The sequence below is a fragment of the Mya arenaria genome, chromosome 16, assembly GCF_026914265.1.
Source record: "Mya arenaria isolate MELC-2E11 chromosome 16, ASM2691426v1".
Taxonomy (NCBI): Eukaryota; Metazoa; Mollusca; class Bivalvia; order Myida; family Myidae; genus Mya; species Mya arenaria.
In genome coordinates, this window is record NC_069137.1 from 12,237,333 (window position 1) to 12,306,527 (window position 69,195).

Genomic DNA, 69,195 nt, shown 5'->3' on the forward strand with positions numbered 1-69,195 from the left:
CAATTCAATTTTTCACACAAGAACAAGAATATCACTTTATTGCGTTTTTGTTAAATTACCAACCTTTGCCTTTAAAATATACACGCAATGCAATCATATTAGTGAACGCAAATTCAATAAAGCTTACCAAAATTCCTTTGAAGGTCTATTGTTACTGAACTTTTAACTATTATTCGACCCGTACAATGTTATTTATATGAGGCCATGTTATTTAAAACTCATAAACATTACTTATTAAGAACAGTGTCTTATTTCGTGTCTTGAGACTAAAATTATTCATCAGTCTTTTGACATTTGTATAATTATTTCGTTACAAACATTGTGTGTCAGAAAATCTTTTGTACGAAATATATATATACAACGACAGTGAGAAAATGAAATGCAATAATGACATAAACAACTAGTACTGCTACTTCCACTGCTACTTCCACTTCTACTGCTACTACTACTATACTACTAGTAGTAGTAGTAGAAGTAGTAGTAGTAGTAGTACCCATTTTTTGCGATAAAAAAATAATATGCAAGTTATTTTGAGAACTTGTAATACGAGAAAATAGTAAAAAGCCGTTTAACAAGTACAGTTGTGAGATGAGCAGATTTAAATACTATTTAATAATTTAACAAAAGGTCATGATACATTTACAGACATCATACACAGTGACAAGTTGTCGAAAACAAATATAGTATAAGTACCTTTCGTTCAAGCACATTGTGAATATTAAGGTATTCATATGTGTGTTTCGTTTGAATGGTCGTTTTGTGTACTCCTGAACGAACATTTACCGAAAAGGATTGATTTATATCACTATATACCATATCGTATAAAACGCTCTTTCAAACGCACATATTGATATAGAAAATAACTTCTCTTTGATACATATAGTTTGAAAAAACAACAACATGCTTATAAACCGTATTCATCAAATACATCGAACTTTTTCAAAACGTAAATCGAAAACACTACTCGGCAGCCAGACATGTAAACACAAACGATGCAAAATCGATGTACTCTATCAGCTTATTTAGTGAATGAATAATGATTCAACAACTGAAAATTTCCATTGGTTTTCATGTCATGCAGTCTTACCAATTAAAACCACCTGAACTAAATTGTTCGATGGTATGGTCTTGTATAATTGGGATTCCGGAACTCCCGTAGACCGGAAATCGAACCAGTTCGGACTTTCCGACTTTTCGATTGTTTCAAACCTTCGACTTCTGTACTTGTTTTTTTTTAGTTTTTGATATAGACATTGATGGGAAGCCAGTATACTAACCACTACGCTTACCGGGCAATCAATTCACTGACTGTACGGCCAAAATTATTGTTTTATGCTGTTTTCATAATTCTTTTATAACTTACTATAATGCACGCATTGAGGCAAACATTTAACTTCCGTTATGTTTAATTGGTTAACAAAATAATTTTCATATGAAAGAAAAAAAATAAATATTATCATGAACATGTGAGAGGTAACACCAGATATTATTATTTGTAGCCAGTGATTAGCATATGAAAGGAACAAATCACAAACTATTTTTTTAGAGATGCAAAATAATCTTTGGTCTGAAATAAAGGTATCTAAAGGATTGTCTGATCGATTGATTGATTATTTGATGAAACGATTGATTGCTTTGATGATTAACCGATCGATTTATTATCAGAACAATGTCAACACAGCTTTTGATACGTTTGGCTTTAATGCGTTTTTGTTTGGTTATTTTGCATTTGCTTTTCGACATTATTGTAAACAAGCTGGACAAACGTTCCTTTAATACAAAAGTGGGTTGGAAATGCTTATTGATAATTTGTTTGAAACAAGAAGGACACACAAAGAAATAATGCAATTAGTTGATTATATTTATTTCCTGGCAACAATAATGCAAATATCTTTCTTAAAATAACAGCAATCACCACAAAGATGCAAGACATTGTTTCGTTTGTTGTTTTTTTTACTCTTTTGACATAAAAACATATGAGATTTTATTGAAGACATTTCCGTAAAAAATAACGATTTTCGATTGGAAATCTGACAAAATCTTCTTTGGCAAATTCGTCAAAGTTGCCTAATTCTTTATTACACCTATAGATATTGAAACGGATGTGTTTATTATGCTTGCTAAATATTGAATCGTAAAACTAGATAAAAACATGTTTTAAAGATTCATGTTAAGGTCCTTCAAACTTGTTTTTGCGCAGTGAAAACTTTTTCATCATTCGTTTGCTTCGTCCCTTATAATTGTATGTCGAAGGTCAATAAGATACATATACAAATTGGTATATCAAATCGATATTGAAATCCTCGTCTTTTGTATCATACACAAGACACAATTGATCTGAAATATACCATAGTTGTTATTGCAAAACATTTCCAAAGGCCAAATTGTAGACCACGGTTAAGTTGTTTCCACCAGACATGGAGTTTCATTTGAAATAAATGCATTAATGCTATATTTTGCAAAATGCATATCTTTAAACAATGTTCATTCAACTGGCAATACAAATGTTTATCTTGAATACAATAAACATGACTCAAATGTCTTTTTATTGCAATGTAACCCTATCCCTAGGTAAAGGTAATGGATTGCTATTTTAGCTTTTTTTTAAATGACGAAACTGGGTTTCCTTATTACATTAATCAATTCGATATCTGGGCTTCGAATCAGGCTGTGTATTTGCTTCCTCATAACTCATATTGTGAAGAGGGTTTTACAAATGTTGCTAAGAATACGACTTAAGATTATATGTACACGCTTTAGAAAAGAGTGTGTTTGATTAAAACGCACTAAACAACCTTACTGTGCTTTTAAATGAAATAAAAACGTGTCGATATCTGAAATCATAAATACTGCCTATTGTGCAGAAGACATGTTTAAGTGCAATTGCTAGATAAACTAAAAGGAGCGGAAAGGCGCATGAACTCTTGATCACCATAAAAAGACATTTTATAAAACATCGCATGCACTTGACAGACAATAAATTTATAAGTGTGCACATATCTAACAAGTATTGTCATTGGCTCTTTCATGTTTTTAATAATGAGTTTTCAGAAGAAAGAGTTCGTTAACCTAATTTATCTAATACTGCTTGATCTATACATTCAAAAAGCACCTAGCATGCTATCAGAGAGGGATTTCTATTTAAAGCAAACATCATGCAGTCATTCAATAACTATAGTAGAAACCAGTTGTTTGGGTCCATGTTGTAATGTACACCTTTTGCGTCGTATTTGTGCACAGGCATTCGTGACGTTTCGTTGGTAACTGTATTTTTTCACTATTGTACATATATGTTAATTGTTATGCAATTTTTTGGCACAGCATTTCATGCAGCATTTGGGGTATGTGTCTGTGTGTTTATTTAACTGGCTTTAACTTAATTCATACGCTCATAAAAATAATAATATCCTGAGGAACCTAATATATTCGTTTGTTCTTCAACAATAAAATAATTTATGAACTTCTCATTTCTATACCATATTTTGCTAAGGATAAGATGATAGAGTAAGGGGTAAAGCTTTGTTTCTCTCAAATTACAGCAATGTACGACACCAAAATAAAACTATAAGAGGTCAAAGCATTTATTGATTTAAACATTTCTATGAATGACAGCGCATTGTGTACTGTTATGCTTATTCACACCTTTATCGTTACTTGTTTAAAAGCAGACGACATTTGTATATAATATTTAATGCGCCGCACATAATACCGGATTCAACTGTAAATATTATTTCAAACGAGCCACTTGTTATGTCAGGCTAAGCTCTGTGAATTATTTCAATCGGGGTGTTAGTTGAGATAAACGGTTTTACAAAATATGTCTGCCGCTATTAACGTGACAACTTGAATAGTTTTAGGAGTTCACGACATTTTCAACTGTTTTTAAATAGTCAATAGATAACTTTGTTTTAAATAAATTAAAAGGTTACACGAAATAGCCTCCTAATTGTTGATGATTCAATCATATAATAACATAGAACAATAACTAATCAGAAGAAATAACTGCATGAGCATCCTTATACTGTGCACTCTTTTCAGCACAGAACGTAGGGTTACAATATCGGATTAAATAGCTAAGATACTAGAAAGGCTCAGTGAATGGATAATTTATTGTTAACGTTAAACGTAATGTAAACAATATTTCTTTTGTTCGAAACACCTTGGGCAGTGTTAGGGCTAAAGTTCTTTGACTGAATCTTATCTCGATAATTTAACTCATTCATACCGCTAACAGCCATATATTCATATCGGATGGGTTATTTTAATTCAAAACTGACTTATCGCCAGATATGTTTTGAAATAGGTTTTACTTTTAATCAGATGATAGCACTCTTTATAAGTTGCGCATTCATCTCTAGCTGTGATTGAGGAAATTTAAGAAAACGATACATTCAATTGTTTTAATGAAAAACGCAGCCAGGTGATAGCTTAAACTGTTTCATAAAAATATTGCGAACCATTCGTTAACGGATACGTGTGTGCTACTGGTTGTGCATTAAGTGATCAAGGTATGTGTATATTGTACTTGCTTAGAACACCTTGTACGAAGGCACTAGCGAAGGATTTATGCGAGCATAAGTGAGCCTGTAAGTTCACGTTTAAATGTTAATATTGTAGAAGACGTTTATGCAGCGAATGCAACTTTAACGTATTTGTGTTGCTACACGTACATGAACGCTTAATCTTGTTTAACTACCATCTATTGGGCAGACTACATCTTTTGCGCTTAGATTCAGTACATCTTACTGTACTTAAGCTAATGAAAAAAGCCGCTTTACAAATCGACGGCGACGATGTCGGTGTTGGTGTCGGTGTTGGTGTCGGTGTTGGTGTCGGTGTCGGTGTTGGTGTTGGTGTCGGTGTCGGTGTTGGTGTCGGTGTCGGTGTCGGCGACGGTGTCGGCGTTGGTGTCCACGTTAGTTTAAACATATTTATTATACAACGATTGTGAAACAAGTTATTACAACATTATATTAATCACTCTCGTTGGCACGATTTTACGCGAGAGGGTGTTCTTGTGTTGTGGGGGAAACCGGAGAACCCGGAGAAAACCCACTTGTCCGGCTTGGTGACCACAAACCAAACTCACATGGTGTCGGTGTTGGTTTTGGTGTTGGTGTTGGTGTCGGTGTTGGTGTCGGTGTTGTTGTCGGTGTTGATGTCGGTGTTGATGTCGGTGATGGTGTTTGTGTCGGCGACTGTGTCGGTGTATTTTAAAATTTAGAGCAATTTTGCGTTTTCACTTATAACTCCAAATACCTTCATTTATATTTCACACAAATGTTCAGGACAATAAATTAAGGTTACATAACTCCATAGTATCCTAAATCTAAATTATTGTGCTTGATTGACATATGTCTTTTGGTTTAGAACATAACAGAACACAGCATGTATTGATTTAAATTATACAATGTTTCTTTTCAGTTCAAACATATCATATAAATTAAAAATATAAATGTACATATTGAAACATTTCCTGTCTTGGGTGAACATATATAGCAACGAAGTTGGAAGAATAATTAGGATGAATTTACATAATTATATTTACAGGCAAATAGTTCATAAATTATTATATTTATAGTAAATATGAAACAAAAAAGTGTTTATCGATTACTATTTGGCACGTTATATCTACTGATATACGCATGTTCTATTTATCGTGCAACATAAATTTTCAAGTTAGCATTTTATATGTTTAGCAATTGCAACATATTAAATACGCTTGATTCGCCCGGTAGTGTCTTTATTTAGGTTATTTTCTTATATCATAATGGTACAATCAAAATAGAAGTGAAACTTATAAAACATATTCACCTTAAGTAAAAAAACATACTCATTGTTTAATATAGAGGTACTTCTAGGCATTTGGCATATAGTTTCAACGTACCGTGATAAAAAAGCCGTAAACAATATTTGTCTTATACTAACGTTTCATTTTTGTTTCAAATATATGACCTGCCAAATAAGATTGAAAAACAGACAGCATGTTTTTAGCATAAAAAATAAGCATGAACATTTAATTCTAACCAATAATCAAGATTGCTTACTTGTAAAATTAAGCTTTGCGATAGATAATATGGTAAACGTTTTTATTAGACATCTAATAGCTCTAAACGATTTAAAACTACATTTGAATTCCAAACGACAATGCGAATCAAATGTCAAGTGATCTTTCAGAACGCTTATTATCTTATTTCAATAATTCAACGCTGCTAAATAAATATTTGTAACGCAAGACTGTGTTATGTAGCACTAGGTATGTAAACAGATAATTCAACCTTTAAGCCCGGTATGACAAGCTGACAGCTTTCTTTATCAGAAATCAATACTTATGTATTCACTCCTGGCTGTTGAAGAGATATCTTCAGAAAACGATACTTTGCATGATTAATGATAAACTCAGCTAGGCGATAGTTTAAATTGTGGTATAAGAGAGGTTGTAAACCCTCTCTGTATGGGTACGTTTGTGGGTGATAGTAGCTAGGATTACATTGTATTTAGTTTAAAACGCCTTGTAAGATTGAACGAAGACAGTTATTAAAATATCAGCGAGCCTACTAGTACAAGTTTACAGAATACTTTTAAACTTTTACGTATGTGTACTGCTACACACACAAGTACACAATTTGTCTCTCTCCCCTCAATTGGCCTTGAACATACGTTGTCATTTGCGTTTCGATTTTGTACACATCACTAGGGTATGCAGACGACAAAAAAAGCTACACTGAAAAAGAGTTGAAAACGACCTAATATTTAAGGTAATATAAGAAGATATTCAAGTGCACTTAAGATAACATTATAATCAACACAGCGATAATGATGAACAGTTTTTATCGGCTGTTAAATTTACGCTTAAGGTATTTAACCTGCACAAAAATGCCTCCACTTTTGATCATCTTTTGCACTTTTCATGGTTGATTGAGTTGGACGTTATGTTTTGTAGTTCATTGGCATCAAATAACTCTTTACTCCCATTATTTTGCATGTCATAAAGTGTTTACATATGCAACGCCCCTTTCTGGTAATAGTTATGTACTCGATCTGTTTTCCATCTGAAAACGTTTATACGTGTGGTTGAGGAAATTAATAAAACGAACACCGTGACAGCTTTCAAGTTTGATTTTTTTAAGTTTCATAGCTAAGATTATATCCTGATCGCACTCTTTCAAGTATCTACACAAATCGGCAAATAAATAACCGTTTTGACGATTGCATTCAAACCTTTTGTTACCTTTATTTAACTCCGTTTTCAATTACCGCTTTCCGCCCTAAATGTTATGCATTGAATATTTACGTCAACTTGCATTGCCAATTGTACTTACCTTTTAATTTTGATTCATACCAGTATGCCGTGTATTTCATAAATACTTTTTATATTTATCTCTTCCATTTATGTTTGTAGGACAGTTACTATGCATGTTGCTGTTTTCTCCCACCTCAGATAAGTAGATCCAAGAATTTAACCATGCTAGAAATTGGCGAAGATAAAATGCCTGTGTGAAACTCATTTTTAATGGTCACCACATTGTAATTACCTCCCTTTCATGTCCTCTATTGATGTAGGTGTTCCATTTTGTGTTTTTGTGTGACTCAATGTGGAAATCGATTTTCTTGAGGTAGAGGAAGAGACGGAGGTGTTCCTGGAGGAATGAAGAAAATGTCATCATCTGTATATGTGCACATGTGCAATAGATGAAAGGAAATATGTGTTCACATTTCGGGTGAAAATTAACGCTAGTTGAAATTTTTCAATTTTTGAAGAATTACAAATAATTGCAATATATATATATGCGAAAGGCTACAGAAACATGCCCAGTAGCAAAAAGTTTAAACATTAGTGGCAATGAGCAACGCCAAAGACATAGAACACAAATTCACAAACAAGAAACATAGAACAGCACACAACTCTACAAACAGCACAGTGTATAAATACTATATATATATATATATATATATATATATATATATATATATATATATATATATATATATATAATTGGTATGTTTATCAAGAATTGTTAGGTACCGCCTTGGAACGGTCAGTAAAATGTAAATTTACTGTGGGTTTAAACCAGTTTACGTGCACAAACCTCACTCTTATCCCAACAATTCTTAATAAAGATAAAACGCAAAAAATAAATCTTATCAAAGTATGCATTAACTTGAGGAATAAAACAAATAATAATAAAAAACGAAAAGGTAAACCCCAAGTACTTCAATGATTAGAGATCCCAACTCTATCTGCAGACGGAGGGAAACAATTCAGAGCACCTAATGCAAATACTTTTCTAAGATACGATGCAGTCATCGTTAGAAACCAAAAGCTTCACACACAGTCTGCCTTAAAAGGTTTAAAACTGTGTGATGATAGAGTTTCATAATAAAAAGCATCATTTAACTAAAACTGGGAACAAATAAAGAAAGACATTATTAAAAATAAAAGCGACTAGTATATGCTATTCTCTCCTTGCAAATGATTTAAAAACGTAAAATATTTGAAGAAATTTAAGTCACAGCTAAAACACTCGGAGTCAGTCAACAAATCAAATACTAAAAATCAGGTACTCTTACTGAGAGCGGACGGAATTACTTCTTGGAACTAGTTTAATGTTTAGCGTAAGGATTTATATAATATACCAATTGTAGCTATTTTAAGGTTCTGCGTAAATGATGTCCCATGTTTGAATAGGTTGCAGTTAATAAATTAAGGTGGCGGATTATTATTAAAATAATAAAAACTGTAAAAACAACAACAACTACTTGCGGCGAGGAAACCTGCTTTTCCGGCTGAATAAAATATAAAAAAACACCACGTTGATCATTGCCTGTCACGCCTGTCAAAATCGAGTACAAATGCAAAACCCTACCGCCAAGTAGTTAATCGATTACAAACAACCAATTATAAGAGTTCCATAAGCTGTGACTTTTCCAATGTTTATATTTGATTTTTTTTCAAAGTTTTTGCAGAGTTTCAAATTAAGTTCTCTTCAAAATGAACATCTTCATTTTCATTCAATTTTAAATAAATATTGATACAAAATTGTTTCTGTAGTAACATCCGGATCAATCTGGGGCAGATAACTGCGGTCTTGAGCCTTGTGCGTCAATGTATGTTGTTCGGTTACCACAGTGGTTAGTGCACTCGCTTCACAACTTCGGTTCCCGGCCTGGGCGCATGTGAGTTTGGTTTGTGTTCACCAAGTCAGAGAAGTGGGTTTTCTCCGGGTACTCCTTTTTTTCCCAAATAAACAAGACCACACTCTCGCGCAACATCGTGGCAACGATGCTGATAAATATAAGTTGCAAAAGCTTGTTTCACATTCGTTGTAAAATAAATAAGTTTAAACTAAACTATTGTCTGTTTTACTGCAAACTCACATTGATCCAGTAAATTATCAAGCACAATAGGAGTTTGATGACACTTTCAGTCTTTCTGAACCTCCGTTCACTAAAAAAAACATTGCAAACCGAACAAAGACTTAACACATCATTTATATTATTCCAATCATTTGCCGACCAAATCAAATAACTCATAATTGCAATAGACATGGAAATTGGTACACAGATCAGTCAAACGTAACACAGGCGATTTTCAGGATTTTATTTTACATATTAATCTTAAATCGTCCTGACGTCCTGACGAGTAATAATTCAAAAGGAAATAAACGAAAATAACGACGATCTTGATAAGCACATACTTGATTTGTAATTGAACAACTACATTTAACGTTATCGTAAATACGCAGTTACAATCAAATTCTTATCGGTCTTGTTTAAATCTTATAGCAGGTGGAATACGGAGGACACCTATCCTGCAATACATCAGCACTTAATTTAGTTACATCGTAGCTTGTACAGAACAAGCGGTGGACAAGCCACCTGAACTGTACTCGGGACAGGATGCCTGGCGACCCAAAGCCCACAGGAAATGTGGGGGTACGTTGCTGTTTAATTCTTTTCTTGAAAAATTACTTGAAGCAAAAGTTGACAAAACTGATAGTTATAAATAATTAATATTGTTTCATTTGTAAGTTAATTATGTTTGATTTATTGTACTTCTATAACGCGTCAAGATGTGAAACAAGCAATGGAGCACTTCAACTGAATTCGAATTTGTGTAATGTGTTGTTTATAGAGTGTGTTACCTTTTCAGTGGTTCGGAATATGCGATCGCATTAATTCAAAACAAGTAGCTGTTATTTGTATAATAACAACAGTCATCCAAACGGTTGCGTTCCTAGTTCTGATAATAGCATTGGCTGCTGTCAGTACATCTTTAACAAAACCTCAAGAAACCTTAACATGCATTCCTTGCGACGAAATGAAGTCCAACGCTAACACAAACCTAGGCCCAGAAGCTGCTGGTCGTCTTGCTATCAAACAAAGATACGATGGAATGTGTTGTGGACCAGTTGAATGCATTACTCAGATATTGTTTCAAATGGTAAATCAAGTGCCCAGTTTATTTAAGCAAATCAAATACTTCTGACCAAAGCACATGTCTTTATCAGGTGTTTCTATGCTACAAAAGATAACAATAATACTTTCAAATTCAATAAAGATAATGCATTTAAACACAACAAATTTGATGTCCAACGTAACACGGACATTCTCGTCCAATACTGTTGCAAACCCTATGTTTTATCGAAAATTGTATAAAAAATTCTTGCACATCAAAACTGCTACACTGATCTTAAAATTTAATTTAAAAATAATTTTGCCAAGTTTTCAATTAAACATAGTAGGGATTTAATTAACGATCACTAGTAGTTTACTTGACTCGTCTTCAATCTCAAACTCTGACATATATACTAGTTTGTTTATATGTATCTTATCTGACAAACTTTATATTACTCTTCAGGAAATGGCAGCTCAGTATCACTACGGCAGTTCTGGTCAAAGTAAGTATAAGTCAAGTTTATTTGCCAATGAATGCAATAGGGATCCATAAAAAATAAATGCATCGCTTATAAAGTTAATAACTGGTGTATGAAAATTTCTCATATCCATCAAGTACACATATTGTAATTGTATCATAATACAGGTCTCATTGACATAGCAGAAGAATATGCTGCCTGTGAAAGAGTTACAAACGACATGCAGCCCATTGCTAAAGCAGTTGGAATTGTGGAGTTCAAACCTAGCGACATTGTAGATGGTAAGAACATTTAACAGTTTGTATTATATCGTTTGATATGTGTATCGATACAACATATTTTTTTGTAAATATTATTCTGATTCAAGGTCATCAGAAGGTCCTGTGGAGTAAAAACCGTGGAACCTTTTACGCAAAAAACTTCAACCATTTGGAACTCGAAGGCGAAATATTTATCCGGCAGCCTGGCTACTACATCGTTTCTTCTCAGCTGAATCTTCGGCAACGAAATGAGACGTGCCCACTGAAATATAAAACCAGACCAACACTTTTCATTCATCATGTTGATCTCCTTTCCAACACATACGGAACGACTGGTGTCCTAATACAAACCATGAAATCAATTGAAAGAAATTGTGGTTATTTTACAAGTTTCCTGTCAGCGGTTTTCAAGCTGAATAAATATGACAGGCTCTCTGTGTCTGTATCCAATCCTGAATTGTTAGACATTGAAAATAACAACGATCATTTCCTGGTTTATTACACGTATGATCTGCCATACTGAAATAAGATTCAATTACGTTTGATTTCAACATTGACATTGATTAGCAGTGTCTATTTTTTTATTTAAACTGCAACCTAACGCTCCCATAATAATAACATTAATACTTATACTAGCAATAGTAATAAAGCAAGTATGTACCACTAGTGAACAAAATAAAACTGAATCATTTTGTGTTTGGCTAAAGTAATACACTAGTATGTCATCATGTGTATTTTATAGCTTGAAAAGGTATTGAATGAAGTTATATCATGAATATACAGTATACAATTCAGGACATTTTTGACAAATATATTGTGTTTTTGAAGTTAATTGGGATGTACGACAGTCAATTGATTTGCATTTCGTCAATATATATACATATATATATAAACATATCCCATTGCCGCATTTTAAGTAAGAATTGTATCTGTCCAACATATATATATATATCATATTGTCTTAAGAAGATCGTGCGTTAAAAAGCAGCTAATTTCAAGGAAACATTCGTGCTACCAGCGCATGTTCTTGATTTATTTATTAAATTGCATTATTATACTGGATGTTGTTACAAGTAATAACAGCATCCGGTATAAGTTTGCAAATCCGGTTTACTTGCAAACTTAGTTTTTTTATTATCTTAGATATCAACTTCAAAAGCGACACATAGAAAGTTTGTCCATTAAATTAGAAATATTTTAAGTAAAATTAAAAAAAAAGTTTTAAGAAATATGAAAATTTTAATTCCAAAATTGATTTCTCCCGTTGGCCACCAATTGGATTTTAGGTCCCCCGCGGGGTTTTGGCAAACTCCAATTGGAGAATTTTCCATATGAGCCGAAACGGGGGAAAAAATCAGCAATTTGAAAAAAATCAAATATTACAATTTGGAACAGAAAATTACATTTCTATTTATGTTTTGAGTACTAGTTATTAACTTTATTAAAATCTAAAAAAAATTATGAAAAGGCAAAAACTAAAACAAATACGTTGTTACATGCACGTTTTAAGAATGCAAAGTTGTATTGGCGATTATTAAAAGAATCTTCTGGTGTTAACTCACCTCAAAATATTTCTTTAAATTCTTTCACGGATTATTTTAAAGCGATTAACAATCCAGATGACAGGTTTTTTCAGGCGGATGAAGATGTCATATATTTTAATGAAGCAATTTTAGATAGCGAAATGAAGATTATGTTTAATGAATTGGATGTACCTTTCACTGTCGAAGATATTAGCAGAAATATCAAAAATTTAAATCTTGGTCGTAGTGCAGGCCCAGATAAAGTAATAAATGAGTTTTTGTATTATGGAAAAGACACATTTTCACCGGTTTTATCATTATTGTTCAACAAACTTTTAAAATTAGGCCATTTTCCTGAATTATGGAGCGATGGGTATTTAGTTCCTATTCATAAAAAGGGTAGCCTATCGGATGTTAAAATTTTTAGAGGTATTACATTGTTGAGTGTATTAGGCAAAGTATTTACACGATGTATAAATGAACGTTTGGCAATGTGGGCCGAAACTAATTACATATATGTTGAAGCTCAAGCAGGTTTTCGCTCCAAAATGGGAACAACTGACAATATATTTGTCTTGCATAGTTTGATAAATCAGGTTTTAAATATGAATGAACAACTGTATTGTTTATTTGTGGATTACTCTAAAGCCTTTGACTATTTGGTTAGGCCGAATATATGGTTTAAATTATATAAATTAGGCCTAAGAGGGAAATTGTTTAGTGTTATAAAAGGCATATATAACAGTGTTAAAACACAAGTTAAACTTCATGGTGAAACTGGTGAAATGTTTGAAAGTTTTCTCGGTGTCCGGCAAGGGGAGTGTTTGAGCCCTTTTATATTTTCTATGTATCTTAATGATTTAGAAGACGAGTTGTTTTTAAATGGAGCCAAAGGTATTGATCTAAGCATGGTTAAACTCTTTTTATTGATGTATGCAGATGACATCGTAATTTTTGCAAAGACCAGTGTTGAAATGCAAACTAATCTTAACATTTTAGAAAACTACTGTAGAAGATGGAAGCTTTCTGTAAATAGAGATAAGACTAAAATTGTTGTTTTCAGAAAAGGCGGTAGATTAGCACAAAATATTCATTTTCATTATGGTGATTCAGAAATTGAAATTGTACCAAAATATTGTTATTTGGGAATTGTGTTTACGTCTGGAGGCTCGTTTATTGAATGCATGAAAACATTGTCAGGAAAAGCAAATAAGGCAATTTTTAAAATGAAGAAATACCTTCAAGGCTTTGTTAACATATCGACTGAACATGTTTTAGATTTATTTGATAAACTAGTTAAGCCTATTTTATTCTATGGATTTGAAGTTTGGGGATTTTCCCGTGCGAACAACGTAGAAAGAATACATACTATGTTTTGCAAGAATTTACTTGGTGTTAAAACTTCTACACAAAACGATTTTATATATGGAGACCTAGGCAGGAGTGATTTTTATTCGATGAGATTAACAGTTATATTGAAATATTGGTTTAAGATATTACACTGTAGTGAACGAAAATACATAAGTATTATATATAAAAGCATGTTAATTGAAATTGAAAATAATCCTGGTAAAAACAACTGGGCGGTTATGGTGAAAAACATGTTATGCACATTCGGTTTTCAAGACGTTTGGATTGCACAGGGTGTTGGTAACAATAATAATTTTCTTAGCATATTTAAACGTCGAGATAAGGATACTTTTATTCAAACTTGGTATAGCAGATTAGAAAACTCAACTAGAGCAACTTTTTATAAAGTATTCGCAAATTTTGAAATGCAGTCATATCTTAACCAAGTCAATATTCAGAAGTATAGAATAGCACTTACAAAATTACGTTCGTCTTCACACCGGCTCGGTATTGAGACTGGTCGATGGAGAAGAAGGGCAGAAGAGCAGAACGGTTATGCGCTACGTGTAATAAGTTAGAAGATGAATATCACTTCTTATTTGAATGCATATTGTATAATGATATACGATGTAAATATATCAAGCGTTACTATAGAGAAAGACCAAGTATGTTCAAAACTATTCAGTTGTTAAAATCCAACAACGCAAATGTTGTGAGGAAATTAGCTGTATTTATCTTTAATGCTTTTGAAATAAGAAAGACACACACCCTAATCCAGGACAATTAAGGGAGACCTAAATTGTTGTTGATGTTTTCTTCTTTTTCGTAATGCTGCTCGACCAAGATATTTAACCAGTTTCATCAAAATCTTTATTCACTATTAAGGTTATAAACATTATATTATTATCATATTGGTATGCTGAATACAGTGTTGTCTTATGATCTGTCCATTTGTTTAAGAATTTCATTGATTTTATTTATTTTTCTTAATTTCGATCATGGGCCATTTGCTCGTAATTAAATATGTATATACAAGCGGAAGTATTCACTATAATGGGTATACAACAGAGAAAATATTTCAAAGTTAATGTACTTAGAAAAGTATATTGAATCATACAGATACAGTTGTTAACATTGCGATATAGATAAACCTATTTATAAATAATTAAATATGCTTCGCCATACATGTATACATAAGCTATTGTATTATGTTATGTAATAATTTGATCAAGGGTCATATTGGCCTATTTCAAATATGTAGTGTGTTGTATGTTGCTTTTGAATAAACTTTCTTCTTCTTCTTCTTAAAGGTGCACTTTTTAATCATATTTAATAACAGGCAATCATTGAAGTAATGGGTCATACATTTAATGTTTTATTTATCATATTTCAATAAGATGGTTGTTCAGTTCTAAATCGATTTTATTATATTAATACCGTATCACATTTCTTATACTCAATTTTATTAAAATATGTAAAGCGAAAAAATATTATTTTTTTTTTGCATTTTGTTGCAAAATCATAATATTTCGGCAATAAGGAGCTTACACTAAAACATGTTTTAAAATCGTTCATCAAACGTCATTAACCACCAACTGTCGTTTTGAACTAAAGCCGATTAGATGATTGTTAACGACCAGATAAAAACGAACATTAACAAACCATATAAAACAAATTCTACCAAAACCAACAACATTGGACATCTACCTCGCTTAGGGGCCTCATTTATATTATGCGAAGAAACTGCTTTTTGCTGAACATAGGCTATACATTGTCACTCCTATTGTTTATCCATTTTTCTTTCGTTCATAACGTAGATGCTCTCGTATGAATATTGACAACATATAGGATAATTTAAGCGTTCGTGCGTGTGCTTGTGTGCGTGTGCTTGTGTGCGTGTGCGCGTACGTTCGCGCGCGTGTGTGCGTGTTTGCGTGTGCGTGTGTGTGTGTGTCTGTGCTTGCGTTCTTCGTTATCAACTGAAAATCGTATAAATCTTATTTACAGATCACACTAACTTTGATGAATTCGGAAGTGAATATTTGAATGTATTTGATACAGTTTAATGCCTGATAAAATAAACCGTAATATTATATATTTGTGATCTGACAAATATAAAAAAAATTGTTTTCAGTTATGCCTTGATCGTCTACAAATAAACTAAAAATCTACACATCAATGAAAATAAGGTTTTACCTCAATGTCATTTGTTAAAACAATTATTGAACATCTCCTTTGAACGAGTTTTTAAACATTTTAAACAAAACACAGCATACAGAAAGAGTCACATTTTTAACAAGACTATCTTACAGTACATGCACAGATATAGATAGCATCATGTTCATCTTAACGCCTTCCAAGCGTTGATTTTGGTCCAGTCATTGAACATAAGACAAAACAACAGCAATATAAAAATCAATCCACATCAGGCTAACGTCAACAATCGTTGAATCCTAGTCATTGTCTTTAGAATGTGAAAATACATTACTGAGACTAGACCGCTTACGGAGGTTGATTTTTATATTTTTACCCTTTTTAGAAATCAGTCTCAGGAATACTGACAGCATCAGTTGAAACGCTGGCTTAAACTTATGGATGTTTGTATTTCCATCGCTGACTGACACAATCAAATATTGTAATACATGGGATGTATATTGATATTGGTACACAGATAGGTCAAATGTATCATAGGCCATGTTTATGATTTTCTTTTACAAAAAGTAGATAACATGTCAAATCATCATTAAAAGCTAATCGAACGGCATTCACGATTCTGATTAATACATATGAATCTCTCATTGTACAATTACATGAAGCATTGACTATAGTACGCCATTATAGTTTAACTCATTATCGGATCAGTATTGTTTTACTCCTTATGCAGGTTGAACACAGAGGACTCTAATTCTGCCAGATATCAGCAAAGATTTCAGTTACATCCTAGAGCATACACACCAAGCAGGGAACCATCTGCACAAACTGAATTCAGGGCATGATTTCTAACGGTTACAAGCCAACAAAAAATAAGAGTGTAAGTTTCATTAGATATAGTTGAAATGTTGTGTTTCGGTTGTTTTTATACTAATACAAATTATCTAAAAAAATAAAAACTCGACAAAGATGATGATTAAAAGTAATTACTATTGATTCATATGTACATTAATTATGTTTAATGTATTGTTCTGCTATAACACGTCAAGATGTAATATGAAACAAACAATGGAACTCACCGACTGAATTATGTTTGTTCAATATCTTCTTTACAGAGTTTTCAGGGGTCCGGTAAATGCAACTGCAGTCGTTCGAAACAAGTCGCTGTTATTTGTATACTATGGAACGTCGTCGTAACGCTTTCGTTCCTAGTTCTGATAATAGCCTCGGTCGTTGTAAGAACATCTTTAAAACCTCAAAGCAGCTTACCATGGATTCCTTGTGACAAAATGAAGTCCAATACCAACACAAACCAAGGCCCACAACCTGCTGGTCGTTGTGTTATCAAACAAAGAGAGGATGGGATGTGTTGTGGACCTGCCGAAAGCTAATTCAGATGATGTTTCAAATAGTAAGTCAAGAAATGCATTACTTTGCATATCAAATATTTTTAACAAAAGCAATGGCACACTCAGATTTTATTTATCTACTTATAAATAACTAAGTTTCTTTAAACGGTAAAAACACGATGCATATAAAGACAACAAATATTATGTGAAAGATATCATAGTTATTTTCGTCAATGGCAATAGCAAACTCAATGCGTGGTTAATGTTTCGTCAAAAACTCTTGGAAAATCACATGAACATCTAACCTGCTTCAATATTGACAAAGGGTTTGCTTCAGCTTGTCATTTGGACTTTTAAAAACATAAAATGTCAATACTTAAGCTCAATTCAAGATAAAATTAGTAAGGATTTTATTAAGGATGAATAGTATTTTGTTTTGACTTGTGTGAAACCCTAAACACATACAAATACACTAGATTTTTCATAAGGGTGTATCTTGTTTGGCCCTTTAGGAAATGGAAGTTCAGTATCACCACAGCAGCTCAAGTCAAAGTAATTAAAAGTTAATATGTTGTACCGTTTTGTCTGTCAGAGATTCAAACGCGGTTCTCTAAACAGTGAATTGATTTGGAATTTAGTACATTATAAGTGTATGAACATTTTTTATCATGTCCACTTTACCTTTTTAATGAGATTGTTATATTATACAGGTCTAATTGACTTGGCAGAAGTTTATGCTGACTGTGAAAGAGAAACACACGACAAGCAGCCCATTGCTAAAGTTGTTGGAATTGTGGTGTTCAAACCTAGCGACATTGTAGATGGTAAGAACAGTAATCATTTTATATTATATATCATATCGTTAGATATGTATATCTACAGCTGATATTAGTTTTCATCTTATTCCGATTTCAGGTCATCACAAGATCCTGTGGAACAAAAACGGTCGAACCTTTTACACAAAACACTGCGTCCACTTGGAACTTGAAGGTGAAATATTCGTCCGACAACCTGGATATTACATGGTTTCCTCGAAGCTTAATCTTCGTCGACGAAAGGAGACCCGCCCATGGAAACATGAAACCAGAGCAACGATTTTCAGTCATCATGTTGATCTTCTTTCACACAAATATGGAACGACTGGCGTCCTGATGCAAACTGAAAAATCAATTGAAGGAAATGCTGTTTATACTACAAGTTTCCTGTCAGCGGTTTTCAAGCTGAACAAATATGACAGGCTCTCTGTATCTGTATCCAATCCTGAATTGTTAGACATTGACAATTACAATGATCATTTCCTGGTTTATTACACTTATGATCTGCCATACTGAAATAAAATTCAATTACGTTTGATTTCAACATTGACATTGATTATCAGTGTCTAATTATTTTGTATAAGCTGCAACCTAGCGATCCCATAATAATAACGTAAAAAATTATAATAGCAATAATAATAAAGCGAGTATTCACCATTCGTGATAAAAAAACTGAATCGTCTCCTGTTTCACTTAAGTAATAAACTAGTATGTCATAATGTGTATGTTAACGCTTGAAAATGTATTTAAAGAAATGTTATCATGAATGTAAAGTAGAATACAATTTCAGACAATTTTTGACAGATACATTGTGTACGAAGTTAGTTGGTGTGTACGACAGTATTCATTTGATTAGCATTTTCAATATTCATACAACTATATAAACATATGGCGTATTTTAAGTGTGAGATGTATCTGTCCCACACATCTATCTTATTGGCTCACGAAGAGTTTGCCTAATTGGGCAGTTTAGCGTTATACAGCTAATTTCAAGGAAACACCCGTGCTACCACTGCATATTCTTGATTTTTTTTTAATTATGCATTATAATGTTGTATGTTGATACAGGTTATGCTCATTACTGTTTAATGTCACTCGTTTTCGTTTAAATACTATATGTAAAAATTAAGTACAACTCTACGTTGTGTAACACAATCACGATTTGCATATTTGTGTTGCATTATGTTCGTTTACCCTCGTATCTGCTTACTTATTTAGTCACCATCTTTTATGCTTAATTGATTCATAAAGTCATAGAGCATTGGTTCTTGTTGGTTTTTGTTCTTTTTTTTTTTCTTTTATAAAATCATACTTTTAATAAATAACTTCTGGTTTATAACCATTTAACGCTTTATAATCATAAAAAATGAATATAGTATTAAACTCACAATTTTCTGACATTATTGTTTATTGTGTTTGCTTAGTGAATTGATCGCTTGTTTTTTTTTTATTATATTTATTTGATTGCTTGACTTTTTGTTTATGTCAATGTTTCTTTTTAGACGTGATAAATAAATAAAATCAGAAATCCGTACCAGGATAATTCAAATCTTCAAATCCCCTTAAGCTCTATTTCAATAAGAACAAAAGTAATTCATACGGTTGTTCCAAATTTAACTATCATAACACAACCCAGTTTGATTTTTAAATCGAAGAAAATAACCCTTACCTTTATAAAAGGCTAACGTTGCTTAAAAAAATGATTTTTGTCACCTGGTTGTCATTTGTCCTTAAGGCAAAGAGTTATACACCCTAATTTAGGTCAAATTACACTATCTGATAATACTTGTCATAATGTCCATAATAATGGTTAAAATTGCTGAGCTTCAAGAATTTGATATAATATGCCTCATAGATACGTAGTGAGATGATACTGCAAATCCTGACAATTTACACTTTGCCCTTTCATCCCATCTAGAAGAGACAGCCAAGTGGCATTCTAGTAAGTGTTCTAAATATGTACATTGGACAATATAAAGCATGTAGAGGCAGCGCCTTAAAACATATCAATATTTATGTGAAAACACAATAAAAGACTTAGTGGATATTTGGCGATGGTTTCGTTACAAAAGAGTAAACCAATTCTTGACTTACTTGTTTTGTTTCGAACGAGAACTCCGATAAGATTGTTAATCATATAAGGGTTTTCGTGCATAGTGCATGGAAATAATATATCCCTGGTTAGAGCTACCATGGTTCTCTAACGTGCACTAGTGTTTAGCACTGACATATGGAACGCCCGTCCCTCCAGAAGACGAAATGTATATTTTTAGTTGAACGGCGGGGAATCAAACCTACGATTGGCAGTGAAGCGTGTCCCCACTAGACCACGGTTCTGCCACAAAAATAGATTCAGCTCTAGATGTGCTTTAATATCACCTCAAACACATTGAGACACGTTTTTAACTAGAATAGATGGTTAGACCTGCTGATATTATTTTGGCAGTGGCATTTTATATTTTTCCTCAGCCACAGTCACACGATGACTTAAGGTTACAACGACATGATAATATTACCTATTTATGTCAGTAATGAATACAAAATCGTTACTGTAGTCCTAAAGACACTGTGGACATAGTATTGTAGCACTTAACTTTCGAACTAATCAATTTTTGTAAGTGTACGAATTCGTGACAAAGCAAATCAAAATCCGAAAAGTTGTGGTGTAATTCAATATTTACAGTGAGATACTTTTTCAATGAATACATGCAAAACATATGATACCCTGATCAGATCATAAAGGTATACGTTTTATTTACATTCATGGCTTATGGGATGATATTTTGTTTGCATAAAACCCAACAGCTTTAGGCCGTGGTGCATCAATAAGACAGCTTGAAGTGCATTGCAAGCTATTTCTACCTTAAAAGTTAAAATCAAGAGATTAATATGCGTCGAGTGCTGTGCTTTACTTGACAACTTCAATATTAGAGCAACCTATTCAATGTTTTATCAGTAATGTTCTGATGTATTATCAGCAAAAAAGTGATTGATATGTTTACGATGTATTTACAATGTTCAAGGTGACGTTTAAACTCGGCTCACAGATATCCATGTAATCCAGTATTTACCTTTTGCAATGACGTTTAAAGTGTTATTTAAAAAAGATAAAACGAATAATGCTTCATTGGAAATCAAAGTAACACACCACTTTACTTTTTAAATGTATTTCTGTTGATTGATTGTTGATAGCTCGGTAAACCTCGTTTCCGTAAAACACCCTACGGGTCGGGATGAACTTATCGTACACTCTCGGCCATGCAAGATACTTATAGTCCTCAATTGTCTGGTATTGGTACCGCAATTGTCCCCGTATCGCGTTAAATACGTAATAGTGCATTAATGATAACTTATACTTATGTTTTTCCAGTGGTCAGTTTGCTATGATTAAAAAATACATCTACTTGTCTTCCAAGCATCTTTAAAGCGCCAAAAGAGACTTACTGACAAGTTATGTTGTTGTCTTCATAGAGATCTCTTTTGTTGCCGATGTTTTCTTAATTTGTTTTTACAAAATATCTAGCATTGTTATCATACCAAATAGTTCACCTGTTGGAAAACATAGCCTATGTGAGTGTTTGTTCTACAAACCAATGCTACTCTCCTTGTCCAAGTATTGACATGCACAATTTCAATGATTGAATGCATACGCTAGCGACTGTTAACATTATTGTACTTTTCATTGATGTCAATGAGCAGTATAAAATTTTCAGAAACAACTATATTTTGGACGTAGTCTGTGCTGCTACCAGAATGTGTGATTGTTTTGAATGTGCATCAATAAATGTTGAAGTTTAATTGCCCGTGTAAGTATTTCTTTTATAACACTGTGGTTGCAAATTAGTGGCCCCTCAAAACGAAAGTAAATTGTAGATAGGCATTCATTAAGTACTAGGCTTATTCATTAATATATTTTACTTTCGCGGGGGTCATTCGATTCACACAATCTGTGTAACGTTTCACGTTGACAATGTAAAAGCTAATGCGATTGTGTTCTAAGTCAGCTATGTGATACGAAATCTTTTCATGATAAAATGCCTCCGTCACTACGCTCACTCCGCCATTATTATCATTAATAATTGGTTTTATGTCATCTTGTCATAACTTTAATCAACGTGTAAAACGTGATATATTTTAGAAAATAAGTTTCATTTTTAATGTAATATCTCATCTTCTACATTACAACAACATTTTAACACCTACAGTTATTACAGTATTATTGTCGGCATCAATTAAACTAGTGTTCTCAGTGATCAAATTAAACAATGGACCATATAAGTGTGCGAATTCATGAATCAGCGCAAAACATGTTCGCCATGCAAACGTTTCTTTAAAATTGAATATTAATACAGAGCGACAATTTACATCAAACAGGTTGAAGAATTATGTAAGACAAATCAGATAAAATATCAAATCATGTGTCTTGTAATGATATGATTTCCGCATAAGGCGATTGGATTATCGCTATTAAAATCTTATAGCGGATATAATTTAAGAGATAATAATTTTATTTTAACGTCCATTTTTTGACCTCATGACAGAAATGTAGGGTCATGTGATGGAAGTAATAACGCTGAGACTAGTTACAAAACAAATCGAGACTAGAAACTTTCAAGGGTAAATATGTTTACAAACTAATTGTGATATTACCACGGTATACTCTGCATTGCTTCCATATATGTTTCTAACATTTTTAGTCGACAGTTGTAATGAAAAACATATGATGTAGCTTTGTAAAAATAGATTTCATTTAGAACAACAAAATATGTTGCGTTTTTGTCGACGGTATCTCGCTTTGAGAGTTTAATTAATTGTTTAATCACTTAGTGATCAAACATTTTGAAATTTGGAGGCGGGAATAAGCGTACTTCTTCAGATAATTAAATATTATGGAAAATGTACGCAGAACGCCATTTCATTGCAAGTATTGCATTTTGTTTTAGCGCCTCTGTAAACACCTACCATTTAAATTTATAGTTATGATAAATAAATATGTCAACATAGCGTTTTTTTATAATGATCGCCTTAAAGTTATGTCATATTTGTGAATCGTTTTATATGGAACACCAGAACATTCTTATATTGTGACATCTTATACTATTATGTCGAAATGAAACTTGCATGTAATCATGTCTAACTGACATGGTACTATGTCTAATTGACATGTTATTATGTATAACCAACATATTATTATGTCTTACTGGCATGTACTATGTCGGACCAACATGTTATTATGTCTTATTGACATGATATTTTGTCAAATAGACATTGTAGTTTGTCTAATTAACATGGTATATAGTCTAATTGACATGGTATTTTGTCTAATTGACATTGTTTATTGTCCAATTGGCATGGCATGTTGTCCAATTGACATGGTTTTTTGTCTAATTGACATGGTATTTTGTCTAGTTAACATGACATTTTGTCTAATTGACATGGTATTTTGTCCAATTGACGTGCATTTGCATTGCAATGAAAACGATTTCGAACCTTAAAGTATAAAGCGCGGGATTAGAATGCGTCGAGTGATGCACTTCAGTTGACATTTTCGATATGAGAGCAACTTGTTAAATGTTTAGGCAGTAATGTTCTAACCTGAAGCATGATATATGATTTATATTTCCACATCGATGTTATCCCAGCAGGAAAGTTTTTGATTTATTCTCATTGTAATTAAAATGTCCAAGAGGACGTTTAAACCCGGCTGAAAAATATCCTGTTATTCAACATTAATCTTGTGAAAAAACGTGTCAGCTGAGATAGTTAAATCAGTTTCTGTTACATTCTAAATCAAGATTGCACACCACCGTATTTGTGACATGTTTGCTGTTTGTTGTGTTTTTCGTTGCAAATCGGGTAGATATCATTTCTATACTTTAAATCATCATATTGTCCGACAATACTCACCTGATCTCGACTTATGTGCAATAATAAAATCAGTTTCCGTTGGTTCTTCGTGCATTCCAGGTCATTTCGTGATGACCTATTTGATACCAGTACGAAGCACGTAGTATCCAATTATCGTCTGTAGCCAAGTGGTTATTGTACCAGACTTCAAATACGTTGTCAACATGTGACCAGTTTAAAAATCTTTTAAACAACCTTTGGTTTGTTTTGTATTCATCAATTCAATTCAATACTGTATTGCTTCATACAATCCCGATAAATAACTGATAATAATTCAATAATGGATAATGCACACATCATACGGATTTAAAAAATAAACACACATTATCTAATTATTAATCATTTAACAATAATGTGGTATACGTAAATCTGTACATGTAGATAGATCTATGTGAACAAAGTATTGTTGAATGATTAAGTATGATCCACATATACAAGGTGTCCGATGTAACACATACATCAACAAAAAGAAACCAAATTTAGTCGTTCTCTTGATAAGCAATATTCGTAATATTAGTATTACTAAAATCTCTTTTATCATAACCTCTAGAAAAAGATCGTGCCTTGGATTTAATGATATTAATATAATGGGTACGTGATTTTGGTACGTTATACAGTGATTAGAACCCCGTACCATGTCCATTGTAAGCTGCGATCGGTACACCTCGACCACTCTGCAATTACCTTTATGTGATAATTGTGGATACATTGATTTGATTATCAAATGACATCTAAAACGCTACGTACGTCTGTATTATAACGAAATGGATATCATGTTTGCCAAAATGAAAAAGCAAAACTATTATCCTAAGTGTTATTGTGTGAGTTTTAACTGAATATAAGATCTTGGCTCCACGGGCGCTGAATTAAGATCTCGTCCATCTTTAAAGAGCAAAATCACTATACAACTCTAAGTACAGCCCTATATATCAGTACCTACATGGTGCGCAAGCCAAATTCTTAAGTTCCGATGCACGATATCATTGCGTAATGTAGCCTAAATGTAAATGGAAATTAAGTTGATAAGAAGCGTTGTGTATTAAAGTTCGACATTGAAGTTTTACATCGGAACTAGACACTTTTAAAGTATTTTGTCATGTGAGTCTCTCGTTGAAAGTTTGATAACATGTGATCTGCGTGCCATTGTAAGTGCTTACTTACTGCGATTGTTCTTTTTCTATCTTGTTTTATTGGTAAGTCTTATATTTGCTGTCAAAATAGGTTTATTCTTAGTTTTGAAGAAAGCTATCAAACCAATTTGATATTTAAATCGAAGTACAAATCCCTAACCTTCATATGATAATAAATTCACATGTGACCTGCAACCACCAATGATCATCTCATCTATATTTACTTCCTTCCTCTGCTTCTGTATTTCATCATCCACGGTCCCACATGTTCAGCTTAGCCCGGAGTATTATTTACTATCGAACAATATCATGGTAGTCTAGTATTGTGTTAATTTTGTTTTGGTTGTAATTATTTGACATTAAAATGCATAATATGAATCCCTTAAAGTAAATATTACACATATTTCTAGAATGTTGTTAAAAACAGTAAATATTACACATAGTTCTAAAATTTTGTTTAAAACAGTAAATATTACACATATTTCTAGAATGTTTTTAAAAACAGTAAATATTACACATAGTTCTAAAATGTTGTTTAAAACAGTAAATATTACACATATTTCTAAAATGTTGTTTAAAACAGTAAACATCACACATATTTCTATTCAGTTGTAGCTTTCCATAATGCTTACAGTGTTGATAATATTGTCCATAACATTGATGAAAAATCAGTTCTTTAATTGTACACATTTACCGAAAAAAAAACAGAGTTGGCAACTGCTGTTGGAAAATATTCAAATATTGATAATCGGAAATGTATCTTAAACATTTAATGTGAATCAACACATATATCACAGCTTTCAGATTTACTGCTGGAGATAACTCATTTTGCACACATTGCATATGGGAGTTTTGGTTGACCCCCTTTATTTATGTTTACAATTATATTCAACAATTTTTCGAGGGATAAGTGTGACTCGGTTGAAAATGAACGTCGCCACTCACGTTTAAACTAGACCGAGCAAAGTAAACAAGTAGAAATGCAGTTTAAGACATTACCCAGTATTGCCAGGGTGAATAGTAAAAACAACAATTTGAAATATTGTATTTATTGTTAAAAGAGTGAGTATAAGTACTCTGAACTAGTAAAATCATCAATATTTCCATGATCAGTTAATGGCCGTAAAACAACATGTATTTATTATGATAGATTGGTGTATATGAAGGCTGTCTGTTTTGGTCTGTGATGTTTTTTGTAAGGTATATAAGGCTTAGCAATTTTTTGCCTCCAAACATTTTTGGTTTTTGGTTCGCCTATCGTAGAATTATTCTGTTCAATAAACATTCAAACTGACCTTCATATTGTACGTAAAACAATCGATAATGCATCCACAAACAAGAAAAAGCCTTTATAATATTCTGTTTTGGAAATCGATGTCGGCTGTTAATATTCTGACGAAGTGATACAATAAACGCTTTGATGAATTTATCAATTTGATAAGCTCGGTTGCAAACACCTTCCATATATATATATGTGTAAACTTTAGGTCATAAACAGTGAATATATAACAGTATACTTGTTTAAGGAAAATATTGAAGGCAGTGTACAGAGTGTATGTAAGACGGAAGATCTTCGCTACAGCACCTTGCACTGTTTAAGATTCTTTGTCCTGAAATGTGTCACAAATAACGAGCATGTATCGTACAAGTGCTGAACAGTTTTGTCGAAAGCCTGCTTTTAACGGCTAAACAAAATAGTTGTGTTCCCGATTTGCCGTCTGATCCTTATTTTTGCCCACTCTCACAATTTGTGTTATTGTTACCGGATATATTCTGATGACATCATCTCATTTAGGTTATATATTCTATCTTTCAAATGCTTGAAGGTTTTAGTAAATGCACCGAGTGACATGGTGCACCCGTATATTGCTTTGTAAAGTAAAAACGGAATTTACAGCTTTTGTTCAGAGGCAGACTAGAACTGATAAGCTCCATACTCTGCGCATGATATTAAAAAACGCATTAACATTTTGTATGGTCATCTTCGAGAGTGGTCTAGTGGTGAGGTTTGTGAGTAAGAACCTCTCCAGGGGGGACGTTCTCTTCGCCTCTCAGAAAGGACACCAGTAATAAAAATAACATCTATCAGAGAAACGAGCTCGATAGTGATTAACATCATCTTACCACTGCCTTCACAATCCACTATAAACTATTTAGAGTGTTCGATGACTGGTTGGCACATATCCTTTACCAGCGGTTGTTTATTTCCATGTTAATATTTTATTTGTTTTCTTTCGATGACAACAAACAATTATCCTAAATGGACTGTTAATAAGCTTAATCCGATCCGGCGAAGCATTTCAGACTTAACGATAGAAGCTTCTTTAAAACTACACAACGATCGCACTAAGTTGTTTTCATTTTTTCACAAGGGCCTATTATAAGTGTAGGAATTCACTACTTGGCTTAGTTATATCCGGCACGTTCAAGTTGAAGTTAATATTTATATTGAGCAACACTTGCAATTAATACACGTAAGATGATACTATGATATAAAAACAATATGTGTTTACAATCTTGTCTTATGTGATGACAAGTGGCTCTCATATCTAAGTTATCAACTAAATCACAGCATAAATATTATACCATATATTATTATATTATAGTATATTTAAGTATATAATGATCAAATATATAGTATTAAATGAGTCGCCCTACTCATTTCAACTTAAAAGAAAAACTGTTAAACACAGTACACAAACGCATAAGAAAAGTCTATAGCAAACAAAATATAGATACAACTTGCGACATAACAATAATGGTTATAAGGAATAATGCTACAAACAAGAGTGATTGTAATTTAACTAGAATTGAATGTATCAAGATCAATTTAAATACGATGGTAAAGCATGGCAAAAGATATTCGCAATTCCTAATAATAATAAAACAAAAGGATCCCTAACCCTAAAATATTGGATAAATAATTTATATTACACGCGTAATAAACTATATCTAGCCAGTACTTCATCTGAAAACATCACACTGAAAACAATGCATAACCTTAAACCCGTTAAAAACAGTTTTCTAAATGTTGAATTGAAGTGTTATTTATATTAAAATGGAAATACAATTACAGCTTTCATTAAGACCGAAACACCAGAAGGAGCTAAACAATTATTTCTTTAATCTTTAAACTACCTTTAATTATTTCAAATGTTAAATTGATTTGCAAATATCATGTTAATTGTTTAATTATCGAAATGAATCATTTTCAATTAATTAATATTTTACAAAGTCTTCCTAAGCTAGTTTTATACAGAATTTTGTTTTAGAAATTTATCATCGACCTATGCATGAATACAGTTAGTCCTTAAAAATTTAAATCAACTAGAATGACCCTTTTGTCTTGACTTCAAACAGAAGGTTTAGTTTGTTCACATCTGGTTAGAGAAAATGTAAGACTAAGTTCATATTAGCATTTCAAGGCTCTTGTTTTTTTAAAGTTTTTATCTTTACTTTTTCACATTTTAACCCCCAGTATAATCAAAAAGGCATTGATGACATTAACAAACATGCAGCCCAACTGAAAGTAAATTCTAAAATTTAGCAAGGAAAAAGTCAAAACCAAATTTGCATTTCATGTGACTTCCTAAAAGCCCCAGTACGTTTAAGTAGTGTCGACTTATCAACGAATATTTATATAGAAATTATTTCTCTTGACTATCTCAAAATACTTAAACCCACAGGATAATAAAATAAATGCATTTGTCTCAATTACAATTAACGTTAAACAGGACCGAAAGCAGATTCGAAATATAGTGCCAATATAGCATAGTAGTAGTCACTTCAGTGTTACTGTTGCACACGTTTATGTTTAATAGAGCATTGTGTGGACAACAGGGTTTTATTTTATCTCATATTATCTGAGATTTTATCATAGTTTTAGATGCGTTTATTTCTCCATTTTTTAACCCTTAAATATTCTAAGCCTTTAAAAAAAAAATCATGTCAAATTTCACAAGTATCAGCAGAGCTTAATACACACTAGTTTTTAGTTTTATGTGTTATCCAACGTACATAATGACTGTCACATTTCTAGCTGGTAATAAATCAACAAATACCATGTATGTTTGTAATTGGGCATTTATTGTAATGCCATAACATATATACATCAATTGTCTACAAAGATACAAAAGGTTGATTTCTTATCTGGCAGTAAAATCCGCCAAAAGGAACGCTGCCATTTACATGCATTAGGTTTTAAAGCCGTAAGTTGTTATGATAATGTAACCCGTGCATGCAAGTCGACCAAGCACCAATTTTTTCATCAAGATCATTTAAACATGTATATGTGAAAACAATTTTAAAAATAACATTTAATTTTATGCAAAAAAACTCAAAACTCCAACCTTGAGGTTTATTATGTACATATCATAATCAATGGATTTAGGTTATACACACAGTCATATTTAATATATGCTTATATAGAATAATCTGGAGTACTGTTTGCAACACATTGTTCTGTTATGTCTTTATTATGTTCAAAGCAGTCTAAAGCACCTGTATCTCTTTCATTTTCAATTTGTAATATTTAGTGTTCTCAAAATGAACGAGCTGCCGACAAAAATAGACGGTACAAATAGCAATTTGTTTTGTTGAAATTATGAAAAAGTGAATTAGTAGAATCTGGTCGATTAATTTACTTTTTGAGACGGTTCAACTGAAAATTATTGAGAAGCCTTGATATTCAATTCAAAACACAAACACTCGTTCTGTGGTATGTTGGTTAATAAATGTGCTTTTGGACGTATTAAAGTATCGTTTTTGACAAATAGGAAGAATTCCAGAAGTTGACAAAAAGCAAAAGCCCTTATGACAATGAACAAAAGTGTACACTCTACCCTCACGCACATATAAACAATACAAACAAAAAGCACGCATCGTGTTTTATTACTCGATAAATGATGGGATAATGCATTGCGCAACTCACGACCTGATTTAGAACAATCTAGGCCTTAATGTTTATGCTTGGTTTACAAAAAGATATATTGCTATGATGTTTGACATGTGATTCGTTTTTTCTTAATCTAAGTGTTCACTCTTTCGTGTTGTGTTTCAATGCGAGACAACTCTTTTTCCATGCAAAACCGTCTCAATCCGAACCATCTCTTATTCCAAGCAAACCGTCTCAATGGGAGAAACCTTTCAAATTTGGCCTATTTTTATTTCTAAACATAAAATCAACGAGTCTAGCCGCCATAATACAGCAAAATACCATATGAAAATACTATTTAAGGAATTTCGATTATTCTTCCAGCACATCAGTACCGTATTTAGGATAAACTGTAAAGGGAAACTACTATTGTTTTACGGTTTGAGGTTTCGGGTGAAGTACAGACCCTTACCTATTCAGTTAAATTCTTAGAGAAATCGTTATCTATCGGAAAAAATAAATAGAGTTAAGATTGTTTAGTTCCTAGACGATGGGTGGGGTACAAACATATTTTAGCAAGTACTTTAAGACTCCAATACAATCTTTTGAGTTGAATAACAAACGTAGAAGAACATTTCGTATTCCAGACCTAAGATAGTACATATAGATGATAACACAGAAAATGGACATGTGTTGAACAAAAGTCCCTATCTAACATTATCTACACAAATTTAACGAAAGAAGCGTATTGTACCAATTACCATCAATTTCTTAGGGAAAGAAAGGCTATTATTGGGTACAGATTTAAGTTATTTTACCTGTGAGCAGAATTTTAACAAAAGTAAAATCGCGCATGTCGCGCCCTTCAGCATTTGAACCCTTTCAGCGCTTTTTGTTGTTCGTGACGATGATAATAGTTCGTTAAGTTTTAGTTCTCCCTCTCCAACCTGTCCTTCTTTACATTTTTGGCTACTTGGGTTGTGCGTTTGTGTCCATTGTAAGGTATTATATGTACAAAATAAGCTCATAATTTATTAGGCCCTTGTAATAATATAATGTTATTAATTAGGTGATTTCATATTGGCCTAGTTATTTGTCCGAGGTTAGCTGTATTTGCCTGAGCCCGTTTTGGTTAAAAACATTTTATAACTTACCTTTAGTTCACATTGAAGCCGTATTTACCTCTTATTCATTCATGGTGTCTGGTTTTCTAGACTTGACTTTTCCGATTTTGACATGCATCCTTATAGTGACATTGCACAAACTTATAAATAAAGCACTGTACATTGTAAGGAAGCATGTCTTTTCGTCTTAATTCTGTAAATCGTTTGCCAAAACGTCAAATGTTTCACCTGCGTCGTTCACTTTGTTGGCGTACAAAATCATAATAGTCGTAAAATCCACCAACGTGTTAAATACAACTGTTATATCAAACCGTAAAAATTGGTGCAATCATTCAATAGGTTCAAGTATTCCAAATAAAGTTATACGAAGCACAAAACATTTAAAACAGTCGAAAACAGAAAACAAAATGGCTACCTATAAATTTTTTAATTTCCAGCATATTTTTCATATTAGGCGAGTTTCGACAGCCAATGAAAATGGCCCATTTCTCAAATCCTATATAAGGCGAGTTTTGTAGCCAATCAAAACGGAGGAAACTCATATTAGGCGAGTTTTGTTGATAATGGCCGAGTTTGGTAGATATTGAGCCAATTCTAGCATATATTATCTTCAATTGTCTGGTATTGATACCGCAATTGTCTCTGTATCTCGTCAAATACGTAATAGTTGATTAATAATGTTGAATATTGAGGCCGTGTGACCTTACATCATTCAAGTACCATTTAAAACGAACATTGCTTTTTGGTTACTAGAATTTGCACTACATAACCGAAAAAAATACAGAAAAGGTTATTGCATATTCAATTTTCAAGTAGCTCTTAAAATAATGATGAAGTGACACAGATTGTGGATTAATTTTATTGAGACAATAAATTGTTTTCACGACTTTATCATTTTGCTATGAATAGACTCGGCAGCTAAATAAGGAAATGCTCGATTACCGATTTACAAACGTAAGGTCACAAGGCACAATATATATCCCGCAAAAGAAAGTTTAAGTCCCGCTTTCACAAACTATAAATTATTGCACATTTTATTATTAAGATACTTTCAGGTGCTTAACAGATCTAAACAGTTTTGTCAGAAGTCTGTATTTTAAAGTGTTACACACTTATACCCAGGCTAGCTCATGCTACTATAAATGTAGTTAGAAGGGAATGGGTACAAGATCTAAACAACTGTTACATATGTCCAGGTGTGTGGTACCAGCAATATATAATAAACACAAGTCTTCTTTCACTTCACACTCTGTATTGTAGATGTTAAAGTATACAATGCGACAGGACTGCATAAACAGAAGTTCTGCAACCTGCAATTAACAAACCAAATAACATACTATTACAATACATATCAATTCAAACACAAACCTTTCTAAAACATATAAAACATATTCATATACACAATTAATCATATGTGACGCGTCATGAGACTTTTGGTCCGAAACCGATAGCCTCGATTTCGAGGAAAACTTGCGCAAAGTTGAAGCGTAAGAAATAAGAAAGTAATGAAGTTTTTATCGTAAAAACAACCATTAAACAATTTGTCGCCCTAGATTGTTCAGTCAAATATATTCTTTAAAATGTAATGTTCATAGAAATAGTGTTTTTTTAACCACTTTTTTTTGTATTGTTTATTACTTTTGGTGTTATCTCCCGTAGTTGTCATGAGCTATTTTTTAACCCAAATTTGAAGATGTAGGTCAAGCTGAACCAAAAGCATTTACATCAAATTAGGAATTTGTTGGTAAGTAGAATTATTTTCATTGTTTAAGCATATAATTTTATAAATGTGTATATCTTTAATGTAATGCAATATATTTAAAATTCGGTCAAATGAATGGAAATTGATCGCAGGAAAAGAAAGCGGAAGTGAAATTTGACAGTCTGACATTGAAAATGTAAACAGATCAAAATCCAGCAGATATTCTCTTTTTGCATACTTATGATGACTGATCATCTTACCGCGGCCAACTATCAATACAATTATTGATGGATTTTACGAATTAATTTTGAGTTGCAGTTTAACTGTCTTTTTAGCTATGTTGATGAATTTAAAGTTGTAGATGAACTTTTTTTTGCAATGTTGATTTATGTGCATACAGTAACATACAATCTCATGAAGTTCAGGCACATTGAAATAAATTTCTGTTATGATGAAGATGATCATGATGATTATGAAAATAATAGACTAATGCATATGGGGGAAAAGTAGAGCATAGAATAAGAGCACAATACTCTAAAAGCCAGGACCAATATTAATGACTGTAGCTGCAAGCTGCTTTTTGAGTATGCATGACATTCAGACTAACAGGAAATTTCTTTGGCATGCAATATTGTGTACATGTTGATCTGCCGGGGCATCACCCAAACTATAAACAGTTAAAGATTTGTATTTCTGTAAATACATATTTTTAGAACATTATGATCAAATGTGAATTTCAGGTCAAGCACCTGCTGTACATAGAACAACAATCCATTACAGCTTTGACTATGCCGAGCAGGTCTTCTACCTATACTAGGCACAGCAAGAGTGCCCTGCTTTGAAGTGTTCTGTAAATCATATGGTAAATTTTATTTATTAAATGAGTGGTTAATACAGTTTTGCCATTTGACTAAATTATTATAGGGGAAATGGAAAACCTTTATATTTTGTAAATTCACTGAAAAAACAGAGAAGCGCTCACATTTGCTCTGCGGCGCTCTTGTTTAAATATTTTATATCACCTTTATTCAAAGTTCTTGCTTGAACATAAAATGAAAGTGTAAATATATATACATCTTTTCTATTTCAAAGTGTGTGTTTTCAGGTTCACAGATATCTCAGTGATAAGGGTTTAGCTGTTATGTGGCCAATGGTGTGGTACCTCATTTTCAACATCATCCATATAGAGAAGACTCTGCATATCTGCACATTGACAACTGTGTTTGGTGGAATAAAAACAATGTAGTCATTGGGTATGATTGACAAAAGCTGTGTTGAAATACATCACTTATGCACTGCATATTGACACATGAGAACATTAGAATAACATAACAATGTAACATTTATTATTTTTTCAATACAAGTAATCAGAAATCTCAAAATATGCATTAGTCTTATAAAAATAGTTGGGCTTAAACCTGTTCTCTTTATTCTCTAAATGCCATGGATTGAAGGCAATCAGTTCAATAAATTGTATGTAATTCTATGTTTAAGGGTCTGATGTATTCTGAAGGGAGAGACACAGCATTTACTTAAATGGAAGCAGGTGACATAAAGTTCAGTCCTGTGTGAGATTTGGTCTGTGAAATGTAAGTTGTAAGAATGTTGTTGTTTTTGTTTTGTTTTTAATTTTGGTGCTTTATATGTTGATTTAAAGCCAAATTAAAGGATTTTGTGTATATAAATATTGACATTTGGTACTTTATTTAAACACTGAAGTTGGTTATAATACCTTATAATGTAAAAGAAAGCTTGTGTTAATACAATAGGTATTATATCCTAATATAAACAACATGTTTATTTATTTAGACCAAATGGAGGCAGCACACATCCTTTGTGGATTGATGACCTTGGCAAACTGGTTATATTCTTTGACTGGTTGGAGTACACCAAGTGACCCTTGAAGTGCATTCCAAACTATCATCACTTCAGGTATAACAAAAGTATTATAGACTGTATCACTGTCTGTGTATGTATATTTATGAAATAAGTCAAAATCAATTTTAGATATTGTGTCTATTTTATTCAGATGTGAGTTTTTTTTGATGTTCAAGTTAATTTGCATAATTTATTCCAAACACTAAGTAATGTACATATATGAACATTATTTTGCAGAACTTCAGCTAACAACCCAGTGAGTGAATTCATGAGAGAGCATGCCAAGGACAGTGAGATTGAAGTTAAAACTGACAAGCCCACAACAATGGTTTTTCCATGGAGAGTACCATGAACGCATCCAACTAAAAGGACTTAATGCAAAAAGGCTCTGATCCTTTAAATAAGTGAAAACACGAATATACTGATATGTGATCTTTATAAACTAAATATAAGATTTGAGAATGAGCCCATTACTGAGCTGATGAACATGTACATCAATTTTTTATTGACAATTATTAATTCAATAAAAAACATGTTCATGTGAACTGAAGCTACCAGTGATTTTGAGTGAAAAACTGTGGTTTTAGCAAATGATTGATAGAAGGGTACTACACCCTGTCTTTTGTTGGGAGAGCCCCTCTGCCATAATGGAGACCACTATATGTTTATTGTTAATACAAACTTAAAACAATCTGGCAGTTGAAGCCTATAAATGCTTGAATTGAAGACATTTATAGTATTGTTTGTCAATATTAGTAACTTCACAGCCTGATAAAATGTACCTTAGCAACCTTTCAGTTTTTCTTCAATATCTTTATTTTTTTTAAAACCTTCCTGAACCCTATAAACATTTTCAGCTTTAACTTTTACCTATGAATAATCATCGAAAATATAATTTGTCATGTAATATGTGACCAATTGCATACCTCTTAAAACTACATAATGACGTGTACATGCTAAGTAGTTAGTATGTTAAATAAATTGTATTCATTTTTGTAAAATGTAAATGTGCCCATTTATTAACTGATCTAATTTTACAATAGTGTAAATTGTGTAGGATTGTTATGTTTATTAAATCAAGAGTACATATACTACCATTTCATGTTTTATGAGCAATGAATGACTATACAAAAAGTCACATTTGAGGTAGATTGGTAAAGTTGGTGTGATTATAATTATGTTTGTGGCCAGTTGCCATGGTAACAAGGATAAAAACACACTCTTAAATACCATTCAAATAAGAAAAATTATAGTAAATTACAGGGGTAACATACTTTAACTTCTATATATACATTGGTTTGTATTAGGTGCAAGTTCCAACCTAATGTCAATTTATTGTGAAAAATTGCCAATAAACTACGGTACTTGGCGAACAGTTTTTATTTATTCGGATTTTTTTATGTCAAATACATACACCATGTACAGTAAGGTTTGAGAATATCAATTAACAGATCAATTATTATTGAATGCTTCATATGGCATTTATTGTATATTTAAATGCAAGTTTAACCCAAAAACGCCTTTTTTAATAAAGGTTGCCATGGTAACCATTTAATTTTCATTTATTTTCTCAATGATATTTTAGAATGGTTTTGAAAATATATTGTTGTCGTTATAATGTGGGAATTGTTTATATTGTAGTGATGAATATTCATTGCATCTGTGAATACAAATGTTTCAATAAATTTTTGAACTTTACCGAATTTCCAGCTGTTTCTTTGCCCTTCTAGTTTTTGTCATAGTTTCGTTAAAAATAGGAATTTTTGAATTTTCTTTTCAGAATTTTTATCCTAAAGAATAGTACAGTCAGAAATTACTCATATCTCATTTTCGCCCAAAAAGTGGTTTGGGGCCAAAAATCCCGTGATTGGTCACATATTCTGATGGTTTCTCAAGGGTATATTGTTTTGAAGCACAGGAAAGCTGCACATGGAAATTCACTGAAAAAACAGAGAAGCGCTCACATTTGCTCTGCGGCGCTCTTGTTTAAATATTTTATATCACCTTTATTCAAAGTTCTTGCTTGAACATAAAATGAAAGTGTAAATATATATACATCTTTTCTATTTCAAAGTGTGTGTTTTCAGGTTCACAGATATCTCAGTGATAAGGGTTTAGCTGTTATGTGGCCAATGGTGTGGTACCTCATTTTCAACATCATCCATATAGAGAAGACTCTGCATACCTGCACATTGACAACTGTGTTTGGTGGAATAAAAACAATGCCGTCATTGGGTATGATTGACAAAAGCAGTGTTGAAATACATCACTTATGCACTGCATATTGACACATAAGAACATTAGAATAACATAACAATGTAACATTTATTATTTTTTCAATACAAGTAATCAGAAATCTCAAAATATACATTAGTCTTATAAAAATAGTTGGGCTTAAACCTGTTCTCTTTATTCTCTAAATGCCATGGATTGAAGGCAATCAGTTCAATAAATTGTATGTAATTCTATGTTTAAGGGTCTGATGTATTCTGAAGGGAGAGACACAACATTTACTTAAATGGAAGCAGGTGACATAAAGTTCAGTCCTGTGTGAGATTTGGTCTGTGAAAGGTAAGTTGTAAGAATGTTGTTGTTTTTGTTTTGTTTTTAATTTTGGTGCTTTATATGTTGATTTAAAGCCAAATTAAAGGATTTTGTGTATATAAATATTGACATTTGGTACTTTATTTAAACACTGAAGTTGGTTATAATACCTTATAATGTAAAAGAAAGCTTGTGTTAAAACAATAGGTATTATATCCTAATATAAACAACATGTTTATTTATTTAGACCAAATGGAGGCAGCACACATCCTTTGTGGATTGATGACCTTGGCAAACTGGTTATATTCTTTGACTGGTTGGAGTACACCAAGTGACCCCTGAAGTGCATTCCAAACTATCATCACTTCAGGTATAACAAAAGTATTATAGACTGTATCACTGCCTGTGTATGTATATCTATGAAATAAGTCAAAAACAATTTGAGATATTTTGTCCATTTTATTCAGATGTGAGTTTTGATGTTCAAGTTAATTTGCATAATTTATTCCAAACACTAAGTAATGTACATATATGAACATTATTTTGCAGAACTTCAGCTAACAACCCAGTGAGTGAATTCATGAGAGAGCATGCCAAGGACAGTGAGATTGAAGTTAAAACTGACAAGCCCACAACAATGGCTTTTCCATGGAGAGTACCATGAACGCATACAACTAAAAGGACTTAATGCAAAAAGGCTCTGATCCTTTAAATAAGTGAAAACACGAATATACTGATATGTGATCTTTATAAACTACATATAAGATTTGAGAATGAGCCCGTTACTGAGCTGATGAACATGTACATCAATTTTTTATTGACAATTATTAATTCAATAAAAAACATGTTCATGTGAACTGAAGCTACCAGTGATTTTGAGTGAAAAACTGTGGTTTTAGCAAATGATTGATAGAAGGGTACTACACCCTGTCTTTTGTTGGGAGAGCCCCTCTGCCATAATGGAGACCACTATATGTTTATTGTTAATACAAACTTAAAACAATCTGGCAGTTGAAGCCTATAAATGCTTGAATTGAAGACATTTATAGTATTGTTTGTCAATATTAGTAACTTCACAGCCTGATAAAATGTACCTTAGCAACCTTTCAGTTTTTCTTCAATATCTTTATTTTTTTTAAAACCTTCCTGAACCCTATAAACATTTTCAGCTTTAACTTTTACCTATTAATAATCATCGAAAATATAATTTGTCATGTAATATGTGACTATACAAAAAATCACATTTGAGGTAGATTGGGAAAGTTGGTGTGATTATAATTATGTTTGTGGCCAGTTGCCATGGTAACAAGGATAAAAACAAACTCTTAAATACCATTCAAATAAGAAAAATTATAGTAAATTACAGGGGTAACATACTTTAACTTCTATATATACATTGGTTTGTATTAGGTGCAAGTTCCAACCTTATGTCAATTTATTGTGAAAAATTGCCAATAAACTACGGTACTTGGCGAACAGTTTTTATTTATTCGGATTTTTTTTATGTCAAATACATACACCATGTACAGTAAGGTTTGAGAATATCAATTAACAGATCAATTATTATTGAATGCTTCATATGGCATTTATTGTATATTTAAATGCAAATTTAACCCAAAAACGCCTTTTTCAATAAAGGTTGCCATCGTAACCAATTAATTTTCATTTATTTTCTCAATGATATTTTAGAATGGTTTTGAAAATATATTGTTGTCGTTATAATGTGGGAATTGTTTATATTGTAGTGATGAATATTCATTGCATCTGTGAATACAAATGTTTCAATAAATTTTTGAACTTTACTGAATTTCCAGCTGTTTCTTTGCCCTTCTAGTTTTTGTCATAGTTTCGTTAAAATTAGGAATTTTTGAATTTTCTTTTCAGAATTTTTATCCTAAAGAATAGTACAGTCAGAAATTACTCATATCTCATTTTCGCCCAAAAAGTGGTTTGGGGCCAAAAATCCCGTGACTGGTCACATATTCTGATGGTTTCTCAAGGGTATATTGTTTTGAAGCACAGGAAAGCTGCACATGGAAATTCACTGAAAAAAAACAGAGAAGCGCTCACATTTGCTCTGCGGCGCTCTTGTTTAAATATTTTATATCACCTTTATTCAAAGTTCTTGCTTGAACATAAAATGAAAGTGTAAATATATATACATCTTTTCTATTTCAAAGTGTGTGTTTTCAGGTTCACAGATATCTCAGTGATAAGGGTTTAGCTGTTATGTGGCCAATGGTGTGGTACCTCATTTTCAACATCATCCATATAGAGAAGACTCTGCATATCTGCACATTGACAACTGTGTTTGGTGGAATAAAAACAATGCAGTCATTGGGTATGATTGACAAAAGCAGTGTTGAAATACATCACTTATGCACTGCATATTGACACATGAGAACATTAGAATAACATAACAATGTAACATTTATTATTTTTTCAATACAAGTAATTAGAAATCTCAAAATATGCATTAGTCTTATAAAAATAGTTGGGCTTAAACCTGTTCTCTTTATTCTCTAAATGCCATGGATTGAAGGCAATCAGTTCAATAAATTGTATGTAATTCTATGTTTAAGGGTCTGATGTATTCTGAAGGGAGAGACACAGCATTTACTTAAATGGAAGCAGGTGACATAAAGTTCAGTCCTGTGTGAGATTTGGTCTGTGAAAGGTAAGTTGTAAGAATGTTGTTGTTTTTGTTTTGTTTTTAATTTTGGTGCTTTATATGTTGATTTAAAGCCAGATTAAAGGATTTTGTGTATATAAATATTGACATTTGGTACTTTATTTAAACACTGAAGTTGGTTATAATACCTTATAATGTAAAAGAAAGCTTGTGTTAAAACAATAGGTATTATATCCTAATATAAACAACATGTTTATTTATTTAGACCAAATGGAGGCAGCACACATCCTTTGTGGATTGATGACCTTGGCAAACTGGTTATATTCTTTGACTGGTTGGAGTACACCAAGTGACCCCTGAAGTCCATTCCAAACTATCATCACTTCAGGTATAACAAAAGTATTATAGACTGTTTCACTGCCTGTGTATGTATATCTATGAAATAAGTCAAAAACAATTTTAGATATTTTGTCCATTTTATTCAGATGTGAGTTTTGATGTTCAAGTTAATTTGCATAATTTATTCCAAACACTAAGTAATGTACATATATGAACATTATTTTGCAGAACTTCAGCTAACAACCCAGTGAGTGAATTCATGAGAGAGCATGCCAAGGACAGTGAGATTGAAGTTAAAACTGACAAGCCCACAACAATGGCTTTTCCATGGAGAGTACCATGAACGCATCCAACTAAAAGGACTTAATGCAAAAAGGCTCTAATCCTTTAAATAAGTGAAAACACGAATATACTGATATGTGATCTTTATAAACTAAATATAAGATTTGAGAATGAGCCCATTACTGAGCTGATGAACATGTACATCAATTTTTTATTGACAATTATTAATTCAATAAAAAACATGTTCATGTGAAATGAAGCTACCAGTGATTTTGAGTGAAAAACTGTGGTTTTAGCAAATGATTGATAGAAGGGTGCTACACCCTGTCTTTTGTTGGGAGAGCCCCTCTGCCATAATGGAGACCACTATATGTTTATTACTAATACAAACTTAAAACAATCTGGCAGTTGGAGCCTATAAATGCTTGAATTGAAGACATTTATAGTATTGTTTGTCAATATTAGTAACTTCACAGCCTGATAAAATGTACCTTAGCAACCTTTCAGTTTTTCTTCAATATCTTTATTTTTTTTAAAAACCTTCCTGAACCCTATAAACATTTTCAGCTTTAACTTTTACCTATGAATAATCATCGAAAATATAATTTGTCATGTACTATGTGACCAATTGCATACCTCTTGAAACTACATAATGACGTGTACATGCTAAGTAGTTAGTATGTTAAATAAATTGTATTCATTTTTGTAAAATGTAAATGTGCCCATTTATTAACTGATCTAATTTTACAATAGTGTAAATTGTGTAGGATTGTTATGTTTATTAAATTAAGAGTACATATACTACCATTTCATGTTTTATGAGCAATGAATGACTATACAAAAAATCACATTTGAGGTAAATTGGTAAAGTTGGTGTGATTATAATTATGTTTGTGGCCAGTTGCCATAGTAACCAGGATAAAAACAAACTCTTAAATATCATTCAAATAAGAAAAATTATAGTAAATTACAGGGGTAACATACTTTAACTTCTAGATATACATTGGTTTGTATTAGGTGCAAGTTCCAACCTAATGTCAATTTATTTTGAAAAATTGCCAATAAACTACGGTACTTGGCGAACAGCTTTTATTTATTCGGATTTTTTTATGTCAAATACATACACCATGTACAGTAAGGTTTGAGAATATCAATTAACAGATCAATTATTATTGAATGCTTCATATGGCATTTATTGTATATTTAAATGCAAATTTAACCCCAAAACACCTTTTTCAATAAAGGTTGCCATGGTAACCAATTAATTTTCATTTATTTTCTCAATGATATTTTGGAATGGTTTTGAAAATATATTGTTGTCGTTATAATGTGGGAATTGTTTATATTGTAGTGATGAATATTCATTGCATCTGTGAATACAAATGTTTCAATAAATTTTACCGAATTTCCAGCTGTTTCTTAACCAAGTGCCCTTCTAGTTTTTGTCATAATTTCGTTAAAAATAGGAATTTTTGAATTTTCTTTTCAGAATTTTTGTCCTAAAGAATAGTACAGTCAGAAATTACTCATATCTCATTTTCGCCCAAAAAGTGGTTTCGGGCCAAAAATCCCGTGACTGGTCACATATTCTGATGGTTTCTCAAGGGTATATTGTTTTGAAGCACAGGAAAGCTGCACATTTGTTCAAGTCGTATAGAGCGCTTAGGGAAAAGTGACCACTAGCAAAGTTGTGTGCAAATGACTTTGATCTACATAAAATAGTCGCTTCGACCTGCTGATATCATTTTGGCAGTAACAATGAGAATGAACAATTAATAATATGTGTCAATGCCTGTAAAAAGGGGTACAAAGGTGCAAAAATGACATTTGCTCTTTTTGGTAGTTATTTATAGAGTACATCATTAGAAACAATTTGGCGAAAATTTGAGGTCAAAATCTTAAGTACTTTTGTTGTTATGACGATTTAAAGAAGCACAGGAGTCGATCAATTTATCGATGAAAGTGTCAAAAAGTGGCATATTTTTTTAGATAAAGAAATGAAACAACACATGTTTTTTATGTCTTTATATAATTTGTAGTTAAATATCTTACACAAAATAACATATTATTGAACTGGTGACAAAATTCTTGTAAAATTATGATTGAAGTTTTAAATGGCAATCAAAATGTTACCATGACAACCACAATACGATGCAATTCAATATCAAACGTAAAAGGGATCACACACGCCGCTCTTAAAAAGTACTGAAATAACCTAAGCATTGGCAGACACTTTACAAATATATTAAAAAAAAAATTATTCAAAATGTTTAAGACTTTTGTTGCTATGGTGATTTAAGTCCAAGGGGGCTCAGTGTACAAAACCTATTCTATTATCGAAATATGAAGAAAATGTACATCCAGAAATAGGTAATTTAAGTATCTATGCATTTTGTAGCTATGCTTATTATACACATTATAATTTCACTATTAAAATGGACAATCCTGTAATAAAAAAAATAAATGTAACAAATATACACAGAAACATTGCCATGGCAACAAAAATACAGAGTAGTGTATTTATTGTCTCTGTACATGTGTTTGAATCATTATTTCTTAAAATATTATAAGTTTACATAACGCAATATTGTATTTATATATATATATAACATATTACTACACTAAGAAACAAGTTGTAACCATGGCAACCACAAGTATCAATTTTCAATACATTACAGTCATGTACAAATCAATTCTAGAGGAAAACTTAATGACAATAAAAATTGATGATATTAGCATAAGAAAATTATCACTGCATCATTTGTTAATTGTCAATGTTACTGTAATTTGATGAAAAAGGATATTAGGGTTCTAGCAAGAGTTATGGAAGTTTCTGCACCCTGTTCTTTTTTGGAAGCACCCGTCATGAAGAGTAAGATTGGCAACCTCCTGCCTTCATAGAATTAAAAGCTTAAGACAGTCAAATATTGATTTTGTTTTGATAACAACTTTATATTCACAAGATTATAAATACACACAGGCTTTACATATTTGGCACTTGAAACCTAATAGTACTTCAATTAAACATTATACAATATTCCTAACATTTTCTGTAACATTCAAAATGTTAAAATTCTTCACAGATAAATGAAGGGTGTCCTATTGAAACATGCAAACCTGTCTCTTTTCTGTAGCTCCCTGTCTAAGGCTAAACCTCTAAGAGGTTTGTTTATATAGTTACAGTAAATATCAGCTTCTAATTCCTACAGATTTCTTATACTGAGAAATAATGTTATTACTTATTTCTGAATGACAAACACTAGTCCAAACAAACAGCTCTAAAAAGTTAATTAACAGGTTGTACAGTTTGTTCAATGCTTTGGTTGAGACTGTCTAGGGCACACTGTCTCTTTCAATGTCGAATCTGCTGTATTCTCTGATCTTGTCATGTTAATACCACTGCCATTCAAGATCCATCCCCTTGATGAAGAATTCGGAAAGGAGTTCAGGGTACACAACTGCTCTGGTTTTCATCAGGTAAACTAAACCATCACCCATGCAGCAAACCTGCACTGCACAAAGCCAGGCCTGTTTGCTGAAAGTATGGATTGATAGAAATTATGTCTAGATCAGTCATATTGTGACATCACAAAAAAGTACAAGCTTATATAAAGATCAAGATATCATGCCAGTGTTTTGACAATGTCAGGAGTTACTTGGTTAGTTTAAACAGCGTTTATTTTTGTTTAACATTGTTGAAAATTTGAAATGTAATATAAAAATAGCATACTTATGGAAGTTCACATATACATTCTTCCTCTGGCAACAGGTATGCAAAGATGTATTTTATCAATTTCAACAGTTATTGAGTTATGGTCAAGGTTATTTTGTTTACATGTAACTGACACCAATTAAAAGGCTAACGCTGAGGTGAATACTCTTAAAAATCTAGGACTCAATTCTGTTAGGTAAGTGTTTTCAAAATTAAAGTACTCTTCTGTAGGGTTTAATGTGAACATTTTATTAACTACCTGCTAAGACCAAAGTGCCAATTTATTTCGGGTTTTTATCTCCAAGCCATGGTACTTGAAGAAGTGATCATCATGCTCACAACAGTGTCTGCTCCCTTTCAATTCAGTCTCATCGAAGAAACGAACTACTTGTTGTCCTGCAACATTTGATACACATCTTTATCTTAAACATGCTATTTTGATTATCTAAAATATTGCATAATTTCAAAATAAAATATGGAAACCAGTTAATTATAAATTCAGTATTACACAATATGTCTTCTGATTACGTATAACAAGGTTGTCATGTGTGCAACCAAAAATCTTCCTTGCTTGGAAAAAGCTGTCAATTAACAACCGTTTCTTAATTTGTGAACTTAAGTTATAAATAACTAAAATGTACCCGAGTGCTCTGCACATACTCCAAACTACGATGACACCGCATTTCCATCAAGTTTTGAACAATATTGGACCAATCGGTTGGGCATGATTGGGAAAGAAGACTGGCAGGCAATGTCCCAACTGTAATGGAGGGGGCCGGGCAGGTAACATGGATACTGTCCTGAAATAAGATAGCAATATAATGTCATGTAGTGCACTGTGATCTCTTGTCAATTCATTATTGTTGTTATCAAAACTCATAAACAGATTATAATTATCTACAATGTTATCATGGACAGGTTGAGTGTTTCTAGTAAATAAAGGTCATTCATAAGTTACACAAATCCTTATTAAAATGTCATCAGTGTCGTTGACATGTCCATCGGGAACACTTTACTCCCATGACTACAAAAACATATGACTCGGTATGATGAGAAATTTATATAATTATACAAGTTCATTCATTATTATGGACAATGTGGCATGGAAATTAAATAAAACCGCCAGTTCAAGCCATTTGTTTGGCTACCAGACAAATCGGCCCCTTACCAAATCGGCCCCTAGCTCAAACGGTTACCTTTTCGGCCCCTTACCAAATCGTCCCCATCCCGTAGACGTTTCGGCCCCTGATTACCGAGACGTTTCGGCCCTTATTTATATTTTATATTTTTTTATTTCTAAATATAAGTAAAAAACATGTAATTTCATTTTTTATTTTAATAGACAAAGCTATATACATACATACAAAGGTATAGATAAAAACAGATTTAAAGAAAATATCTGTACACTTGAAAACATGTAAAGATTTATTCACGAGATATTTTTATAAAATGAAATAGAGTTGAAGAAAAAATGTTTAAACTTCATTTTTTTTTAAATAATCTTTAAATATTAAACATAACTATGTTGCTAATATTATGTTTAATGACATGTCCATTGTCTAACATCAGTCTTGACCAAACACCTATCGCCCGCCGTAGATGGCACCAAAATTTTTCAGGAACTCCTCGCAGGTGACATCATGCGAATCGTATGAGTCCCACTCATCCATGATCCTGGCGTCTAGAGCGGATAGTTCATTTGAAGTTTCATTAAGGAACGATTCCGCAGTGGCGAACTGCGAAACATCTGAATTGATGGATAATGATTTATGAAAAGAAGAAAACAGATTTTTTATAAGAACTAGTATACAGTACATCTTCTTATTAACTACAATTTAATAATAAATAAACAAACACATGGTAAGACATAAGTTATACATTTTATGAATTTATATTTTAAATCAGGTAAGGATGAAAAAAACTATTATTAATCTTATATTGAATACGTATGCAAAACCATACTGGCTTAAAAGGTGTTTTTAGACAGACGGTCTTATGGCGAATTGTCACATTCCACAGGGGTATCAGGCGTTGGAATTATGACACTTTGTGTTTACAAGCTTACAAATACGTGTACAAGGTTTGTTCCGACTTTCCCAACCGCTAATTCTCACACTTACAGAATTACCCAATACCCAATTATCTCTTCGCGCCTCAAACAGAATATTATTATTTTATTACGGATATATTGTTTTACTCTTTTTAAAATGCATATTTGTTGTAGAATATCTGTAGAACTATCAAGTTGTCACTTGTTTGCAAGTCATATCTATAAAACAAACATTATTTCCTAATTATGTATAAACAGCATCCGGATTAAGTTTGCAAATCCAGAATTTTTGCAAATTTATTTTCTTTGTTTTTCTCCCATTTTTTTATTTTTGTATTTTTAAAATGTGTTAGGTAATACTTATAAGAGATATTTTTGGTTTCCTGAAATTTAATTCTAAAATCTTATTCAACAATAAATATTTGAGAATGCTCAATCTTAGCAGTAAACAGGGTATAAATCTTGTGAAACACATAGCAATAATGCGCTAAATAATGCACGTGAATGCAGGTAGTAGCAGAAGTCAAGAATCATCTTGGTTTATTACAACAGAAGCAGTTATATACCTTTGGCGGTACGTGCATTTTAATCTAAATTACATAAGTTATGGGAGTACTTAGCGGTAAACATAGCCATACCTTGATAGTGTTAAACATTTATATACGTTTTTTTTGTGTCTATAAAACATATTACTTGCACCTACCTGTATCGCAGACTCGATGCTGCCAACGGTCCCACAACCTTATCTCACTCAATACAAAAATCCGAATCAGACATTACAATTTTTAACAACATTCCATTACACAATAAAATAAAAGTAGAACAACAACGTGTTAATAATGTCCAATACACGAAAATTTAACAGTAGCACAGCAACACGTTTAAAACAAATGGTACCCACTTTTAGAAACGATTTAACGGTGTTTATATTACTCAAATCTTCTTTAATCAACTGTAAATATCATTAACAAATTAAAGACAATTATTCATTCACACGTCTTTGAATGTCTTTTTCACACCCACAACACTTACCGTTTGCCTTGTAAAGAACGCATGGTTCATAGGCACATTTTCTTTGAAGTCTTTAATGATCAATTAATAATTAACAGTTATAACAAATAAACTTTCTTAGATTTTCTAATATTTTATATTAAAAATCAGGGTTAATAAGTATTTAGATTTTAATTATATTTTTATATCAGTCATATCAATGTTTTTCATGCATATTTGTCTATGTAAATTTAAAGATGTTATTAACAACTTATTTACATATCTCATTTACATTTATAAGACGACCTACAATGTTTTTCTTTATACTCAAGATAAAAAATAAAAACAAATTAAGGGGCCGAAATGTCTCTGTTCAAAATCACTAAGGGGCCGAAACGTCTCGAGTCATTTTAATTAAGGGGACGAAATGGCAGGGCCGAAACGTCTTAGGGGCCGATTTGGTAGTAGGCCGATTTGGTAAGGGGCCGATTTGTCTTGCTCCGTTTACTTCCGGGTTTATGACAATTGACGAATATTTTCGCCTTTTTCTATATCATTTTAACATAATAAAATTTAATATTAAATTTATACAACTGCAATGATATTTACCTGTCAAAACTCGACAGAAGCATCCTCGAAAAGCAGCAAATGAAGACAAAAAACGTTTGAAAATTTCTTGTTTGTCAATTACCAACCGGAAATTACGTATATGCATAAGGGAGATAATCTTGTTGTTATTATACTCGTCGCTATCGGTAACATCGTTGTCGGAGAATATGTATATTTTATGGATGCAATTTAAACAATTGTTGTACGTTAAAATTTATAAATCTAACAATGAAATGGTGACTTATACCAATTAAAGTCAGTGAAATAAATCAACAAAACTTTAAACACGTTTTTCTCGAAATTGAAATTGCCGACTTTGTACCCCTTTCTACAGGCGTCGTCACATATGGTCTCTGCCACAGTCAGAACAAAAACTGAAGATTACATCCACATGAAAATAATATATATAGTTTTGTAGTTGGTGGATATAAAAAGGTTACCGTAGTCTTATAGACAAATCAACGTCTGCAATCATTGACAGTCTTACCATCAATCATTGCTATCGTACAAATGTTATTTTTTGCAGGGGGGTTTTAGTGCATGCTCTGAGTGATATGATACAACATACAGTGCGTTGTGAAGTAAAAACGGAATTCACAGTGTTTTTTTCCGAAGCAGGGTAGAACTGATAGGCAAATATACTCAAGCTCTATACTGAAAGGATAGTGGTCTACAGGTTTCGGTTGTGAGTTTATTAATTGAGTTATGGTGCATTATGTATGCTTCGTTCGATCCAAAGCGTGTTTTTAATTTTATAATTCAGTTTAGATCTTCAAAATAATGATACAAGAAAGCTTTGATGAATTTAGGTCAACTCTGAAAACGCTAAATATCTTCCGGTACATTGTGGTTTAAGTCAATATGTACACTGAGCGACATGGTTTAGGGACACCAGGTAAGACGATGGTATATCAATATTGATTTACAATCATGTCGTATTTAATGATATTTTGTTTGCATAAAACCCAAACGTTTTAGGTTGCGGTGCAATAATGAGTCAGCTAGAAGTGTATTCTTGTTATGATTTAAACTCGTCTCAAGAATATCAATGCATTTCGGCATTTATCTGATGCAACAACGTTTCATAGAAATTAAGGTTACACACCACTATATTTGTTCTATATATTGAAGTTTATTGTGTTTCACAATGAGTATCTAGTATATATCATTACAGTTCTTTAAACATTCGTATTGTCCATAGTTATCCTCCGTAGACAAGTGGTTAGTGTACAGGACTTATAGTTGTTGTAGTTTTTTTATTCATCAATTTAATTCAATACTTTATTGCATTTAAAAATGACGGGAAAACATTTAAAATATTTCAGGAAAACACACAAGGGATTTAAAAATAATTGAGGATGATAGATTATTCAACAGAAGTATGCATATATACAATATATAGATATATATGGGTGCAAACAAAATATTGTTCGTAGACTAAATATGAGACAAACATACAGGGTGTACACTGCAATTAATACCTTAACAAAGCGAAACAAAATGTTGTTGTTCTCTTGTTCAACAAAATTCGAAATAATATTAGTATTTACAATCTCTTTTAAAATAGTTCATACCTCTTTTCAAAATCGTTCCTTGGATTTAATAATAATGATACATGATCATTACGTAATGTACTACAGAGTTTTAAACATGTGTCAATTTTGGGATTTTCACTTACTAATTCTAAACCCTTCATTCAATTGACCTAACACTTTGCACAGTTGGTAGCGGTCACCACACGATAAGTTGAAATTCCTCCATACCAACTCTTAATGCAAATTATGACCCTTGATTTACATTTGCCTTCTTTTTCATTGCATATGACAGGCAAGTTTGTTTTTGTTAAATTAACCAAAGTGAAATATTGACGTACGCCGTTGTTTGGGCGAGCCGACATGATGGTGGCGCCAAACTGACAAATGGTATTGAATATTTTTTGTTAGGTTTGACATATAGTGACCAAACCTTGTTTATAGAACAATTTTATGGAGACCTTCATTGGAATGCGTTTTGGGTCCTTAGAGCCAAGATCACTGTTTTCTTAAAAAAAGAGAAATAAATCTAACTACAAAGGCTGAGGTTGTTCAAGCAACCATTAAAAACCTGATTTTGTCGCAGTGCGTCGTGTTTTCTTTACTGATTAAATTGTCTTTTTGCTGCTTTGAATAGGCAACATTTAGTCGAGCACGCTGTACTATGAAAGCTTTAGTTATATTTATTTTGCTTTGGATTTGTTTAGGAGGTCGCTGTGTCTCAGTGATGCTACAGGCCTGATCTTTTTTTTGCAGGTGGTTATACACCATATAATTTGTTTTCGAGAGCAAATTAAACATTATAAACTTGCCAGTAAACTTCAAAACAGCTCACACAAAATGAGCGCTTTTGTAAGCGCTCTGTGAAATCAAAATACGACCTTATCTTGTTTTTTGTTCAAAAATGTAATTGACAAATAGTAAAGGATTAGATGTTGGTACTATTTCCAAGTTTGATTGAAATAGTAATTTATAATCAATCTTAAAGGTAGCATTTAAAGTTTAAGTTGTAAACGATGTAAGCAAGTAAACGATGAACCGTCGATATTTGATAGTCAATCATTGATTCTAAAATTATAAGTTCATAGAGATCATGCACGCTACCTTGCACAAATATATCAGCTTCAATATTACGATATTTTTATACAATTATAGTGAATGTGTTAAGAATTGATGGCAGTAGGCAGACCCTTTAACAACAGACAAAGTTGAAATTCTTCGTGAAAATAAAGGTTGTTTTAAAAGGATTTTTCACATCATTTTCGTGAAGATCTTGACGAATAATTATAGTATGAAACGTCAAGGATCAACAGTTGCAAGCCACTAACTGAATTCGATACCACGTATCATACATTAATCTTAATTGTTTTCGGTCAAAAGGGCTACCAAAATGCTTTTAAGAACTGTCAACAACTTAGCGTGGTATTTTGTATGGCTTACATATAATAAATCCACTCAATATTTGAAGTTTGAACTTCTGGACATGGAAACGGGTTATTCAACAAAATCCTAAATGATAAGAACATTTAAGACAACGTACATTTCCTGTTTTTATCTTAATTTTATTTAAAGAGTATTTTTACAAATCTAGCGCATGTAGCGTTTGTAATAAACGATAGATAAATAAAAAAAATCATTTCTCGTTCTGACGCGGTAACCGATTGCGATTCAAAATGTTGCGCAATATAACTATGCTCCAAAAATCATTCAAATATTTTGTCTAAAATATATGATACTATGAGTTATCCAAAAAACATGTTTATCAGATTGATACATGCAGTTTGGAATATACACAATGACATGTACTGGATATGACCATTCCTTAACCCACTGAAAGAATGCACGATTTAAAATATCGTTTGAATTTGAAGTTGTGTTAGAAGTTTCAAGCAATAAACTAGACTTGTTGAAAACAAAACATCTGTTCTTTGAACGCAATAGTTGTAATTCGAAGATATTAGAAACATGAACGATAACTTTTCATTTTTAAACGAAAACATTTTGGGAATGGAATTTGTCATTAATCTTGTGTTAATATGATGTAGTGGAACAACTCGGCTATTTGTCTTTCATAATCAGATACGATACTTAATATCTTACGCTGTAATACACATATAGCTGCCACTTTTGAAAATATTTTCAGAAATGAGTATTTTAAATGAAATGTTTACTATTGAATGTTTGAATAGTTTTAGAACTTGCCGCACGTTATAAATTAAAAAAAGGTTGTACGGTTAGCGCAGTGGTTAGCGCACACGCTTCTCACCAAGGCGACCCGGGTTCGATTCCCGGTATGGGCGCATGTGAGTTTTGATAGTGGTTACCAAGCCGGACAAGTGGGGTTTTTCCGGGTGCTCCGGTTTCCCCCACAACACAAGACCACATTCTCGCGCAACATCGTGCCTACGAGAGTGACTTAGTATAAGGTATCATTGCTTCCTTCACTATCGTTGTAAAATATATAATGGTTAAAGTAATAAAAACATATTTAATAGAAACGTTACATTACTAAATTATATTATGCACGACCAAGTGTGTTTAAGTTGATAGCAATTAAAAACGTTGAGTATTATGTTTGTTTAAGGAAATTAGACTTGCATTGCTTTAAATAATAACGTTTAACATTATCATTATTGTTTATGTTTATCTTAATATGTGATTTTATGCATTTACTGCAATCTTACTTAAAACTGCTACTGCCGGGCGTATGTAATTACCATGAACTGTATACTTTCAAGTTAATATTCATGTGTTCTATTATTTTCAGTTATCGTCTGTTTTGAAGATATTCGTTATAAAAATAATAACTGAATATGAATGATTAAGTAATTAAGTAAAATAACTTTTTCTCAAAACAATCATTTATCCCTTATCGACACAATATAAAATGTTCAAGTTTATCAGAAACTCTTGATCGTGTTGACCACACATAGTACCCTCTGACAAAGCACGTTGAAGGCACTGTTATATTTACAACTATTTATTACTGCAGTCTTAAAATGATTTTATCTTTGTATCAACTTGGATAGATATAAAGGGAACAATAATTTTGATTTGCTGTATTATATCATTCAGGCTGTACTTACGAAAAAACGTTGTATGCACAATTTTCAGCTTTATCATACATGCCTAACAAGTGTTGACTGATATAATAAGCCAGTAATTACTTTTATACTTGTTGCAAATTGCCACCCTTTTACTGTTTTAGTTTGGTTCCGCGGCGCTCGTGCAATGTCTTGGGCAACAGATTATACAGGTGTCCCACAATGCTCGACTTTAGAACCGTTCCTTTCAAACCTGTTAAGGAACGATACTTTAATCAATGCATAATAATGAGTTTTAAAACTAAACAGGCGCTTATATGTTACATTTTCATAGTATAAATGTGTAAGAATCCATTTATTGTTTAAAATAATTGAAATCTATCAAAATGACGGTTAACATTGCTGTTTTGAAAAGCACATATGCAATGAGTTCAAAAATCCAGGATCACGTTTAAAGAATAAGTGTTGTAGATACGTGTTATCTAGGTGTGTGTATTTCTGTCGTTCATTTGCATAGTTCCACATAATTAATATTTTTTTAGAAATCAGCCTATTAAAATAAAAACGAAAACAAAATTCTGAAAAGTATTGCGTTATATTACACGAATGGATAACAAGATGCACAGCTGGGTTATATTTTCAAAGAGAAGTAGTGTTGTTTGTTGTTCTTTGTTTTAAGAGTGTCGAATATTACTAGTATACGTGGTCGTATAACATGTCGCATGTAGATATTAAAAAAATAGTTACATATGTGCAGTCTGTTGTAGTTGTTTTGTGACTTTTAAGTACCTTTAGAACGTGCCTCTTATCAGGTATGGCTACTTGGCGTGTCCAATATTGTCATTGTATTATATATGGAGGTACATCTGGCTAATGTCAATAATGCTTAATTGAGGTACCTAGTGACCCTATATACATTGCATTATTTAAAAAATGGAATTATGTCCTGATAAAAAAGATCTCGAAAGCGCCTGTCTACAGTAAACAATTTTTGAAGACGCATAGGACTGTTAATATTTTTTAATCATGTTCGATTATAACCACTTGACAAGCAGATGCAGAAACTTAAATGCATTGAGGAATAAATTACTTTACAAGTTTATTATTTTGATAGCGATTTATAAGCTTTAGGATGATTATATCGCCGCAAACAAAGTTAAAGGCAAATATTGAAGTAATCATATGATAAGAAGGTTATGCGGACGATATTCGATACAAACGCGTTTACAGTTTAAGACACATAACGAAAATGAGCACTCTAAATCGTACAAGTGCTCCACAGATAAGAGCAAAATTTGTCTTTTTAGGCTCAACAAAATAATGTTCGTTTCGGGTTTTCCAACCGATCATATTCGTTTTGAAACGGACACGACGGTTGTATTGGTACCGGATATATCTTGTCTTACAGTCTGTTTCTCCTTGCTGATGCATTTCTTTCACTTGTAGGTTAACAGTATTGCTGACAAATCACGTTGATCGTCGGTAATCTTTAACATTATTTCGTAAAAGAATAACATCATACCAGTGAAGGCATGTTTTCGTGTATGCATTTTAATATTTGATAGTTGATTTTTGTTGGCCAGTACACACATCCAAAAGTGACAGCAACAATATGTTGAACTATTTTTAAAAGAACGAGAATAATAAGCAAGGGCGAAAAAAATAGCGCGAAACAAAACTGTATTTGACAACGATTGAGACGATAAAATAATATTCCAGTATATTCGCTCAGGTAAAATATGTTAGGGAAATGAAAAGTCTGCATTCATGTACGCAGGACTAGACTATTTAACATTAAATGAGCAATAATTAATGTCGGGAAGGCAAAAGGCATCCCATTTCGCCTTACTGGTGTTTTCAAACACTATAAACCAAAAATGGGATTAAATTCAAGACAGAAACTATTTCTTGCTTTTTACACTATGATTTTACGTTAAAATCGCGTTATGTTTATTTCATTTGTTTGTTTTATATATTTCGAATCATGTTTGTTAAGAAAGATTTAAGGTAAAAAATATCAGTTAGGTTCATATTTGATTGTGCAAAATACCTTTATTGATCATTAGTAAAATGGTGTTAAGTTAATGCGTTCATTTTTAGATAAATGATAGCAAGAGTTTTTATATGGTCGTTTAGCTGGTGTAAAAAAATGCAAAACTAAATACATACAAGAGATTTCTCTTTTCTTGAAACGGTCTGAAAGTAAGAAGTCCTATTTTGATACACAAGTATCCAATTTCAAATTTAATATACGATCATACCTCAACGAGCCCTGGATTCTGCCATACTCCAGCAATGAAAAGTAAGATACTTTTAAAGCCCACAACCTAAACATAATGTCCAACAGGACGAGATAACCAGCCGTGCAGTTCTGAACATTCCCGATCCGCATGGGAAATTGTGTACCTGTTATATCCACAATGATTGTAAACGTATATACCTTTTCTAATTCATTATATTAAAATCGGAAAAAAAGAATATCGATACATCATCTTCTGGACAGTGAATATACTGTGAAGGGATGACATTTGAAATGTATTGACCTTGGATTACATTTTTATGTATAATTTTGCTTTGGAAGTTTAACCGGGGCAGCTACCTCGGTATGCTGCATTGATGCAACGGGTGTGTCATAACGTGAAGGTAAATTAGTGCGTTTAAGAAAATGAGTTTGATACTGTGAAGTATAACATTGTTGTATGTATAAATTATGAAATAATGTTGTTAATTTGTCTCATTTGCTTTTGATCCTTACGTTAAGTATTTTGATCAGGCGGACTGAAAAATATGTTCTATCTCATAATGAAAATAATACTTATGCAATGTAAACTGGAAGGTAACCACAAACTAACAGCACCCCTTCCCCATACAGCGCAGCCATCTCCTTATTTGGTAGCGGATAAATAAACTAAACTGTTTTTATTTAAAAATAAGTTAGTATGGTGTTAAGACAAAATAATTCATGTCTACGAGGGGAATTTAAACACTACTTCTTTCGAGCATACCCTTTATCTTTCAATATCTTTCATTGAGCTATAATATGAAACGAATTTGAGAAGTCAGCTGGTTTAAAATATATGACTGATACTGAAGCTTTAGTGCATTTAACTTTAAAGTTTGATTAAGGAGTTTATTGCCGACATTTTAAGCGTTTACACGTTTAAACAGAAATCTGCTTCAAGAGCTTTTCGTTATGCAGCACTTCAGCCTGGGACATGCTTCATAGTTAAACGTAAACAAATCTGGATATAATTATATAGAGAGAGTGCCGTGCGGAGGACAGGGCCTACTTGTTATGCTATAATTGAAGATTATCCATTACCAAACGTTAAGTCATTTAAAACGACGAAACATCGAACAATGTATGCACGTAAAAACACTGCGTTGATATTTCAAGAACATTTATATCGGGAATAAAATCTCTCAAAGGTAAACGTTTTGTACGATTCAATTGGGATATTAATCAGATGATGTTTATACTCCGATGATGAAATATTTTTGCAGCAACGGTTTTAAACTACATCATAAATCTTTCGGACGATATTTTGAAATCAAGAACACATAACCTTTCATTTATAGAATCGTGATATGGACAGTTCTCAAATCATCAGTAGATAAACAATTATTAATGTATTTGTTATTGTTCCGATTTTTATCATTGCGTTTAAGAATTAATTTCATCATGAGTCCCGTGAAATACTAAAACATGTATAAATCTAAAGTATACCCTTATTACTAAAAAAAAATGTTTAAACTAAGACATGGTCTGATTGATATCTATAAAGAATGAGAAACATGTTTAAGAACGTCTTTATGAGCCACAATATACTTCAAAACAAGTTCAATGTTGATCATTGTTTGTTCAGTTGGTATCATTGTTAGTTGAATTAAAGTATTCTTTATTTTCTTTCATGATATGCATTTAAAGTTGTATATTGTCGAGGTTGTTGTTTTTATAAGAACGCATTTACTCTTAACACGTTCAAAACAACGATTTGTTTAGAGATATAAGATATTTTAGGAGCGTACAAAAGGCAATCATTTTTAATCAATGAACACAAGTTATAAACAGTTAAAAGTTGATTACAATTAGCATGTTATACTTAAGTTAGTAGAATCCTTTCGATTAATTGCCAATGTTTATGAAGTTTGTTTGCCGAATTGCTATCCAGCTTCAATCAGTTTTGGCCGGCGTTTTTTTGCAATGTTTCTTTTATTGTCAATATTGACGCTTAATATGTTCTTTAAATACCGACATGATAACCTGTGAAGTGAAAAGCCAGTGAGTCACACTTCAAATATCAGGATATATTTGATTTACCCATGATAGCAGTAATATTCTTGAAACGGTCTGAATGTAAGAAGTTCTTTCTTTGATAAGAAAAAAAGTTGAACTTAAACCCTAAAGCAATAAAGTGTGTTATCACGATATTGATCGAGGCGTGAATTTTGAATGTTTTAAGGTTAACTTAATTAAGCATCTGCGAACATTAACATGGGTTAAGGCCCTGATGACTTTTATTTCTCGATGTTTTTGGACTTTTTTCTAGTTGTCATTGTTATAATAAATTTACACGGCAACACAAACGTTCATAACGTAGTCTGTATAATTGGACAAATAGTCATCTAAATGCGATAAAGAACATCTGAGAGACGCTAGGAAGTATAAGTTCACCGTAGTCTAATACCATTATGCAATAATGTGTGTTGTACTAAAATTCACTTGGTGACTCAATTACCCGATTAAATATAAACCACCTAAGCTTACTTGAAAAACATAATCGGAGCATAAGTCTTCATTTAAAATCGGCAAATTACCATTTTGATGATGCTTACTATTTTTCTGAACTCCCGCTGATTTGAAGAATCATGGTAGATGACCAGATCATTGGGTTAGGTTAGAAACCTTTTCAAGACTTGTCACATATCCTCCAACCATTACACAAAATTGCATATTTGCCTCGTTTTGGGGAGAAAATGGCTAATCCGTCGCAATAAAAAGCATGGTGTAAGGACGTCTGCTGAACTTTGGGCTGTACAGTGTCACAGAATGTATTTTATTTAGCTTTCGGTCCTAAAAAATGTGAGCGTGGTATTCGTGGGTGCTATATAAGATCAGGTTCTTTGTTATCAATTGAAAATAGAATGTGTGAACGAGGAAGTAAATAATTGAAAGTGGTATATTTAGCTACGCTTGATGAAATAAACCGGAAGCTGCAATATATATCTATGATCGTAAAAAAATGATTGTATTATCATAAAACATAAAGTAGTTATGTGTAAATATGCATTAAATATATTAACCGTTCTTAAATCAAAACAACGAAGCAATGAAAATAAGGTCGATTTAAATGTGTTTTTGAATTACAGTAATTGAACATCTCATTTGAACGAGATATTAACTATTTCAAACAAAGCACTGCAGACAGAGAAGAGACACGTTATTTTTACAAGACTACTCCATATATACACTGCTTAACAGTCATTGAGAATAAAATCAGCTCTAGAAACATACACCGACTTCAGGCTAACTTTAACAACCGTGTAATCTTAGTCCTTGCCTTTGCAATGCGATAAAATATGACTAGAGCGCTTAAGGAGTTTTTTTGTTTTTATATTTTGTCTTTTTTAGAGATCACTCTTAGCGTCAGTTGAAACGCTGGCTTAAACTTATGCGTTTTTGTATTTCCATCGGTGGCTGACCAACTCAAATATTTTTTTTTTCATTTAAATCTATATCGATAATGGATCGCAGATACTTCAAATTTAACACAAGCGATGTTTAGTTTTTCCTTTTGAATAAGCGAATTACATACCAGCTCATCATATTATTTTAAACGTTCATTTACTTTATTCACGAATATTCTAAATACCACATGTGAAATGTCTCTTTGGAAAATTACAGACACCGAGGACTATAATCCTGCCATACATCAGCAGTGGGTTCAGTTACATCGTAGCGCATAAACAACTAGCACAGACAAGCCGCAACACCCTGTACTGAACTCAAGGCAGGATGCCGAACGGACGCAAGCCTGCGAGAAAGGAGAGAGTACGTTTTACGTTGTTGTTGTTGTTGTTGATGGTGTTGTTGTGTTTATACTAATACAATTTCACTTGAAAAAAATACTTAATGCATTAGTAGACAAAGCTGATGGTCATAAGTAATATATATCGAATTATCTGTACGTAAGATATGCTTAATGTACTGTTCTGCTTTAACATGTAAAAATGAAGTGTGAAACAAAAATGGAACACTAAGCCTAAATTTAGGTTTGCGCAATGGGCTGTTTTCAGAGTGTGTTTCTTTTTCAGGAGTCCGGTAAATGCAATCGCATCCATTCAAAACAAGTCACCTTTATTTGCATACTAGCAAACGTCATCCTTACGCTTGCGTTCCTAGTCCTGATAATTGCATTTGCTGTTGTAAGAACATCTTTAACACAACCGCAAGACAGTATAACATGCATTCCTTGCGACGAAATTAAATCCAATGGTAACACAAACCCAGGGCAACAACTTGCTGGTCGTTCTGCTATCAAATACAGAGACGATGGGATGTGTTGCGGACCTGCCGGAATAATTTTTCAAATGAAGTTTCAAATGGTAAATCATGAAGTGCATTATTTTGCTTAGCAACTATGACCAACCAAAGCAAATGGCATATTCTGATTTTACTTTGCTACTTTCTTTTCTTTTAACTGTAAAATAAACGATTCATAAAAATCAACCCATATAATGCGAAGATATCGCAGTAGGTCAATTAGTAGGGATTTAATTAAGGATGAATAGTTTTGTTTTATTTGACTAGGCTGCAACGCTAACACACATATATATATACTAGTTTATTAATAAGGATGTATCTTGTTTTGCTCTTTAGGAAATTGCAGTTAAGTATCACCAGAGCAGCTCAAGACAAAGTAAGTACGAGTTAATTAGATGTATCGTTTGTCTGTCAGAGATTCAAACGCAGAGCCATAAACAGTGAATTGAATTGCTATTTAGTACATAACAAGCGTATGAGCTTTTGTCCTTATGTCCACGATACCTATTTAATAAGATTGTTACATTACACAGGTCTAATTGACTTAGCGGTAGAGTAGGCCGCCTGTGAAAGAGAAACACACGACAAACAGCCCATTGCTAAAGTAGTTGGAATTGTGGAATTCAAGCCTAGCGATATTGTATATGGTAAGAACAGTAAACAACACTTATCATATCATTTGTTATGTGTATATATAGTTGATATTAGTTATAATTTTATTCTGATTTAAGATCATCACAAGGTCCTGTGGAAAAAAAAACGGTCGAACCCTTTTACGCAAATAAATGCGTCCACTTGGAACTCGAAGGCGATATATTCGTACGGCAGCCTGGCTACTACATCGTTTCTTCGCAGTTGAATATACGGGCACGAAAGAAGTTACGCACAACCAAACCAACGATGTTCAGTCATCATGTTGATCTTCATACCCACACATATGGAACGACTGGTGTCTTAATGGAAACCAAGAAATCAATTGAAAGAAATGGTGTGTTTTTTACAAGTTTCCTGTCAGCGGTTTTCAAGCTGAACGAATATGACAGGCTTTCCGTTTCTGTATCCTCTCCTGATTTGTTAGACATTGGCAATTACAATGATCATTTTCTGGAATATTACACATATAATCTCCCAAACTGATCCCGAATTTATGTTTGTGACATTTTTAGGTAGGTCTCTTGTTAGGTCAGTTTCTTTATCGCCTTTATCTTTAAAACGTTTTTCAGGCGATTCAATTATCCTTGATTGTTTTACTCTGTCAGTATCTCTGTTAAACTGTTGGTTCTTTTATTTGACAATGCGCAACAAAACTGATTCAAGAAGACTTCATTCCATGTCACACAATATGTCCTTGATTATAACTCTATTATTCGGTCCCTCACTATCTTTATATACATGTACTTTATTTCTTTGTAACATGTGTTTATGTGTGACCCGTCAGCGTAATAATCCTAAATGATAATTTCTTGTATATATGATTTTTGTGATATCTTTTAGATATTTTTTTGTGTGTGATTTTTGATATATTTATGATTTGTATGATGTATATAAATTACTGATTTGTGCGATATTTCTGATATGCATGATTTGTATGATCTATCCTTTGTACCGCTTTTTGAGATAATTCTGATATAAATTTATATTACATGATTTAGATGATATTTAATCGATACATTTTTGTTTTTATATTTCTTTTTAAAATATGCTTTGTGATATTTCTCGTATAACTGCTTTGTGTGATTTTTCTAAGTCATCATTCTGTTGTTGATTTCATTGTAATAACTTAGTATTAATATTTTATTTCACGAATGTCATAAAAAACGTATTTTCACTAGCGATGACACCACGAGTGAAACTAAAGTTTTTCTTTGATCAAATGTGAACTGAAATACGATCTTACACTATAATAAACACATTTTCTGTTTTATTTATGTGTATTTTTATAATTTTTTAGTGTTCTTTCCTAAATACCTATTTTGTCCAGAAGAGTGTTTTATACAGTTTTTACAGTTTTATTTCATAATACAATAGACAATATGTCCATGAGTATACATATTATAAAACGTACATTAATTGCAAAATAAGTCATAGGTCGTAAGACATGACGTATTAACAGCGAAGAGGATATGTTTTTTACTCATAATACATATGAAACGTCTTTCGTAATTCAAACGCTTTATACACATACATCGCTAAATTTCTATTCACAACAGCTTTCTGAGAGGTCATCAACTCAATAAACTTAAACATATTCCGTCTTTTAAAGTAATATGGTTTGATATACATTTCTCGTAGTTCAGCATACAATTGACATTCAAGTAAAAAGTGGTATTCGTCTTCAAGAGTGTTACAAAATAAGCATGTTCTTTCATTATAAGGTGTTGCTGTTGGTTTATGCCATCTACCTGTTTCGATGCTCAACATATGACTTGACATTCTTAACCTAGACAATGCATATCTATATTTTGTTATATTTACATTACACAAATAGGGTTGTAATTCAAAAAACGACACATGCACGTAATTTCGAGCTCTACTAGACTCTCTGAGCTCAGACTGCCAAATTTGTATATAATTATCAGTAGCCCTTCTTTTAAACATATTTAGAAACAAATTTATGTCACCAACACCTTGACTAAGCCATACATCATTAAAACCTAATGCTTGTAACAACTGTCTTACATTGTAAGCCCAGGACTTGAAATGTGGATTTTCCTCTAAGTGCATACAAAGTTTATCATACATAAGTTTAACATATTTTACAGTTTCCATTGTTACAATCTTTAACCAATATCTTATGACATTAATCGACCTTTTACATAATAATGAGGTTCTCCCAAGTTCACCATAAACAAAATTATTTTGGGTCTGTAATCGCACTCCTAACAATTCTTTACAAAAACGTAAGTGTATTCGTTCAATTTGAAGACTGTTACTAAGACCCCATATTTTTATACGCTGCTACTCGTAAGACGCCTATCATGCAAAATTATAGGTGATGACAAAACTGGTTTTTTTTCCGTATCGTGGCGATATTTTTTTAGTATTTTTTTTTATATTGCGGCCCTCGCCTATTACTTCGTGTTATAAAGATTGCTGAACAATATCAGAATATATAGCGGAATTTTTGGTTCAGTGGTATATGTTTTGACATTGACACATTTACTGAAGAATAACCACATTTTGCAATATATTCGGAAAGCGTCTTGTTTATCATTAGAAAGGTATAAAAAATCAAATTCAAAATATTTAAAAGCATAAAAATTAAATCCTAGTTGTTCCTTTTTGTATTTAAGATTTGGCCATCTCTTCCTAATTTTACAAAATCAAAAAATAGTCGATTTTCCTTTTGTTTTTCTGAAGGTAGCAAATTGATTATTTATTTTTTTAATTAGAATTTAAAAGCTTTGTTGCATGTAACAATCTCTAGTGCTATACAAGTTTACTGTAAGTTTCATACTGCTATGATAATGTGACACAATCACTTTTTACATGTTTGTGTCTCATTCCGTTCGTTTACCCTCGTATTTGCTTACTTACAACAGCTTTTGTGTTTAATTGATTCATATGTTCATAAATTATTGGTTTTCGTTAGTTTTGTTTTTTTTCTTTTTGGTTTGTTGTATCAATATGTAGATAAGATGACTGTATGTTTACAATTTGACAACAGCGCAAGTTGTATGAGATAAATGCTCATCTTTTCCTTAAAACATATACAATTGCCAAATCGGTCTTTGAATACTTCTGAGGAGTGTGAAGCATTATTTCTTGAAAGGTGCGTGTAAACTGTATACTGGTGACATTTGAAGCGAGAAATAATTAATCAGCGTCAAAATATTGCCACAAGGTAAGGTTTCCAAGATGCTACAGACGACGGTCTTCAACAAGGCAGGTAATTACAATGTGGTGACCATAAAAAATGAGTTTCATACGGGCGTTTTATATTCGCCCTTGGGCAATATTATAAGTATCTTGCATGGTTGAATTATCGAATGTACTTATTTGAGGTTGGAAAAAGTATACATCGCGGTTTACCCAATATTTTTACGTTTTGGCTTGTAAGTGTCATTTAACATACACAGTGTTTATTAATAACTTCTCGTTTATAGCTTTATAATGCTTTATACTGTTAAAAAACAATATGAGTACAGTTTCAAACGCATTACTTTCTGCTGGTATTGTTTTGTGTTTGGTAAGTTATTTGATTGCTTGTTGTGTTTGTTTTTTTTAATTTTATTTCAATGATTGCCTAACTATTTGTTTATGTCATCGCTGTTGAGTACGTAAATAAATGCAATCAGAACTCGTTACAAGGCTAAGTCAAATCTTCAAATCCCCTTTGTCTCTATTTCAATAAGAACAAAAGATATTTATACGCATTCATTTCTCATTAAGGGCAATGCTTTGGAACCTCTCCCCATGAGTTACGTACTTATTTCTCATTAAGGACGATGCATTGTCTCATCTCGCAATGTGTTACACATTCATTTCTCATTGAGTATAATGCATTGTTATATCTTCCCACGTGTTACTCATTCATTTCCTGTTAAGGGCAAAAATTCGTTAGCTCTCCTGATGGATTACGCATTGTTTTCTCCATGGACAATGCAATGCAATCTCGAAAATGGACACGCATATTCAGGAAATAGATGCGAAATATGTACATTGGACAATATAAAGCACGTAGAGGCCGCGCCCTAGATCATATTAATATGTATGTGAAATTAAAAACCAAGTGGATATTTTTGGCGGTTGTTTTATATACGAAAGAGTGAACAAAGACTTAACTTACTCGTCTTTTCGAACGGCATTTGTTTTGTTTGTTTTAAGGAACAAAAGACACTAAGGCATCCTATTGGAAATGTGATCATGCCTTTACAACTTAAAAATATCATTCTAACGTTTTTAAAGACAGATAATGCCCGCGTTTACCTCCATTGTCTTTAATACAAATAATAAGTAACTAATGCACGCTTACTGCTGACCTCTTCCTGAAGAACATAGTATGATAACAGATGTATAACATGTCAACGCCAATCAAATCTCTTTGATAACGAACACTTTGTAAAATAAATCACGGGTTCAGATATTGTACTACATTATTAACACGAGCTGATAACGAAACAGTATTTGTACTTGTTTTAAGTTAAATTTCATACGTTATTTCATTGAATTGTCTTCAATGTAACTAATATGTGCATGCTTTAATCTGGTGAGATATTGTTTTATTATTAGTTTTGAATATTTGCTAGTTCATAAGCTGGGCTGTAGCTTCTTAAATGACACAGTGGAAACAAGAAGCCAAAACTGTATCAAAGACTCATTGCTGTGGCAAAAGGTTTAGACCTAACTTACATTTAACAAGAGTCATACAACGTCTCAAACACACAGATAGTCTACTCATGCATCCCACTATATTTCTAGTGAAATATCAAATAACTCCATAAAGCCTTACCCTCAATGTAGACTTAGAATTAGCAATCCTTGTGATAGAATGCTTCCATTTCTGAATTTTAATGTGTCTAGAGAAAGATAGTTGTGGGGTAAGGTCATAGGCAGCCAATGCATAAGTGTGCCTTCATACATCGAAGCAAATTATGACAAAACAATCTAAATATTGCAAATGCTATAACAAACTGTAATGCCATATGAAATGATGCGACCCATTTACAAGCGTAATAAGACTATTAAAATATTCAAAGCCTAATAATTCAATTAACAGCTTTTAACCTTTCAAGATATTTTCATAATTTCAACTTTTGTGTACAATCTGTACGCAGGCATTATATTAGGTGCAGGCCTGGCCTGGATGACCTTTTAAACTCACATTATCTATTTGGACCTCTAGCAATGTCTGTAACTCACCACGTTACGAATTTGACGACAACGATAAGGCCGAACTGATTATATGTTTAACGTGTTCTTGTTTGTTTGGTTTGAGCGATCTAAACCGACGAAATACAATTTAACTCGAATATCTACAAACAAAAAAGAAAAAAACGTTCAATAGTTCCATTGATAATGAGTAAAATTTGAGAGAATGTTCTGTGCGGTTGTCAGCTTTGAAACCGTTGTCCTTTCGCTTAACATTAAATTTATTTTAGTATGGCCTCAGGCGAACTATAGGATCGACCGAGGTTTACATTTAGAACATTATATATAATATAAAGCAAACACTTTGAAAGGCGCTTCAAAGAAGCCTTACCGAACGTCTGAGGACATGCTCTACGTTGTTATAGGAATAAGCCTTCTGGTGTGCGCTTCTGAGGGTAAATATTAAATTCATATTTCAATCTTCTAAGGTTGTCTTTCATTGCTTAATCAGAGATTTTTTCTGGGTATTAACATATAATGATCATATTGGTGATTGACCACGGCTGAAAATAAATTTAGATATATTTCAAGAAAAACAAAATCAATAAATACATTACCATGTTTGTTCCGGAAACATCACTGTATCTCTTTAGCATGCATTATGAAAACCCTTACAGGTTTGTTGTGCCTGAAATGCAACGATGTTGCCCAGCCGAGACATTGTACGACCGTCGTTGAATGTCCGCAGTCTGACGTAAGTATGTTGTTTTATTTTAACGACCGCCGTTAGATGTCCGCTGTCTGACTTAAGTGTTTTACTAATGTAAAGACCGTCGTTGGATGTCAGCAGTCTGGCGTAAATAGGTTTGTTAATTGTACGGCCGTCGTTTAATGTGCGCAGTAAAACTTGAGTAGGTTTTCTTATGTACGACCGTCGATGAAAGTCCGCGGTCTGACTTAAAGGGGCTGTCCCACATATTGGCACCAAAACTAGTTTTTTTCTGTAACGAATCTCAGGACAATTATTTAATTTGATATCATAATTGTAAAAAAGTAACAAAATGTAAAACAAATGTATCGGAGAACGGGTTCGAACCCGTGTCGCCAAAATTGTAGTCCAGCGTCGTACTCACTTAGCTACAAAGGCTTACTCTAATTGCGTGACATAATTAAGATATACACTTACCTCGGTAATATCACGTGAAAACACCGACTAGCCAAAAACGCATAAGAAATGAATTCTACCTGGTAGACATACCCAGTAATCTTTAATAATGGAAAATACGAAATAACTGCTAAATTAAATAAATTGTAAACTATGTGATACTTCAGTTAGTAAGTTTCAATGCATCGTACACATCGATACCAGGTTTGTGTCAGTTTTCGAAAGTTTTCTCTTTTTTTTGTTCGCTATTTTATCGTACGTGAGACAGCCCCTTTAAGTCGGTTTGCTATTGAAACGACCGTCATATCTACACGCAGTCTGGTGTAATTGTGATTTCTTATTGTTCAATCGTCGTTGAAAGTCTCAAGATAGGTACACGTAGGTTTTGTTTATTATACGACCGTCATTGCGTGGCTGCAGTCTGACTTAACTTTCAGGTTTCTTGTATGATTTTTTTATTATTTTAATGTTCTATGTAGTAGGCGTTTACCAAATGCTTCTGTTAAACTCTTTGCTTGTTTCTGTTGTTGTTTTTGCATAAATATTGATTTTGTTAATTGTACGATCGTTGTTGACTGTCCGCAGTATGATATATGTAGCTCCGTTAATTGTACGATCGTCGTTAAATGTCCGCAGTCTGACATAAGTAATTCCGTTAATTGAACGATCGTCGTTAAATGTTCGCAGTCTGACATAAGTAATTCCGTTAATTGTACGATCGTCGTTAAATGTCCGCAGTCTGACATAAGTAATTCCGTTAATTGAACGATCGTCGTTAAATGTCCGCAGTCTGACATAAGTAATTCCGTTAATTGTACGATCGTCGTTAAATGTTCGCAGTCTGACATAAGTAATTCCGTTAATTGAACGATCGTCGTTTAATGTCCGCAGTCTGACATAAGTAATTCCGTTAATTGTACGATCGTCGTTAAATGTCCGCAGTCTGACATAAGTAATTCCGTTAATTGTACGATCGTCGTTAAATGTCCACAGTCTGACATAAGTAATTCCGTTAATTGAACGATCGTCGTTAAATGTCCGCAGTCTGACATAAGTAATTCCGTTTATTGTACGATCGTCGTTAAATGTCCGCAGTCTGACATAAGTAATTCCGTTAATTGAACGATCGTCGTTAAATGTCCGCAGTCTGACATAAGTAATTCCGTTAATTTTACGATCGTCGTTAAATGTCCGCAGTCTGACATAAGTTATTCCGTTTATTGTACGATCGTCGTTAAATGTCCGCAGTCTGACATAAGTAATTCCGTTAATTGAACGATCGTCGTTAAATGTCCGCAGTCTGACATAAGTAATTCCGTTAATTGTACGATCGTTGTTAAATGTCCGCAGTCTGACATAAGTAATTCCGTTAATTGTACGATCGTCGTTAAATGTCCGCAGTCTGACATAAGTAATTCCGTTAATTGAACGATCGTCTTTAAATGTCCGCAGTCTGACATAAGTAGTTCCGTTAATTGTACGATCGTCGTTAAATGTCCGCAGTCTGACATAAGAAATTCCGTTTATTGTATGATCGTCGTAGAATGTCCGCAGTCTGACATAAGTAATTCCGTTAATTGAACGATCGTCGTTTAATGTCCGCAGTCTGACATAAGTAATTCCGTTAATTGTACGATCGTCGTTAAATGTCCGCAGTCTGACATAAGTAATTCCGTTAATTGTACGATCGTCGTTAAATGTCCGCAGTCTGACATAAGTAATTCCGTTAATTGTACGATCGTCGTTGACTGTCCGCAGTCTGACATAAGTAGTTCCGTTAATTGTACGATCGTCGTTGAATGTCCGCAGTATGGTATATGTTATTCCGTTAATTGTACGATCGTCGTTAAATGTCCGCAGTCTGACATAAGTAGTTCCGTTTATTGTACGATCGTCGTTGACTGTCCGCAGTCTGACATAAGTAGTTCCGTTAATTGTACGATCGTCGTTGAATGTCCGCAGTCTTACATAAGTAGTTCCGTTAATTGTACGATTGTCGTTGAATGTCCGCCGTCTGACATAAGAAGTTCCGTTAATTGTACGATTGTCGTTAAATGTCCGCAGTCTGACAAATGTAGGTCGTTTAATTGTACGATCGTCGTTGAATGTCCGCAGTCTGACAAAAGTAGTTTCGTTAATTGTACGATCGTCGTTGAATGTCTGCAGTCCGGCTAAAGTAATTCCGTTAATTGTATGATCGTCTTTAAATGTCCGCCGTCTGACTTAAGAAGTTCCGTTACTTGAACGATCGTCGTTGAATGTCCGCCGTCTGACTTAAGTAGTTCCGTTAATTGAACGATCGTTGTTGAATGTCCGCCGTCTCACTTAAGTATTTCGGTTAATTGTACGATCTTCGTTGAATGTCCGCCGTCTGACTTAAGTAGTTCTGTTAATTGTACGTTCTTCGTTGAATGTTCGCCGTCTGACTTAAGTAGTTCTGTTAATTGTACGATCGTCGTTGAATGTCTGCAGTCTGACTTAAGTACGTCTGCTAATCGTAAGACCGTTGTTAAATGTCCGCATTCTTACATAAGTTGGTTTGCTTATTCCACTACCGTCGCTAAAAGACTGCAGGCTGAATACGTTGATTTGCTTATTCGTCGTTGAAAGTCCGCAATGTTACGTTTATAGATTTGCTGAAAGCACCACCGTCTCTTAATCTTCGCAATCTGATCGAAATAAATATGATGTTGAGTGTCCATAGTGTGACGTAAAAGGATTATTGATCATCCGTTGTCGAATGTCAATATTTTGACGTTAGTTTATTTGCTAGTTTTATGGCCGTCGTGGATTATTTATAGTTAGGTTCAAGCAGATTCGCAGAGTGACATTATTAGATTTTCTTATCGTAAAAGCGCTATTGAATAACCGCATTCTGGCGATAGAGGATAGGCAAATCGTACAACCGACTCTAAAAATCTGCAATCTGAGGTAAGAAATTTTGCTGATTGACAGCTGTCGTCGAAGGACCGATGTATGACGTAAATACGTATGTCTCAATT

The 69,195-nt window shown here is 32.7% G+C and overlaps 1 protein-coding gene and 4 long non-coding RNA genes across 6 annotated transcripts; 4 read left to right on the forward strand and 1 right to left on the reverse strand.

Annotated features, from left to right (window-relative positions):
• Nucleotides 1-9,804: 9,804 nt before the first annotated feature.
• On the forward strand, nucleotides 9,805-12,079 carry LOC128221144 (uncharacterized). Its single transcript, XM_052929600.1, has 5 exons — nucleotides 9,805-9,936; nucleotides 10,154-10,444; nucleotides 10,862-10,901; nucleotides 11,045-11,158; nucleotides 11,245-12,079. Exons 1-5 carry the CDS (start codon nucleotides 9,901-9,903, stop codon nucleotides 11,658-11,660), a joined length of 897 nt encoding a protein of 298 aa, XP_052785560.1. The 5' UTR covers nucleotides 9,805-9,900; the 3' UTR covers nucleotides 11,661-12,079.
• Nucleotides 12,080-33,020: 20,941 nt separating this feature from the next.
• Nucleotides 33,021-34,593, forward strand: LOC128221367 (uncharacterized). Its single transcript, XR_008258982.1, has 4 exons — nucleotides 33,021-33,103; nucleotides 33,802-33,923; nucleotides 34,167-34,314; nucleotides 34,556-34,593. It is a non-coding gene; the product is annotated as an uncharacterized LOC128221367 (long non-coding RNA).
• Nucleotides 34,594-37,024: 2,431 nt separating this feature from the next.
• On the forward strand, nucleotides 37,025-37,836 carry LOC128221380 (uncharacterized). Its single transcript, XR_008258984.1, has 3 exons — nucleotides 37,025-37,174; nucleotides 37,416-37,510; nucleotides 37,731-37,836. It is a non-coding gene; the product is annotated as an uncharacterized LOC128221380 (long non-coding RNA).
• A 1,847-nt stretch (nucleotides 37,837-39,683) lies between these two features.
• On the forward strand, nucleotides 39,684-41,050 carry LOC128221203 (uncharacterized). The gene is made up of 4 exons (XR_008258916.1): nucleotides 39,684-39,824; nucleotides 40,066-40,160; nucleotides 40,381-40,503; nucleotides 40,683-41,050. It is a non-coding gene; the product is annotated as an uncharacterized LOC128221203 (long non-coding RNA).
• A 1,696-nt stretch (nucleotides 41,051-42,746) lies between these two features.
• On the reverse strand, nucleotides 42,747-48,431 carry LOC128222178 (uncharacterized). Of its 2 annotated transcripts, none has more exons than XR_008259094.1 (4): nucleotides 47,202-48,431; nucleotides 45,090-45,248; nucleotides 44,708-44,844; nucleotides 42,747-44,271 (listed from the first exon to the last, which is right to left on the reverse strand). It is a non-coding gene; the product is annotated as an uncharacterized LOC128222178 (long non-coding RNA). The 2 variants fall into 2 exon arrangements; XR_008259095.1 differs by having other exon boundaries at nucleotides 48,098-48,212.
• Between the last annotated feature and the right edge of the window lie 20,764 nt (nucleotides 48,432-69,195).

What these genes read in the sequence shown, in the direction of transcription:
- LOC128221144 (XM_052929600.1), top strand. Translation starts at nt 9,901, where the DNA reads ATGCCTGGCGACCCAAAGCCCACAGGAAATGTGGGG. An exon ending in CTCAGATATTGTTTCAAATG is followed by an intron (nt 10,445 to 10,861) that starts GTAAATCAAGTG and finishes ATTACTCTTCAG; the next exon opens with GAAATGGCAGCTCAGTATCA. An exon ending in CTACGGCAGTTCTGGTCAAA is followed by an intron (nt 10,902 to 11,044) that starts GTAAGTATAAGT and finishes ATCATAATACAG; the next exon opens with GTCTCATTGACATAGCAGAA.